Raw genomic sequence first — 72,089 nt, 5'->3', positions numbered from 1 at the left:
ACCTCAAAGACTCCACAGACACCACAGGCTCCACAGACCCCACAGAGTTTCACAGACCCCACAGACTCCACAGACTCCACAGACCCCACAGAGCTCCACTGACCCCAGAGACCCCACAGAGTCCACAGACCCCACAGAGTTCCACAGATCCCACAGAGTTCCACAGACCCCACAGAGTTCCACAGACCCCACAGAGTTCCACAGACCCCACAGAGTTCCACAGACCCCCCAGAGTTCCACAGACCCCACAGACCCCACAGACCCCACAGACCCCACAGAGTCCACAGATCCCAGAGATCCCAGAGATCCCACAGATCCCACAGATCCCACAGAGCCAACAGAGTCCACAGAGCTCCACTGACCCTACATACCCCACAGAGCTCCAAAGAGCTCCACAGACCCCACAGACTCCAGAGACCCCACAGAGCTCCACGGACTCCACGGACTCCACGGACTCCACGGACTCCACGGACTCCACGGACTCCACGGACTCCACGGACTCCACGGACTCCACAGACCCCACAGAGCTCCACTGACCCCAGAGACCCCACAGAGTTCCACAGACCCCACAGAGTTCCACAGACCCCACAGAGTTCCACAGACCCCACAGAGTTCCACAGACCCCACAGAGTTCCACAGACCCCACAGAGTTCCACAGACCCCACAGAGTTCCACAGACCCCACAGAGTTCCACAGACCCCACAGAGTTCCACAGACCCCACAGAGTTCCACAGATCCCACAGATCCCACAGAGCCAACAGAGTCCACAGAGCTCCACTGACCCTACATACCCCACAGAGCTCCAAAGAGCTCCACAGACCCCACAGACTCCAGAGACCCCACAGAGCTCCACGGACTCCACGGACTCCATGGACTCCACGGACTCCACGGACTCCACAGACCCCACAGAGCTCCACTGACCCCAGAGACCCCACAGAGTCCACAGACCCCACAGAGTTCCACAGACCCCACAGAGTTCCACAGACCCCACAGAGTTCCACAGACCCCACAGAGTTCCACAGACCCCACAGAGTTCCACAGACCCCACAGAGTTCCACAGACCCCACAGAGTTCCACAGACCCCACAGAGTTCCACAGACCCCACAGAGTTCCACAGACCCCACAGAGTTCCACAGACCCCACAGAGTTCCACAGACCCCACAGAGTTCCACAGACCCCACAGAGTTCCACAGACCCCACAGAGTTCCACAGACCCCACAGAGTTCCACAGACCCCACAGAGTTCCACAGACCCCACAGAGTTCCACAGACCCCACAGAGTTCCACAGACCCCACAGAGTTCCACAGACCCCACAGAGTTCCACAGACCCCACAGAGTTCCACAGACCCCACAGAGTTCCACAGACCCCACAGACTCCACAGACCCCACAGAGCTACACAGACCCCACAGAGCTCCACAGACCCCACAGAGTCCACAGATCCCACAGATCCCACAGAGCCCACAGAGTCCACAGAGCCCACAGAGTTCCACAGACCCTACATACCCCACAGACTCCAGAGACCCCACAGAGCTCCACAGACTCCACAGACCACACAGACTCCACAGACTCCACAGAGGCCACAGAGTCCTTGGAGTCCACAGACCCCACAGACCCCACGGACCCCACAGTGCGCCACAGACCCCACAGAGTTCCACAGACCCCACCGACTCCACAGACCTCACAGAGCTCCACAGACCCTACGGACTCCACAGACCCCATGGACTCCACAGAGCGCAACAGACTCCACAAAACCCACAGAGCTCCAGAGACCCCACAGACCCTACAGAGTTCCACGGACCCCACATACTCCACAGACCCCAACGAGCTCCACAGAGCCCTCAGACCCCACCGACTCCACAGACACCACAGTGCTCCACAGACCCCAATGACTCCACAGACACCAATGGCTCCACAGACCCCACAGAGTTTCACAGACCCCACAGAGCTCCACTGACCCCACAGAGTTCCACAGACCCCACAGACTCCACAGACCCCACAGAGCTACACAGACCCCACAGAGCTCCACAGACCTCAAAGACTCCACAGACACCACAAGCTCCACAGACCCCACAGAGTTTCACAGACCCCACAGACCCCACAGAGCTACACAGACCCCACAGAGCTCCACAGACCCCACAGAGTTCCACAGACCCCACAGAGTTCCACAGACCCCACAGAGTTCCACAGACCCCACAGAGTTCCACAGACCCCACAGAGTTCCACAGACCCCACAGAGTTCCACAGACCCCACAGAGTTCCACAGACCCCACAGAGTTCCACAGACCCCACAGAGTTCCACAGACCCCACAGAGTTCCACAGACCCCACAGAGTTCCACAGACCCCACAGACTCCACAGACCCCACAGAGCTACACAGATCCCACAGATCCCAGAGATCCCAGAGATCCCACAGATCCCAAAGATCCCACAGAGCCAACAGAGTCCACAGAGCCCACAGAGCTCCACAGACCCTACATACCCCACAGACTCCAGAGACCCCACAGAGCTCCACAGACTCCACAGACCACACAGACTCCACAGAGGCCACAGAGGCCACAGAGTCCTTGGAGTCCACAGACCCCACAGACCCCACGGACCCCACAGTGCACCACAGACTCCACAGACCCCACAGAGCTCCACTGACCCCAGAGACCCCACAGAGTCCACAGACCCCACAGAGTCCACAGACCCCACAGAGTCCACAGACCCCACTGAGTCCACAGACCCCACAGAGTCCACAGACCCCACAGAGTCCACAGACCCCACAGAGTCCACAGACCCCACAGAGTCCACAGACCCCACAGAGTCCACAGACCCCACAGAGTCCACAGACCCCACAGAGTCCACAGACCCCACAGAGTCCACAGACCCCACAGAGTCCACAGACCCCACAGAGTCCACAGACCCCACAGAGTCCACAGACCCCACAGAGTCCACAGACCCCACAGAGTCCACAGACCCCACAGAGTCCACAGACCCCACAGAGTCCACAGACCCCACCGACTCCACAGACCCCACCGACTCCACAGACCCCACCGACTCCACAGACCCCACCGACTCCACAGACCCCACCGACTCCACAGACCCCACCGACTCCACAGACCCCACAGAGCTCCACAGACCCTACAGACTCCACAGACCCCACAGACCCCACGGACTCCACAGAGCGCAACAGACTCCACAAAACCCACAGAGCTCCAGAGACCCCACAGACCCCACAGAGTTCCACGGACCCCACAGACTCCACAGACCCCAAAGAGCCCCACAGAGCCCTCAGACCCCACCGACTCCACAGACACCACAGTGCTCCACAGACCCCACAGAGCTACACAGACCCCACAGAGCTCCACAGACCTCAAAGACTCCACAGACACCACAGGCTCCACAGACCCCACAGAGTTTCACAGACACCACAGACTCCACAGACTCCACAGACCCCACAGAGCTCCACTGACCCCAGAGACCCCACAGAGTCCACAGACCCCACAGAGTTCCACAGACCCCACAGAGTTCCACAGACCCCACAGAGTTCCACAGACCCCCCAGAGTTCCACAGACCCCACAGACCCCACAGACCCCACAGACCCCACAGACCCCACAGAGTCCACAGATCCCAGAGATCCCAGAGATCCCACAGATCCCACAGATCCCACAGAGCCAACAGAGTCCACAGAGCTCCACTGACCCTACATACCCCACAGAGCTCCAAAGAGCTCCACAGACCCCACAGACTCCACGGACTCCACGGACTCCACGGACTCCACGGACTCCACGGACTCCACAGACCCCACAGAGCTCCACTGACCCCAGAGACCCCACAGAGTCCACAGACCCCACAGAGTTCCACAGACCCCACAGAGTTCCACAGACCCCACAGAGTTCCACAGACCCCACAGAGTTCCACAGACCCCACAGAGTTCCACAGACCCCACAGAGTTCCACAGACCCCACAGAGTTCCACAGATCCCACAGATCCCACAGAGCCAACAGAGTCCACAGAGCTCCACTGACCCTACATACCCCACAGAGCTCCAAAGAGCTCCACAGACCCCACAGACTCCAGAGACCCCACAGAGCTCCACGGACTCCACGGACTCCACGGACTCCACGGACTCCACGGACTCCACAGACCCCACAGAGCTCCACTGACCCCAGAGACCCCACAGAGTCCACAGACCCCACAGAGTTCCACAGACCCCACAGAGTTCCACAGACCCCACAGAGTTCCACAGACCCCACAGAGTTCCACAGACCCCACAGAGTTCCACAGACCCCACAGAGTTCCACAGACCCCACAGAGTTCCACAGACCCCACAGAGTTCCACAGACCCCACAGAGTTCCACAGACCCCACAGAGTTCCACAGACCCCACAGAGTTCCACAGACCCCACAGAGTTCCACAGACCCCACAGAGTTCCACAGACCCCACAGAGTTCCACAGACCCCACAGACCCCACAGATCCCACAGATCCCACAGATCCCAAAGACCCCACATACCCCAAAGACCCCACATACCCCACAGAGCTCCACAGATCCCACAGACTCCTCAGACCCCACAGAGTTCCACAGACCCCAAAGAGCTCCACAGAGCCCTCAGACCCCACAGACTCCACAGACACCACAGTGCTCCACAGACCCCAATGACTCCACAGACACCACAGGCTCCACAGACCCCACAGACTCCACAAACCCCACAGAGCTCCACAGACCCCACAGAGTTCCACAGACCCCACAGAGTTCCACAGACCCCACAGAGTTCCACAGACCCCACAGAGTTCCACAGACCCCACAGAGTTCCACAGACCCCACAGAGTTCCACAGACCCCACAGAGTTCCACAGACCCCACAGAGTTCCACAGACCCCACAGAGTTCCACAGACACCACAGAGTTCCACAGACACCACAGAGCACCACAAACCCTACAGACACCACAGAGCACCACAAACCCTACAGACACCACAGAGCACCACAAACCCTACAGACCCCTCAGAGCACCTCAAACCCCACAGACCCCAAAGAGCTCCACGGACCCCACAGAACGCCACAGACCCCATAGACCCCACAGAGCTCCAAAGACCGCATAGACACCACAGATTCCACAGACTCCACAAACCCCACAGCGATCAACAGACCCCAGAGACCCCATAAGCTCCACAGACTCCACAGACTCCACAGACCCCAAAGACTCCAGAGACCCTACAGAGCTCCACAGACATCAAAGACTCCACAGACTCCACAGACCCCACAGACTCCACAAACCCCACAGAGCTCCAGAGATCCCGCAGACTCCACAGACCCCACAGAGCTCCACAGACCCTACAGACCCCACAGACCCCACGGACCCCACAGACTCCACAGAACCCACAGACTCCTGACACCCCCCCACTCCACAGACCCCACAGAGTCCACAGACCCCACAGAGTTCCGCAGACCCCACAGAGTTCCACAGACCCCACAGAGTTCCACAGACCCCACAGAGTTCCACAGACCCCACAGAGTTCCACAGACCCCACAGAGTTCCACAGACCCCACAGAGTTCCACAGACCCCACAGAGTTCCACAGACCCCACAGAGTTCCACAGACCCCACAGACTCCACAGACCCCACAGAGCTACACAGACACCACAGACCCCACAGAGTCCACAGATCCCAGAGATCCCACAGATCCCACAGAGCCCAAAGACCCCACATACCCCAAAGACCCCACATACCCCACAGAGCTCCACAGATCCCACAGACTCCTCAGACCCCACAGAGTTCCTCAGACCCCACAGACTCCACAGACCCCAAAGAGCTCCACAGAGCCCTCAGACCCCACGGACTCCACAGACACCACAGTGCTCCACAGACCCCAATGACTCCACAAACCCCACAGAGCTCCACAGAGCACCACAAACCCTACAGACACCACAGAGCACCACAAACCCTACAGACCCCACAGAGCACCTCAAACCCCACAGACCCCAAAGAGCTCCACGGACCCCACAGAACGCCACAGACCCCATAGACACCACAGAGCTCCAAAGACTGCATAGACCCCACAGAGTCCACAGAGCTTCACAGACACCACAGATTCCACAGACTCCACAAACCCCACAGCGATCAACAGACCCCAGAGACCCCATAAGCTCCACAGACCCCACAGACCCCAAAGACTCCAGAGACCCCACAGAGCTCCACAGACATCAAAGACTCCACAGACTCCACAGACTCCACAGACCCCACAGACTCCACAAACCCCACAGAGCTCCAGAGATCCCGCAGACTCCACAGACCCCACAGAGCTCCACAGACCCTACAAACCCCACAGACCCCACGGACCCCACAGACTCCACAGAACCCACAGACTCCTTACACCCCCCCACTCCACAGACCCCACAGAGCCCACAGAGTCCACAGAGCCCACAGAGCTCCACAGACCCCACAGACCCCACAAACACACTCCACAGACCCCACATATTCCACAGACCCCACAGACCCCACGGACCGCAAAGTGCGCCACACACCCCACAGAGTTCCACAGACCCCACAGAGTTCCACAGACCCCACAGAGTTCCACAGACCCCACAGAGTTCCACAGACCCCACAGAGTTCCACAGACCCCACAGAGTTCCACAGACCCCACAGACCCCACAGAGCTACACAGACCCCACAGACCCCACAGAGCTCCAAAGACCGCATAGACCCCACAGAGTCCACAGAGCTTCACAGACACCACAGATTCCACAGACTCCACAAACCCCACAGCGATCAACAGACCCCAGAGACCCCATAAGCTCCACAGACCCCACAGACTCCACAGACCCCAAAGACTCCAGAGACCCCACAGAGCTCCACAGACATCAAAGACTCCACAGACCCCACAGACTCCACAAACCCCACAGAGCTCCAGAGATCCCGCAGACTCCACAGACCCCACAGAGCTCCACAGACCCTACAGACCCCACAGACCCCACGGACCCCACAGACTCCACAGAACCCACAGACTCCTGACACCCCCCCACTCCACAGACCCCACAGAGCCCACAGACCCCACAGAGCCCACAGAGTCCACAGACCCCACAGAGTTCCACAGACCCCACAGAGTTCCACAGACCCCACAGAGTTCCACAGACCCCACAGAGTTCCACAGACCCCACAGAGTTCCACAGACCCCACAGAGTTCCACAGACCCCACAGAGTTCCACAGACCCCACAGACTCCACAGACCCCACAGAGCTCCACAGACCCCACAGAGTCCACAGATCCCACAGAGCCCACAGAGTCCACAGAGCCCACAGAGTTCCACAGACCCTACATACCCCACAGACTCCAGAGACCCCACAGAGCTCCACAGACTCCACAGACCACACAGACTCCACAGACTCCACAGAGGCCACAGAGTCCTTGGAGTCCACAGACCCCACAGACCCCACGGACCCGACAGTGCGCCACAGACTCCACAGACCCCACAGAGCTCCACTGACTCCAGAGACCCCACAGAGTCCACAGACCCCACAGAGTTCCACAGACCCCACCGACTCCACAGACCTCACAGAGCTCCACAGACCCTACGGACTCCACAGACCCCATGGACTCCACAGAGCGCAACAGACTCCACAAAACCCACAGAGCTCCAGAGACCCCACAGACCCTACAGAGTTCCACGGACCCCACAGACTCCACAGACCCCAACGAGCTCCACAGAGCCCTCAGACCCCACCGACTCCACAGACACCACAGTGCTCCACAGACCCCAATGACTCCACAGACACCACAGGCTCCACAGACCCCACAGAGTTTCACAGACCCCACAGAGCTCCACTGACCCCACAGAGTTCCACAGACCCCACAGACTCCACAGACCCCACAGACTCCACAGACCCCACAGAGCTACACAGACCCCACAGAGCTCCACAGACCTCAAAGACTCCACAGACACCACAAGCTCCACAGACCCCACAGAGTTTCACAGACCCCACAGACCCCACAGAGCTACACAGACCCCACAGAGCTCCACAGACCCCACAGAGTTCCACAGACCCCACAGAGTTCCACAGACCCCACAGAGTTCCACAGACCCCACAGAGTTCCACAGACCCCACAGAGTTCCACAGACCCCACAGAGTTCCACAGACCCCACAGAGTTCCACAGACCCCACAGAGTTCCACAGACCCCACAGAGTTCCACAGACCCCACAGAGTTCCACAGACCCCACAGAGTTCCACAGACCCCACAGAGTTCCACAGACCCCACAGAGTTCCACAGACCCCACAGAGTTCCACAGACCCCACAGACTCCACAGACCCCACAGAGCTACACAGATCCCACAGATCCCAGAGATCCCAGAGATCCCACAGATCCCAAAGATCCCACAGAGCCAACAGAGTCCACAGAGCCCACAGAGCTCCACAGACCCTACATACCCCACAGACTCCAGAGACCCCACAGAGCTCCACAGAGCTCCACAGACTCCACAGACTCCACAGTGCACCACAGACTCCACAGACCCCACGGACCCCACAGTGCACCACAGACTCCACAGACCCCACAGAGCTCCACTGACCCCAGAGACCCCACAGAGTCCACAGACCCCACAGAGTCCACAGACCCCACAGAGTCCACAGACCCCACAGAGTCCACACACCCCACAGAGTCCACACACCCCACAGAGTCCACAGACCCCACAGAGTCCACAGACCCCACAGAGTCCACAGACCCCACAGAGTCCACAGACCCCACAGAGTCCACAGACCCCACAGAGTCCACAGACCCCACAGAGTCCACAGACCCCACAGAGTCCACAGACCCCACAGAGTCCACAGACCCCACAGAGTTCCACAGACCCCACCGACTCCACAGACCCCACCGACTCCACAGACCCCACCGACTCCACAGACCCCACCGACTCCACAGACCCCACAGAGCTCCACAGACCCTACAGACTCCACAGACCCCACAGACCCCACAGACCCCACAGAGTTCCACGGACCCCACAGACTCCACAGACCCCAAAGAGCCCCACAGAGCCCTCAGACCCCACCGACTCCACAGACACCACAGTGCTCCACAGACCCCACAGAGCTACACAGACCCCACAGAGCTCCACAGACCTCAAAGACTCCACAGACACCACAGGCTCCACAGACCCCACAGAGTTTCACAGACCCCACAGACTCCACAGACTCCACAGACCCCACAGAGCTCCACTGACCCCAGAGACCCCACAGAGTCCACAGACCCCACAGAGTTCCACAGACCCCACAGAGTTCCACAGACCCCACAGAGTTCCACAGACCCCACAGAGTTCCACAGACCCCACAGAGTTCCACAGACCCCACAGAGTTCCACAGACCCCACAGAGTTCCACAGACCCCACAGAGTTCCACAGACCCCACAGAGTTCCACAGACCCCACAGAGTTCCACAGACCCCCCAGAGTTCCACAGACCCCACAGACCCCACAGACTCCACAGACCCCACAGACCCCACAGAGTTCCACGGACCCCACAGAGTTCCACGGACCCCACAGAGTTCCACGGACCCCACAGAGTTCCACGGACCCCACAGAGTTCCACGGACCCCACAGAGCTACACAGACCCCACAGAGCTACACAGACCCCACAGAGCTCCACAGACCCCAATGACTCCACAGAGCTACACAGACCCCACAGACCCCACAGAGTTCCACAGACCCCAGAGATCCCACAGACCCCAGAGATCCCACAGAGTCCACAGAGCCCAAAGACCCCACATATCCCAAAGACCCCACATACCCCACAGAGCTCCACAGATCCCACAGACTCCTCAGACCCCACAGAGTTCCACAGACCCCACAGACTCCACAGACCCCAAAGAGCTCCACAGAGCCCACAGACCCCAATGACTCCACAGACACCACAGGCTCCACAGACACCACAGACTCCACAAACCCCACAGAGCTCCACAGAGCACCACAAACCCTACAGACCCCACAGAGCACCACAAACCCTACAGACCCCACAGAGCACCTCAAACCCCACAGACCCCAAAGAGCTCCACGGACCCCACAGAACGCCACAGACCCCATAGACCCCACAGAGCTCCAAAGACCGCATAGACCCCACAGAGTCCACAGAGCTTCACAGACACCACAGATTCCACAGACTCCACAAACCCCACAGCGATCAACAGACCCCAGAGACCCCATAAGCTCCACAGACCCCACAGACTCCACAGACCCCAAAGACTCCAGAGACCCCACAGAGCTCCACAGACATCAAAGACTCCACAGACTCCACAGACCCCACAGACTCCACAAACCCCACAGAGCTCCAGAGATCCCGCAGACTCCACAGACCCCACAGAGCTCCACAGACCCTACAGACCCCACAGACCCCACGGACCCCACAGACTCCACAGAACCCACAGACTCCTGACACCCCCCCACTCCACAGACCCCACAGAGCCCAGAGTCCACAGAGCCCACAGAGCTCCACAGACCCCACAGACCCCACAGATCCCACAGAGTTCCACAGACCCCACAGACTCCACAGACCCCACAGAGCTACACAGACCCCACAGAGCTACACAGACCCCACAGAGCTCCACAGACCCCACAGATCCCACAGATCCCATAGATCACACAGAGCCCACAGAGCTCCACAGACCCTACATACCCCACAGACTCCAGAGACCCCACAGAGCTCCACAGACTCCACAGAGCTCCACAGACTCCACAGACCACACAGACTCCACAGAGGCCACAGACCCCACGGACCCCACAGTGCGCCACAGACTCCACAGACCCCACAGAGCTCCACTGACCCCAGAGACCCCACAGAGTCCACAGACCCCACAGAGTTCCACAGACCCCACCGACTCCACAGACCTCACAGAGCTCCACAGACCCTACAGACTCCACAGACCCCAGCGACTCCACAGAGCGCAACAGACTCCACAAAACCCACAGAGCTCCAGAGACCCCACAGACCCTACAGAGTTCCACGGACCCCACAGACTCCACAGACCCCAACGAGCTCCACAGAGCCCTCAGACCCCACCGACTCCACAGACACCACAGTGCTCCACAGACCCCAATGACTCCACAGACACCACAGGCTCCACAGACCCCACAGAGTTTCACAGACCCCACTGACTCCACAAACCCCACAGAGCTCCACAGACCCCAAAGACTCCAGAGACCTTGCAGACCCCACAGAGCTCCACTGACCCCACAGAGTTCCACAGACCCCACAGAGTTCCACAGACCCCACAGAGTTCCACAGACCCCACAGAGTTCCACAGACCCCACAGAGTTCCACAGACCCCACAGAGTTCCACAGACCCCACAGAGTTCCACAGACCCCACAGAGTTCCACAGACCCCACAGAGTTCCACAGACCCCACAGAGTTCCACAGACCCCACAGAGTTCCACAGACCCCACAGAGTTCCACAGACCCCACAGAGTTCCACAGACCCCACAGAGTTCCACAGACCCCACAGAGTTCCACAGACCCCACAGAGTTCCACAGACCCCACAGAGTTCCACAGACCCCACAGAGTTCCACAGACCCCACAGAGTTCCACAGACCCCACAGAGTTCCACAGACCCCACAGAGTTCCACAGACCCCACAGAGTTCCACAGACCCCACAGAGTTCCACAGACCCCACAGAGTTCCACAGACCCCACAGAGTTCCACAGACCCCACAGAGTTCCACAGACCCCACAGAGTTCCACAGACCCCACAGAGTTCCACAGACCCCACAGAGTTCCACAGACCCCACAGACCCCACAGATCCCAGAGATCCCACAGATCCCACAGATCCCACAGAGCCCAAAGACCCCACATACCCCAAAGACCCCACATACCCCACAGAGCTCCACAGATCCCACAGACTCCTCAGACCCCACAGAGTTCCACAGACCCCAAAGAGCTCCACAGAGCCCTCAGACCCCACAGACTCCACAGACACCACAGTGCTCCACAGACCCCAATGACTCCACAGACACCACAGGCTCCACAGACCCCACAGACTCCACAAACCCCACAGAGCTCCACAGACCCCACAGAGTTCCACAGACCCCACAGAGTTCCACAGACCCCACAGAGTTCCACAGACCCCACAGAGTTCCACAGACCCCACAGAGTTCCACAGACCCCACAGAGTTCCACAGACCCCACAGAGTTCCACAGACACCACAGAGTTCCACAGACACCACAGAGCACCACAAACCCTACAGACACCACAGAGCACCACAAACCCTACAGACCCCTCAGAGCACCTCAAACCCCACAGACCCCAAAGATCTCCACGGACCCCACGGACCCCACAGAACGCCACAGACCCCATAGACCCCACAGAGCTCCAAAGACCGCATAGACACCACAGATTCCACAGACTCCACAAACCCCACAGCGATCAACAGACCCCAGAGACCCCATAAGCTCCACAGACTCCACAGACTCCACAGACCCCAAAGACTCCAGAGACCCTACAGAGCTCCACAGACATCAAAGACTCCACAGACTCCACAGACCCCACAGACTCCACAAACCCCACAGAGCTCCAGAGATCCCGCAGACTCCACAGACCCCACAGAGCTCCACAGACCCTACAGACCCCACAGACCCCACGGACCCCACAGACTCCACAGAACCCACAGACTCCTGACACCCCCCCACTCCACAGACCCCACAGAGTCCACAGACCCCACAGAGTTCCACAGACCCCACAGAGTTCCACAGACCCCACAGAGTTCCACAGACCCCACAGAGTTCCACAGACCCCACAGAGTTCCACAGACCCCACAGAGTTCCACAGACCCCACAGAGTTCCACAGACCCCACAGACTCCACAGACCCCACAGAGCTACACAGACACCACAGACCCCACAGAGTCCACAGATCCCAGAGATCCCACAGATCCCACAGAGCCCAAAGACCCCACATACCCCAAAGACCCCACATACCCCACAGAGCTCCACAGATCCCACAGACTCCTCAGACCCCACAGAGTTCCTCAGACCCCACAGACTCCACAGACCCCAAAGAGCTCCACAGAGCCCTCAGACCCCACGGACTCCACAGACACCACAGTGCTCCACAGACCCCAATGACTCCACAAACCCCACAGAGCTCCACAGAGCACCACAAACCCTACAGACACCACAGAGCACCACAAACCCTACAGACCCCACAGAGCACCTCAAACCCCACAGACCCCAAAGAGCTCCACGGACCCCACAGAACGCCACAGACCCCATAGACACCACAGAGCTCCAAAGACTGCATAGACCCCACAGAGTCCACAGAGCTTCACAGACACCACAGATTCCACAGACTCCACAAACCCCACAGCGATCAACAGACCCCAGAGACCCCATAAGCTCCACAGACCCCACAGACCCCAAAGACTCCAGAGACCCCACAGAGCTCCACAGACATCAAAGACTCCACAGACTCCACAGACTCCACAGACCCCACAGACTCCACAAACCCCACAGAGCTCCAGAGATCCCGCAGACTCCACAGACCCCACAGAGCTCCACAGACCCTACAAACCCCACAGACCCCACGGACCCCACAGACTCCACAGAACCCACAGACTCCTGACACCCCCCCACTCCACAGACCCCACAGAGCCCACAGAGCCCACAGAGTCCACAGAGCCCACAGAGCTCCACAGACCCCACAGACCCCACAAACACACTCCACAGACCCCACATATTCCACAGACCCCACAGACCCCACGGACCCCAAAGTGCGCCACACACCCCACAGAGTTCCACAGACCCCACAGAGTTCCACAGACCCCACAGAGTTCCACAGACCCCACAGAGTTCCACAGACCCCACAGAGTTCCACAGACCCCACAGAGTTCCACAGACCCCACAGAGTTCCACAGACCCCACAGACCCCACAGACCCCACAGAGCTCCAAAGACCGCATAGACCCCACAGAGTCCACAGAACTTCACAGACACCACAGATTCCACAGACTCCACAAACCCCACAGACCCCAAAGACTCCAGAGACCACACAGAGCTCCACAGACCCCACAGACTCCACAGACCCCAAAGACTCCAGAGACCCCACAGAGCTCCACAGACATCAAAGACTCCACAGACCCCACAGACTCCACAAACCCCACAGAGCTCCAGAGATCCCGCAGACTCCACAGACCCCACAGAGCTCCACAGACCCTACAGACCCCACAGACCCCACAGACCCCACGGACCCCACAGACTCCACAGAACCCACAGACTCCTGACACCCCCCCACTCCACAGACCCCACAGAGCCCACAGACCCCACAGAGCCCACAGAGTCCACAGACCCCACAGAGTTCCACAGACCCCACAGAGTTCCACAGACCCCACAGAGTTCCACAGACCCCACAGAGTTCCACAGACCCCACAGAGTTCCACAGACCCCACAGAGTTCCACAGACCCCACAGAGTTCCACAGACCCCACAGACTCCACAGACCCCACAGAGCTACACAGACCCCACAGAGCTCCACAGACCCCACAGAGTCCACAGATCCCACAGATCCCACAGAGCCCACAGAGTCCACAGAGCCCACAGAGTTCCACAGACCCTACATACCCCACAGACTCCAGAGACCCCACAGAGCTCCACAGACTCCACAGACCACACAGACTCCACAGACTCCACAGAGGCCACAGAGTCCTTGGAGTCCACAGACCCCACAGACCCCACGGACCCCACAGTGCGCCACAGACTCCACAGACCCCACAGTGCTCCACTGACTCCAGAGACCCCACAGAGTCCACAGACCCCACAGAGTTCCACAGACCCCACCGACTCCACAGACACCACAGTGCTCCACAGACCCCAATGACTCCACAGACACCACAGGCTCCACAGACCCCACAGACTCCACAAACCCCACAGAGCTCCACAGACCCCACAGAGTTCCACAGACCCCACAGAGTTCCACAGACCCCACAGAGTTCCACAGACCCCACAGAGTTCCACAGACCCCACAGAGTTCCACAGACCCCACAGAGTTCCACAGACCCCACAGAGTTCCACAGACCCCACAGAGTTCCACAGACACCACAGAGCACCACAAACCCTACAGACACCACAGAGCACCACAAACCCTACAGACCCCTCAGAGCACCTCAAACCCCACAGACCCCAAAGATCTCCACGGACCCCACGGACCCCACAGAACGCCACAGACCCCATAGACCCCACAGAGCTCCAAAGACCGCATAGACACCACAGATTCCACAGACTCCACAAACCCCACAGCGATCAACAGACCCCAGAGACCCCATAAGCTCCACAGACTCCACAGACTCCACAGACCCCAAAGACTCCAGAGACCCTACAGAGCTCCACAGACATCAAAGACTCCACAGACTCCACAGACCCCACAGACTCCACAAACCCCACAGAGCTCCAGAGATCCCGCAGACTCCACAGACCCCACAGAGCTCCACAGACCCTACAGACCCCACAGACCCCACGGACCCCACAGACTCCACAGAACCCACAGACTCCTGACACCCCCCCACTCCACAGACCCCACAGAGTCCACAGACCCCACAGAGTTCCACAGACCCCACAGAGTTCCACAGACCCCACAGAGTTCCACAGACCCCACAGAGTTCCACAGACCCCACAGAGTTCCACAGACCCCACAGAGTTCCACAGACCCCACAGAGTTCCACAGACCCCACAGACTCCACAGACCCCACAGAGCTACACAGACACCACAGACCCCACAGAGTCCACAGATCCCAGAGATCCCACAGATCCCACAGAGCCCAAAGACCCCACATACCCCAAAGACCCCACATACCCCACAGAGCTCCACAGATCCCACAGACTCCTCAGACCCCACAGAGTTCCTCAGACCCCACAGACTCCACAGACCCCAAAGAGCTCCACAGAGCCCTCAGACCCCACGGACTCCACAGACACCACAGTGCTCCACAGACCCCAATGACTCCACAAACCCCACAGAGCTCCACAGAGCACCACAAACCCTACAGACACCACAGAGCACCACAAACCCTACAGACCCCACAGAGCACCTCAAACCCCACAGACCCCAAAGAGCTCCACGGACCCCACAGAACGCCACAGACCCCATAGACACCACAGAGCTCCAAAGACTGCATAGACCCCACAGAGTCCACAGAGCTTCACAGACACCACAGATTCCACAGACTCCACAAACCCCACAGCGATCAACAGACCCCAGAGACCCCATAAGCTCCACAGACCCCACAGACCCCAAAGACTCCAGAGACCCCACAGAGCTCCACAGACATCAAAGACTCCACAGACTCCACAGACTCCACAGACCCCACAGACTCCACAAACCCCACAGAGCTCCAGAGATCCCGCAGACTCCACAGACCCCACAGAGCTCCACAGACCCTACAAACCCCACAGACCCCACGGACCCCACAGACTCCACAGAACCCACAGACTCCTGACACCCCCCCACTCCACAGACCCCACAGAGCCCACAGAGCCCACAGAGTCCACAGAGCCCACAGAGCTCCACAGACCCCACAGACCCCACAAACACACTCCACAGACCCCACATATTCCACAGACCCCACAGACCCCACGGACCCCAAAGTGCGCCACACACCCCACAGAGTTCCACAGACCCCACAGAGTTCCACAGACCCCACAGAGTTCCACAGACCCCACAGAGTTCCACAGACCCCACAGAGTTCCACAGACCCCACAGAGTTCCACAGACCCCACAGAGTTCCACAGACCCCACAGAGTTCCACAGACCCCACAGACCCCACAGACCCCACAGAGCTCCAAAGACCGCATAGACCCCACAGAGTCCACAGAACTTCACAGACACCACAGATTCCACAGACTCCACAAACCCCACAGACCCCAAAGACTCCAGAGACCACACAGAGCTCCACAGACCCCACAGACTCCACAGACCCCAAAGACTCCAGAGACCCCACAGAGCTCCACAGACATCAAAGACTCCACAGACCCCACAGACTCCACAAACCCCACAGAGCTCCAGAGATCCCGCAGACTCCACAGACACCACAGAGCACCACAAACCCTACAGACCCCACAGAGCACCTCAAACCCCACAGACCCCAAAGAGCTCCACGGACCCCACAGAACGCCACAGACCCCATAGACACCACAGAGCTCCAAAGACTGCATAGACCCCACAGAGTCCACAGAGCTTCACAGACACCACAGATTCCACAGACTCCACAAACCCCACAGCGATCAACAGACCCCAGAGACCCCATAAGCTCCACAGACCCCACAGACCCCAAAGACTCCAGAGACCCCACAGAGCTCCACAGACATCAAAGACTCCACAGACTCCACAGACTCCACAGACCCCACAGACTCCACAAACCCCACAGAGCTCCAGAGATCCCGCAGACTCCACAGACCCCACAGAGCTCCACAGACCCTACAAACCCCACAGACCCCACGGACCCCACAGACTCCACAGAACCCACAGACTCCTGACACCCCCCCACTCCACAGACCCCACAGAGCCCACAGAGCCCACAGAGTCCACAGAGCCCACAGAGCTCCACAGACCCCACAGACCCCACAAACACACTCCACAGACCCCACATATTCCACAGACCCCACAGACCCCACGGACCCCAAAGTGCGCCACACACCCCACAGAGTTCCACAGACCCCACAGAGTTCCACAGACCCCACAGAGTTCCACAGACCCCACAGAGTTCCACAGACCCCACAGAGTTCCACAGACCCCACAGAGTTCCACAGACCCCACAGAGTTCCACAGACCCCACAGAGTTCCACAGACCCCACAGACCCCACAGACCCCACAGAGCTCCAAAGACCGCATAGACCCCACAGAGTCCACAGAACTTCACAGACACCACAGATTCCACAGACTCCACAAACCCCACAGACCCCAAAGACTCCAGAGACCACACAGAGCTCCACAGACCCCACAGACTCCACAGACCCCAAAGACTCCAGAGACCCCACAGAGCTCCACAGACATCAAAGACTCCACAGACCCCACAGACTCCACAAACCCCACAGAGCTCCAGAGATCCCGCAGACTCCACAGACCCCACAGAGCTCCACAGACCCTACAGACCCCACAGACCCCACAGACCCCACGGACCCCACAGACTCCACAGAACCCACAGACTCCTGACACCCCCCCACTCCACAGACCCCACAGAGCCCACAGACCCCACAGAGCCCACAGAGTCCACAGACCCCACAGAGTTCCACAGACCCCACAGAGTTCCACAGACCCCACAGAGTTCCACAGACCCCACAGAGTTCCACAGACCCCACAGAGTTCCACAGACCCCACAGAGTTCCACAGACCCCACAGACTCCACAGACCCCACAGAGCTCCACAGACCCCACAGAGCTCCACAGACCCCACAGAGTCCACAGATCCCACAGATCCCACAGAGCCCACAGAGTCCACAGAGCCCACAGAGTTCCACAGACCCTACATACCCCACAGACTCCAGAGACCCCACAGAGCTCCACAGACTCCACAGACCACACAGACTCCACAGACTCCACAGAGGCCACAGAGTCCTTGGAGTCCACAGACCCCACAGACCCCACGGACCCCACAGTGCGCCACAGACTCCACAGACCCCACAGTGCTCCACTGACTCCAGAGACCCCACAGAGTCCACAGACCCCACAGAGTTCCACAGACCCCACCGACTCCACAGACCTCACAGAGCTCCACAGACCCTACGGACTCCACAGACCCCATGGACTCCACAGAGCGCAACAGACTCCACAAAACCCACAGAGCTCCAGAGACCCCACAGACCCTACAGAGTTCCACGGACCCCACATACTCCACAGACCCCAACGAGCTCCACAGAGCCCTCAGACCCCACCGACTCCACAGACACCACAGTGCTCCACAGACCCCAATGACTCCACAGACACCACAGGCTCCACAGACCCCACAGAGTTTCACAGACCCCACAGAGCTCCACTGACCCCACAGAGTTCCACAGACCCCACAGACTCCACAGACCCCACAGAGCTACACAGACCCCACAGAGCTCCACAGACCTCAAAGACTCCACAGACACCACAAGCTCCACAGACCCCACAGAGTTTCACAGACCCCACAGACCCCACAGAGCTACACAGACCCCACAGAGCTCCACAGACCCCACAGAGTTCCACAGACCCCACAGAGTTCCACAGACCCCACAGAGTTCCACAGACCCCACAGAGTTCCACAGACCCCACAGAGTTCCACAGACCCCACAGAGTTCCACAGACCCCACAGAGTTCCACAGACCCCACAGAGTTCCACAGACCCCACAGAGTTCCACAGACCCCACAGAGTTCCACAGACCCCACAGAGTTCCACAGACCCCACAGACTCCACAGACCCCACAGAGCTACACAGATCCCACAGATCCCAGAGATCCCAGAGATCCCACAGATCCCAAAGATCCCACAGAGCCAACAGAGTCCACAGAGCCCACAGAGCTCCACAGACCCTACATACCCCACAGACTCCAGAGACCCCACAGAGCTCCACAGACTCCACAGACCACACAGACTCCACAGAGGCCACAGAGGCCACAGAGTCCTTGGAGTCCACAGACCCCACAGACCCCACGGACCCCACAGTGCACCACAGACTCCACAGACCCCACAGAGCTCCACTGACCCCAGAGACCCCACAGAGTCCACAGACCCCACAGAGTCCACAGACCCCACTGAGTCCACAGACCCCACAGAGTCCACAGACCCCACTGAGTCCACAGACCCCACTGAGTCCACAGACCCCACAGAGTCCACAGACCCCACAGAGTCCACAGACCCCACAGAGTCCACAGACCCCACAGAGTCCACAGACCCCACAGAGTCCACAGACCCCACAGAGTCCACAGACCCCACAGAGTCCACAGACCCCACCGACTCCACAGACCCCACCGACTCCACAGACCCCACCGACTCCACAGACCCCACCGACTCCACAGACCCCACCGACTCCACAGACCCCACCGACTCCACAGACCCCACCGACTCCACAGACCCCACAGAGCTCCACAGACCCTACAGACTCCACAGACCCCACAGACCCCACGGACTCCACAGAGCGCAACAGACTCCACAAAACCCACAGAGCTCCAGAGACCCCACAGACCCCACAGAGTTCCACGGACCCCACAGACTCCACAGACCCCAAAGAGCCCCACAGAGCCCTCAGACCCCACCGACTCCACAGACACCACAGTGCTCCACAGACCCCACAGAGCTACACAGACCCCACAGAGCTCCACAGACCTCAAAGACTCCACAGACACCACAGGCTCCACAGACCCCACAGAGTTTCACAGACCCCACAGACTCCACAGACTCCACAGACCCCACAGAGCTCCACTGACCCCAGAGACCCCACAGAGTCCACAGACCCCACAGAGTTCCACAGACCCCACAGAGTTCCACAGACCCCACAGAGTTCCACAGACCCCACAGAGTTCCACAGACCCCACAGAGTTCCACAGACCCCCCAGAGTTCCACAGACCCCACAGACCCCACAGACCCCACAGACCCCACAGAGTCCACAGATCCCAGAGATCCCAGAGATCCCACAGATCCCACAGATCCCACAGAGCCAACAGAGTCCACAGAGCTCCACTGACCCTACATACCCCACAGAGCTCCAAAGAGCTCCACAGACCCCACAGACTCCAGAGACCCCACAGAGCTCCACGGACTCCACGGACTCCACGGACTCCACGGACTCCACGGACTCCACGGACTCCACGGACTCCACGGACTCCACAGACCCCACAGAGCTCCACTGACCCCAGAGACCCCACAGAGTTCCACAGACCCCACAGAGTTCCACAGACCCCACAGAGTTCCACAGACCCCACAGAGTTCCACAGACCCCACAGAGTTCCACAGACCCCACAGAGTTCCACAGACCCCACAGAGTTCCACAGACCCCACAGAGTTCCACAGACCCCACAGAGTTCCACAGACCCCACAGAGTTCCACAGATCCCACAGATCCCACAGAGCCAACAGAGTCCACAGAGCTCCACTGACCCTACATACCCCACAGAGCTCCAAAGAGCTCCACAGACCCCACAGACTCCAGAGACCCCACAGAGCTCCACGGACTCCACGGACTCCACGGACTCCACGGACTCCACGGACTCCACAGACCCCACAGAGCTCCACTGACCCCAGAGACCCCACAGAGTCCACAGACCCCACAGAGTTCCACAGACCCCACAGAGTTCCACAGACCCCACAGAGTTCCACAGACCCCACAGAGTTCCACAGACCCCACAGAGTTCCACAGACCCCACAGAGTTCCACAGACCCCACAGAGTTCCACAGACCCCACAGAGTTCCACAGACCCCACAGAGTTCCACAGACCCCACAGAGTTCCACAGACCCCACAGAGTTCCACAGACCCCACAGAGTTCCACAGACCCCACAGAGTTCCACAGACCCCACAGAGTTCCACAGACCCCACAGAGTTCCACAGACCCCACAGAGTTCCACAGACCCCACAGAGTTCCACAGACCCCACAGAGTTCCACAGACCCCACAGAGTTCCACAGACCCCACAGAGTTCCACAGACCCCACAGAGTTCCACAGACCCCACAGAGTTCCACAGACCCCACAGAGTTCCACAGACCCCACAGAGTTCCACAGACCCCACAGACTCCACAGACCCCACAGACTCCACAGACCCCACAGAGCTACACAGACCCCACAGAGCTCCACAGACCCCACAGAGTCCACAGATCCCACAGATCCCACAGAGCCCACAGAGTCCACAGAGCCCACAGAGTTCCACAGACCCTACATACCCCACAGACTCCAGAGACCCCACAGAGCTCCACAGACTCCACAGACCACACAGACTCCACAGACTCCACAGAGGCCACAGAGTCCTTGGAGTCCACAGACCCCACAGACCCCACGGACCCCACAGTGCGCCACAGACCCCACAGAGCTCCACTGACTCCAGAGACCCCACAGAGTCCACAGACCCCACAGAGTTCCACAGACCCCACCGACTCCACAGACCTCACAGAGCTCCACAGACCCTACGGACTCCACAGACCCCATGGACTCCACAGAGCGCAACAGACTCCACAAAACCCACAGAGCTCCAGAGACCCCACAGACCCTACAGAGTTCCACGGACCCCACATACTCCACAGACCCCAACGAGCTCCACAGAGCCCTCAGACCCCACCGACTCCACAGACACCACAGTGCTCCACAGACCCCAATGACTCCACAGACACCACAGGCTCCACAGACCCCACAGAGTTTCACAGACCCCACAGAGCTCCACTGACCCCACAGAGTTCCACAGACCCCACAGACTCCACAGACCCCACAGAGCTACACAGACCCCACAGAGCTCCACAGACCTCAAAGACTCCACAGACACCACAAGCTCCACAGACCCCACAGAGTTTCACAGACCCCACAGACCCCACAGAGCTACACAGACCCCACAGAGCTCCACAGACCCCACAGAGTTCCACAGACCCCACAGAGTTCCACAGACCCCACAGAGTTCCACAGACCCCACAGAGTTCCACAGACCCCACAGAGTTCCACAGACCCCACAGAGTTCCACAGACCCCACAGAGTTCCACAGACCCCACAGAGTTCCACAGACCCCACAGAGTTCCACAGACCCCACAGACTCCACAGACCCCACAGAGCTACACAGATCCCACAGATCCCAGAGATCCCAGAGATCCCACAGATCCCAAAGATCCCACAGAGCCAACAGAGTCCACAGAGCCCACAGAGCTCCACAGACCCTACATACCCCACAGACTCCAGAGACCCCACAGAGCTCCACAGACTCCACAGACCACACAGACTCCACAGAGGCCACAGAGGCCACAGAGTCCTTGGAGTCCACAGACCCCACAGACCCCACGGACCCCACAGTGCACCACAGACTCCACAGACCCCACAGAGCTCCACTGACCCCAGAGACCCCACAGAGTCCACAGACCCCACAGAGTCCACAGACCCCACAGAGTCCACAGACCCCACTGAGTCCACAGACCCCACTGAGTCCACAGACCCCACAGAGTCCACAGACCCCACAGAGTCCACAGACCCCACAGAGTCCACAGACCCCACAGAGTCCACAGACCCCACAGAGTCCACAGACCCCACAGAGTCCACAGACCCCACAGAGTCCACAGACCCCACAGAGTCCACAGACCCCACAGAGTCCACAGACCCCACAGAGTCCACAGACCCCACAGAGTCCACAGACCCCACAGAGTCCACAGACCCCACAGAGTCCACAGACCCCACAGAGTCCACAGACCCCACAGAGTCCACAGACCCCACAGAGTCCACAGACCCCACAGAGTCCACAGACCCCACAGAGTCCACAGACCCCACCGACTCCACAGACCCCACCGACTCCACAGACCCCACCGACTCCACAGACCCCACCGACTCCACAGACCCCACCGACTCCACAGACCCCACCGACTCCACAGACCCCACAGAGCTCCACAGACCCTACAGACTCCACAGACCCCACAGACCCCACGGACTCCACAGAGCGCAACAGACTCCACAAAACCCACAGAGCTCCAGAGACCCCACAGACCCCACAGAGTTCCACGGACCCCACAGACTCCACAGACCCCAAAGAGCCCCACAGAGCCCTCAGACCCCACCGACTCCACAGACACCACAGTGCTCCACAGACCCCACAGAGCTACACAGACCCCACAGAGCTCCACAGACCTCAAAGACTCCACAGACACCACAGGCTCCACAGACCCCACAGAGTTTCACAGACACCACAGACTCCACAGACTCCACAGACCCCACAGAGCTCCACTGACCCCAGAGACCCCACAGAGTCCACAGACCCCACAGAGTTCCACAGACCCCACAGAGTTCCACAGACCCCACAGAGTTCCACAGACCCCACAGAGTTCCACAGACCCCACAGAGTTCCACAGACCCCCCAGAGTTCCACAGACCCCACAGACCCCACAGACCCCACAGACCCCACAGACCCCACAGAGTCCACAGATCCCAGAGATCCCAGAGATCCCACAGATCCCACAGATCCCACAGAGCCAACAGAGTCCACAGAGCTCCACTGACCCTACATACCCCACAGAGCTCCAAAGAGCTCCACAGACCCCACAGACTCCACGGACTCCACGGACTCCACGGACTCCACGGACTCCACAGACCCCACAGAGCTCCACTGACCCCAGAGACCCCACAGAGTCCACAGACCCCACAGAGTTCCACAGACCCCACAGAGTTCCACAGACCCCACAGAGTTCCACAGACCCCACAGAGTTCCACAGACCCCACAGAGTTCCACAGACCCCACAGAGTTCCACAGACCCCACAGAGTTCCACAGATCCCACAGATCCCACAGAGCCAACAGAGTCCACAGAGCTCCACTGACCCTACATACCCCACAGAGCTCCAAAGAGCTCCACAGACCCCACAGACTCCAGAGACCCCACAGAGCTCCACGGACTCCACGGACTCCACGGACTCCACGGACTCCACGGACTCCACAGACCCCACAGAGCTCCACTGACCCCAGAGACCCCACAGAGTCCACAGACCCCACAGAGTTCCACAGACCCCACAGAGTTCCACAGACCCCACAGAGTTCCACAGACCCCACAGAGTTCCACAGACCCCACAGAGTTCCACAGACCCCACAGAGTTCCACAGACCCCACAGAGTTCCACAGACCCCACAGAGTTCCACAGACCCCACAGAGTTCCACAGACCCCACAGAGTTCCACAGACCCCACAGAGTTCCACAGACCCCACAGAGTTCCACAGACCCCACAGAGTTCCACAGACCCCACAGAGTTCCACAGACCCCACAGACCCCACAGATCCCACAGATCCCACAGATCCCAAAGACCCCACATACCCCAAAGACCCCACATACCCCACAGAGCTCCACAGATCCCACAGACTCCTCAGACCCCACAGAGTTCCACAGACCCCAAAGAGCTCCACAGAGCCCTCAGACCCCACAGACTCCACAGACACCACAGTGCTCCACAGACCCCAATGACTCCACAGACACCACAGGCTCCACAGACCCCACAGACTCCACAAACCCCACAGAGCTCCACAGACCCCACAGAGTTCCACAGACCCCACAGAGTTCCACAGACCCCACAGAGTTCCACAGACCCCACAGAGTTCCACAGACCCCACAGAGTTCCACAGACCCCACAGAGTTCCACAGACCCCACAGAGTTCCACAGACACCACAGAGTTCCACAGACACCACAGAGTTCCACAGACACCACAGAGTTCCACAGACACCACAGAGCACCACAAACCCTACAGACACCACAGAGCACCACAAACCCTACAGACACCACAGAGCACCACAAACCCTACAGACCCCTCAGAGCACCTCAAACCCCACAGACCCCAAAGAGCTCCACGGACCCCACAGAACGCCACAGACCCCATAGACCCCACAGAGCTCCAAAGACCGCATAGACACCACAGATTCCACAGACTCCACAAACCCCACAGCGATCAACAGACCCCAGAGACCCCATAAGCTCCACAGACTCCACAGACTCCACAGACCCCAAAGACTCCAGAGACCCTACAGAGCTCCACAGACATCAAAGACTCCACAGACTCCACAGACCCCACAGACTCCACAAACCCCACAGAGCTCCAGAGATCCCGCAGACTCCACAGACCCCACAGAGCTCCACAGACCCTACAGACCCCACAGACCCCACGGACCCCACAGACTCCACAGAACCCACAGACTCCTGACACCCCCCCACTCCACAGACCCCACAGAGTCCACAGACCCCACAGAGTTCCGCAGACCCCACAGAGTTCCACAGACCCCACAGAGTTCCACAGACCCCACAGAGTTCCACAGACCCCACAGAGTTCCACAGACCCCACAGAGTTCCACAGACCCCACAGAGTTCCACAGACCCCACAGAGTTCCACAGACCCCACAGACTCCACAGACCCCACAGAGCTACACAGACACCACAGACCCCACAGAGTCCACAGATCCCAGAGATCCCACAGATCCCACAGAGCCCAAAGACCCCACATACCCCAAAGACCCCACATACCCCACAGAGCTCCACAGATCCCACAGACTCCTCAGACCCCACAGAGTTCCTCAGACCCCACAGACTCCACAGACCCCAAAGAGCTCCACAGAGCCCTCAGACCCCACGGACTCCACAGACACCACAGTGCTCCACAGACCCCAATGACTCCACAAACCCCACAGAGCTCCACAGAGCACCACAAACCCTACAGACACCACAGAGCACCACAAACCCTACAGACCCCACAGAGCACCTCAAACCCCACAGACCCCAAAGAGCTCCACGGACCCCACAGAACGCCACAGACCCCATAGACACCACAGAGCTCCAAAGACTGCATAGACCCCACAGAGTCCACAGAGCTTCACAGACACCACAGATTCCACAGACTCCACAAACCCCACAGCGATCAACAGACCCCAGAGACCCCATAAGCTCCACAGACCCCACAGACCCCAAAGACTCCAGAGACCCCACAGAGCTCCACAGACATCAAAGACTCCACAGACTCCACAGACTCCACAGACCCCACAGACTCCACAAACCCCACAGAGCTCCAGAGATCCCGCAGACTCCACAGACCCCACAGAGCTCCACAGACCCTACAAACCCCACAGACCCCACGGACCCCACAGACTCCACAGAACCCACAGACTCCTTACACCCCCCCACTCCACAGACCCCACAGAGCCCACAGAGTCCACAGAGCCCACAGAGCTCCACAGACCCCACAGACCCCACAAACACACTCCACAGACCCCACATATTCCACAGACCCCACAGACCCCACGGACCGCAAAGTGCGCCACACACCCCACAGAGTTCCACAGACCCCACAGAGTTCCACAGACCCCACAGAGTTCCACAGACCCCACAGAGTTCCACAGACCCCACAGAGTTCCACAGACCCCACAGAGTTCCACAGACCCCACAGACCCCACAGAGCTACACAGACCCCACAGACCCCACAGAGCTCCAAAGACCGCATAGACCCCACAGAGTCCACAGAGCTTCACAGACACCACAGATTCCACAGACTCCACAAACCCCACAGCGATCAACAGACCCCAGAGACCCCATAAGCTCCACAGACCCCACAGACTCCACAGACCCCAAAGACTCCAGAGACCCCACAGAGCTCCACAGACATCAAAGACTCCACAGACCCCACAGACTCCACAAACCCCACAGAGCTCCAGAGATCCCGCAGACTCCACAGACCCCACAGAGCTCCACAGACCCTACAGACCCCACAGACCCCACGGACCCCACAGACTCCACAGAACCCACAGACTCCTGACACCCCCCCACTCCACAGACCCCACAGAGCCCACAGACCCCACAGAGCCCACAGAGTCCACAGACCCCACAGAGTTCCACAGACCCCACAGAGTTCCACAGACCCCACAGAGTTCCACAGACCCCACAGAGTTCCACAGACCCCACAGAGTTCCACAGACCCCACAGAGTTCCACAGACCCCACAGAGTTCCACAGACCCCACAGACTCCACAGACCCCACAGAGCTACACAGACCCCACAGAGCTCCACAGACCCCACAGAGTCCACAGATCCCACAGATCCCACAGAGCCCACAGAGTCCACAGAGCCCACAGAGTTCCACAGACCCTACATACCCCACAGACTCCAGAGACCCCACAGAGCTCCACAGACTCCACAGACCACACAGACTCCACAGACTCCACAGAGGCCACAGAGTCCTTGGAGTCCACAGACCCCACAGACCCCACGGACCCGACAGTGCGCCACAGACTCCACAGACCCCACAGAGCTCCACTGACTCCAGAGACCCCACAGAGTCCACAGACCCCACAGAGTTCCACAGACCCCACCGACTCCACAGACCTCACAGAGCTCCACAGACCCTACGGACTCCACAGACCCCATGGACTCCACAGAGCGCAACAGACTCCACAAAACCCACAGAGCTCCAGAGACCCCACAGACCCTACAGAGTTCCACGGACCCCACAGACTCCACAGACCCCAACGAGCTCCACAGAGCCCTCAGACCCCACCGACTCCACAGACACCACAGTGCTCCACAGACCCCAATGACTCCACAGACACCACAGGCTCCACAGACCCCACAGAGTTTCACAGACCCCACAGAGCTCCACTGACCCCACAGAGTTCCACAGACCCCACAGACTCCACAGACCCCACAGACTCCACAGACCCCACAGAGCTACACAGACCCCACAGAGCTCCACAGACCTCAAAGACTCCACAGACACCACAAGCTCCACAGACCCCACAGAGTTTCACAGACCCCACAGACCCCACAGAGCTACACAGACCCCACAGAGCTCCACAGACCCCACAGAGTTCCACAGACCCCACAGAGTTCCACAGACCCCACAGAGTTCCACAGACCCCACAGAGTTCCACAGACCCCACAGAGTTCCACAGACCCCACAGAGTTCCACAGACCCCACAGAGTTCCACAGACCCCACAGAGTTCCACAGACCCCACAGAGTTCCACAGACCCCACAGAGTTCCACAGACCCCACAGAGTTCCACAGACCCCACAGAGTTCCACAGACCCCACAGAGTTCCACAGACCCCACAGAGTTCCACAGACCCCACAGAGTTCCACAGACCCCACAGAGTTCCACAGACCCCACAGACTCCACAGACCCCACAGAGCTACACAGATCCCACAGATCCCAGAGATCCCAGAGATCCCACAGATCCCAAAGATCCCACAGAGCCAACAGAGTCCACAGAGCCCACAGAGCTCCACAGACCCTACATACCCCACAGACTCCAGAGACCCCACAGAGCTCCACAGAGCTCCACAGACTCCACAGACTCCACAGTGCACCACAGACTCCACAGACCCCACGGACCCCACAGTGCACCACAGACTCCACAGACCCCACAGAGCTCCACTGACCCCAGAGACCCCACAGAGTCCACAGACCCCACAGAGTCCACAGACCCCACAGAGTCCACAGACCCCACAGAGTCCACACACCCCACAGAGTCCACACACCCCACAGAGTCCACAGACCCCACAGAGTCCACAGACCCCACAGAGTCCACAGACCCCACAGAGTCCACAGACCCCACAGAGTCCACAGACCCCACAGAGTCCACAGACCCCACAGAGTCCACAGATCCCACAGATCCCACAGAGCCCACAGAGTCCACAGAGCCCACAGAGTTCCACAGACCCTACATACCCCACAGACTCCAGAGACCCCACAGAGCTCCACAGACTCCACAGACCACACAGACTCCACAGACTCCACAGAGGCCACAGAGTCCTTGGAGTCCACAGACCCCACAGACCCCACGGACCCGACAGTGCGCCACAGACTCCACAGACCCCACAGAGCTCCACTGACTCCAGAGACCCCACAGAGTCCACAGACCCCACAGAGTTCCACAGACCCCACCGACTCCACAGACCTCACAGAGCTCCACAGACCCTACGGACTCCACAGACCCCATGGACTCCACAGAGCGCAACAGACTCCACAAAACCCACAGAGCTCCAGAGACCCCACAGACCCTACAGAGTTCCACGGACCCCACAGACTCCACAGACCCCAACGAGCTCCACAGAGCCCTCAGACCCCACCGACTCCACAGACACCACAGTGCTCCACAGACCCCAATGACTCCACAGACACCACAGGCTCCACAGACCCCACAGAGTTTCACAGACCCCACAGAGCTCCACTGACCCCACAGAGTTCCACAGACCCCACAGACTCCACAGACCCCACAGACTCCACAGACCCCACAGAGCTACACAGACCCCACAGAGCTCCACAGACCTCAAAGACTCCACAGACACCACAAGCTCCACAGACCCCACAGAGTTTCACAGACCCCACAGACCCCACAGAGCTACACAGACCCCACAGAGCTCCACAGACCCCACAGAGTTCCACAGACCCCACAGAGTTCCACAGACCCCACAGAGTTCCACAGACCCCACAGAGTTCCACAGACCCCACAGAGTTCCACAGACCCCACAGAGTTCCACAGACCCCACAGAGTTCCACAGACCCCACAGAGTTCCACAGACCCCACAGAGTTCCACAGACCCCACAGAGTTCCACAGACCCCACAGAGTTCCACAGACCCCACAGAGTTCCACAGACCCCACAGAGTTCCACAGACCCCACAGAGTTCCACAGACCCCACAGAGTTCCACAGACCCCACAGAGTTCCACAGACCCCACAGACTCCACAGACCCCACAGAGCTACACAGATCCCACAGATCCCAGAGATCCCAGAGATCCCACAGATCCCAAAGATCCCACAGAGCCAACAGAGTCCACAGAGCCCACAGAGCTCCACAGACCCTACATACCCCACAGACTCCAGAGACCCCACAGAGCTCCACAGAGCTCCACAGACTCCACAGACTCCACAGTGCACCACAGACTCCACAGACCCCACGGACCCCACAGTGCACCACAGACTCCACAGACCCCACAGAGCTCCACTGACCCCAGAGACCCCACAGAGTCCACAGACCCCACAGAGTCCACAGACCCCACAGAGTCCACAGACCCCACAGAGTCCACACACCCCACAGAGTCCACACACCCCACAGAGTCCACAGACCCCACAGAGTCCACAGACCCCACAGAGTCCACAGACCCCACAGAGTCCACAGACCCCACAGAGTCCACAGACCCCACAGAGTCCACAGACCCCACAGAGTCCACAGACCCCACAGAGTCCACAGACCCCACAGAGTCCACAGACCCCACAGAGTTCCACAGACCCCACCGACTCCACAGACCCCACCGACTCCACAGACCCCACCGACTCCACAGACCCCACCGACTCCACAGACCCCACAGAGCTCCACAGACCCTACAGACTCCACAGACCCCACAGACCCCACAGACCCCACAGAGTTCCACGGACCCCACAGACTCCACAGACCCCAAAGAGCCCCACAGAGCCCTCAGACCCCACCGACTCCACAGACACCACAGTGCTCCACAGACCCCACAGAGCTACACAGACCCCACAGAGCTCCACAGACCTCAAAGACTCCACAGACACCACAGGCTCCACAGACCCCACAGAGTTTCACAGACCCCACAGACTCCACAGACTCCACAGACCCCACAGAGCTCCACTGACCCCAGAGACCCCACAGAGTCCACAGACCCCACAGAGTTCCACAGACCCCACAGAGTTCCACAGACCCCACAGAGTTCCACAGACCCCACAGAGTTCCACAGACCCCACAGAGTTCCACAGACCCCACAGAGTTCCACAGACCCCACAGAGTTCCACAGACCCCACAGAGTTCCACAGACCCCACAGAGTTCCACAGACCCCCCAGAGTTCCACAGACCCCACAGACCCCACAGACTCCACAGACCCCACAGACCCCACAGAGTCCACAGATCCCAGAGATCCCAGAGATCCCACAGATCCCACAGATCCCACAGAGCCAACAGAGTCCACAGAGCTCCACTGACCCTACATACCCCACAGAGCTCCAAAGAGCTCCACAGACCCCACAGACTCCAGAGACCCCACAGAGCTCCACGGACTCCACGGACTCCACGGACTCCACGGACTCCACGGACTCCACGGACCCCACGGACCCCACGGACCCCACAGACTCCACAGAGGCCAAAGAGTCCTCTGAGTCCACAGACCCCACAGAGTTCCACGGACCCCACAGAGTTCCACGGACCCCACAGAGTTCCACGGACCCCACAGAGTTCCACGGACCCCACAGAGTTCCACGGACCCCACAGAGTTCCACGGACCCCACAGAGTTCCACGGACCCCACAGAGTTCCACGGACCCCACAGAGCTACACAGACCCCACAGAGCTACACAGACCCCACAGAGCTCCACAGACCCCAATGACTCCACAGAGCTACACAGACCCCACAGACCCCACAGAGTTCCACAGACCCCAGAGATCCCACAGACCCCAGAGATCCCACAGATCCCACAGAGCCCAAAGACCCCACATATCCCAAAGACCCCACATACCCCACAGAGCTCCACAGATCCCACAGACTCCTCAGACCCCACAGAGTTCCACAGACCCCACAGACTCCACAGACCCCAAAGAGCTCCACAGAGCCCACAGACCCCAATGACTCCACAGACACCACAGGCTCCACAGACACCACAGACTCCACAAACCCCACAGAGCTCCACAGAGCACCACAAACCCTACAGACCCCACAGAGCACCACAAACCCTACAGACCCCACAGAGCACCTCAAACCCCACAGACCCCAAAGAGCTCCACGGACCCCACAGAACGCCACAGACCCCATAGACCCCACAGAGCTCCAAAGACCGCATAGACCCCACAGAGTCCACAGAGCTTCACAGACACCACAGATTCCACAGACTCCACAAACCCCACAGCGATCAACAGACCCCAGAGACCCCATAAGCTCCACAGACCCCACAGACTCCACAGACCCCAAATACTCCAGAGACCCCACAGAGCTCCACAGACATCAAAGACTCCACAGACTCCACAGACCCCACAGACTCCACAAACCCCACAGAGCTCCAGAGATCCCGCAGACTCCACAGACCCCACAGAGCTCCACAGACCCTACAGACCCCACAGACCCCACGGACCCCACAGACTCCACAGAACCCACAGACTCCTGACACCCCCCCACTCCACAGACCCCACAGAGCCCAGAGTCCACAGAGCCCACAGAGCTCCACAGACCCCACAGACCCCACAGACCCCACAGAGTTCCACAGACCCCACAGACTCCACAGACCCCACAGAGCTACACAGACCCCACAGAGCTACACAGACCCCACAGAGCTCCACAGACCCCACAGATCCCACAGATCCCATAGATCACACAGAGCCCACAGAGCTCCACAGACCCTACATACCCCACAGACTCCAGAGACCCCACAGAGCTCCACAGACTCCACAGAGCTCCACAGACTCCACAGACCACACAGACTCCACAGAGGCCACAGACCCCACGGACCCCACAGTGCGCCACAGACTCCACAGACCCCACAGAGCTCCACTGACCCCAGAGACCCCACAGAGTCCACAGACCCCACAGAGTTCCACAGACCCCACCGACTCCACAGACCTCACAGAGCTCCACAGACCCTACAGACTCCACAGACCCCAGCGACTCCACAGAGCGCAACAGACTCCACAAAACCCACAGAGCTCCAGAGACCCCACAGACCCTACAGAGTTCCACGGACCCCACAGACTCCACAGACCCCAACGAGCTCCACAGAGCCCTCAGACCCCACCGACTCCACAGACACCACAGTGCTCCACAGACCCCAATGACTCCACAGACACCACAGGCTCCACAGACCCCACAGAGTTTCACAGACCCCACTGACTCCACAAACCCCACAGAGCTCCACAGACCCCAAAGACTCCAGAGACCTTGCAGACCCCACAGAGCTCCACAGACCCCACAGAGTTCCACAGACCCCACAGAGTTCCACAGACCCCACAGAGTTCCACAGACCCCACAGAGTTCCACAGACCCCACAGAGTTCCACAGACCCCACAGAGTTCCACAGACCCCACAGAGTTCCACAGACCCCACAGAGTTCCACAGACCCCACAGAGTTCCACAGACCCCACAGACTCCACAGACCCCACAGAGCTACACAGACCCCACAGACCCCACAGATCCCACAGATCCCACAGATCCCAAAGATTCCAAAGATTCCAAAGATCCCACAGAGCCAACAGAGTCCACAGAGCCCACAGAGCTCCACAGACCCTACATACCCCACAGACTCCAGAGACCCCACAGAGCTCCACAGACTCCACAGACCACACAGACTCCACAGAGGCCACAGAGTCCTTGGAGTCCACAGACCCCACAGAGTCCACAGACCCCACAGAGTCCACAGACCCCACAGAGTCCACAGACCCCACAGAGTCCACAGACCCCACAGAGTTCCACAGACCCCACCGACTCCCACAGACCCCACCGACTCCACAGACCCCACCGACTCCACAGACCCCACAGAGCTCCACAGACCCTACAGACTCCACAGACCCCACAGACCCCATGGACTCCACAGAGCGCAACAGACTCCACAAAACCCACAGAGCTCCTGAGACCCCACAGACCCCACAGAGTTCCACGGACCCCACAGACTCCACAGACCCCAAAGAGCCCCACAGTGCTCCACAGACCCCAATGACTCCACAGACACCACAGGCTCCACAGACCCCACAGAGTTTCACAGACCCCACAGACTCCACAGACTCCACAAACCTCACAGAGCTCCACAGACCCCAAAGACTCCAGAGACCTTGCAGACCCCACAGAGCTCCACTGACCCCAGAGACCCCACAGAGTCCACAGACCCCACAGACTCCACAGACCCCACAGAGCTACACAGACCCCACAGAGTTCCACAGACCCCACAGACTCCACAGACCCCACAGGCTCCACAGACCCCACAGAGTTTCACAGACCCCACAGACTCCACAGACTCCACAGACCCCACAGAGCTCCACTGACCCCAGAGACCCCACAGAGTCCACAGATCCCAGAGATCCCACAGATCCCACAGATCCCACAGATCCCACAGAGCCAACAGAGTCCACAGAGCCCACAGAGCTCCACAGACCCTACATACCCCACAGAGCTCCAAAGAGCTCCACAGACCCCACAGACTCCAGAGACCCCACAGAGCTCCACAGAGCTCCACAGACTCCACAGACTCCACAGACCCCACGGACCCCACGGACCCCACTGTGGCCTCTGTGGAGTCTGAGTCCTCTGAGTCCACAAACCCCACAGAGTTCCACGGACCCCACAGAGTTCCACGGACCCCACAGAGTTCCACGGACCCCACAGAGTTCCACGGACCCCACAGAGTTCCACGGACCGCACAGAGTTCCACGGACCCCACAGAGTTCCACGGACCCCACAGAGTTCCACGGACCCCACAGAGTTCCACGGACCCCACAGAGTTCCACGGACCCCACAGAGTTCCACGGACCCCACAGAGTTCCACGGACCCCACAGAGTTCCACGGACCCCACAGACTCCACAGACACCACAGGCTCCACAGACCCCACAGAGTTTCACAGACTCCACAGACTCCAGAGCTCCACTGACCCCAGAGACCCCACAGAGTTCCACAGACCCCACAGAGTTCCACAGACCCCACAGAGTTCCACAGACCCCACAGAGCTACACAGACCCCACAGAGCTACACAGACCCCACAGAGCTACACAGACCCCACAGACTCCTGACACCCCCCCTCTCCACAGACCTCACAGAGCTCCACAGAGCTCCACAGAGCTCCACAGAGCTCCACAGAGCTCCACAGAGCTCCACAGACCCCACAGACCCCACAGACCCCACAGATCCCACAGAGTCCACAGAGCCCACAGAGCTCCATGGACCCTACATACCCCACAGAGCTCCAAAGAGCTCCACAGACTCCAGAGACCCAACAGACTCCAGAGACCCAACAGACTCCAGAGACCCCACAGAGCTCCACAGACTCCACAGACTCCACAGACTCCACAGACTCCACAGACTCCACAGACTCCACAGACTCCACAGACTCCACAGACTCCACAGACTCCACAGACCCTACAGACCCCACAGACTCCACAGAGGCCACAGAGTCCTCGGAGTCCACAGACCCCACGGACCCCACAGTGCGCCACAGACTCCACAGACTGCATAGACCCCACAGACCCCAAAGACCCCACATACCCCACAGAGCTCCACAGATCCCACAGACTGCATAGACCCCACAGACCCCACAGACTCCTCAGACCCCACAGAGTTCCACAGACCCCACAGACTCCACAGACCCCAAAGAGCTCCACAGAGCCCTCAGACCCCACAGACTCCACAGACTCCACAGACACCACAGTGCTCCACAGACCCCAATGACTCCACAGACACCACAGGCTCCACAGACTCCACAAACCCCAAAGAGCTCCACAGACCCCACAGAGCACCACAAACCCTACAGACCCCACAGAGTTCCACAGACCCCACAGAGTCCACAGAGCCCACAGAGCTCCACAGACCCTACATACCCCACAGACTCCACAGAGGCCACAGAGGCCACAGAGTCCTTGGAGTCCACAGACCCCACAGACCCCACGGACCCCACAGTGCGCCACAGACTCCACAGACCCCACAGAGCTCCACTGACCCCAGAGACCCCACAGAGTCCACAGACCCCACAGAGTCCACAGACCCCACAGAGTCCACAGACCCCACAGAGTCCACAGACCCCACAGAGTCCACAGACCCCACAGAGTCCACAGACCCCACAGAGTCCACAGACCCCACAGACCCCACAGAGTCCACAGACCCCACAGTGTCCACAGACCCCACAGTGTCCACAGACCCCACAGAGTCCACAGACCCCACAGAGTCCACAGACCCCACAGAGTCCACAGACCCCACAGAGTCCACAGACCCCACAGAGTCCACAGACCCCACAGAGTCCACAGACCCCACAGACCCCACAGACCCCACAGAGTCCACAGACCCCACAGACCCCACAGACCCCACAGACCCCACAGAGTCCACAGACCCCACAGAGTCCACAGACCCCACAGAGTCCACAGATCCCACAGACTCCTCAGACCCCACAGAGTTCCACAGACCCCACAGACTCCACAGACCCCACAGAGTCCACAGACCCCACAGAGTCCCACAGACCCCACCGACTCAATAGACCCCACCGACTCCATAGACCCCACCGACTCCATAGACCCCACCGACTCCACAGACCCCACCGACTCCACAGACCCCACAGAACTCCACAGACCCCACAGACTCCACAGACCCCACAGACCCCACAGACCCCACGGACTCCACAGAGCGCAACAGACTCCACAAAACCCACAGAGCTCCAGAGACCCCACAGACCCCACAGAGTTCCACGGACCCCACAGACTCCACAGACCCCAAAGAGCCCCACAGAGCCCTCAGACCCCACCGACTCCACAGACACCACAGTGCTTCACAGACCCCACAGAGCTACACAGACCCCACAGAGCTACACAGACCCCACAGAGCTCCACAGACCTCAAAGACTCCACAGACACCACAGGCTCCACAGACCCCACAGAGTTTCACAGACCCCACAGACTCCACAGACTCCACAGACCCCACAGAGCTCCACTGACCCCAGAGACCCCACAGAGTCCACAGACCCCACAGAGTTCCACAGACCCCACAGAGTTCCACAGACCCCACAGAGTTCCACAGACCCCACAGAGTTCCACAGACCCCCCAGAGTTCCACAGACCCCACAGACCCCACAGACCCCACAGACCCCACAGAGTCCACATATCCCAGAGATCCCAGAGATCCCAGAGATCCCACAGATCCCACAGATCCCACAGAGCCAACAGAGTCCACAGAGCTCCACTGACCCTACATACCCCACAGAGCTCCAAAGAGCTCCACAGACCCCACAGACTCCAGAGACCCCACAGAGCTCCACAGACGGACTCCACGGACTCCACGGACTCCACGGACTCCACGGACTCCACGGACTCCACGGACCCCACGGACCCCACGGACCCCACGGACCCCACAGACTCCACAGAGGCCAAAGAGTCCTCTGAGTCCACAGACCCCACAGAGTTCCACGGACCCCACAGAGTTCCACGGACCCCACAGAGTTCCACGGACCCCACAGAGTTCCACGGACCCCACAGAGTTCCACGGACCCCACAGAGTTCCACGGACCCCACAGAGTTCCACGGACCCCACAGAGTTCCACGGACCCCACAGAGTTCCACGGTCCCCACAGAGCTACACAGACCCCACAGAGCTACACAGACCCCACAGAGCTCCACAGACCCCAATGACTCCACAGAGCTACACAGACCCCACAGACCCCACAGAGTTCCACAGACCCCAGAGATCCCACAGACCCCAGAGATCCCACAGATCCCACAGAGCCCAAAGACCCCACATATCCCAAAGACCCCACATACCCCACAGAGCTCCACAGATCCCACAGACTCCTCAGACCCCACAGAGTTCCACAGACCCCACAGACTCCACAGACCCCAAAGAGCTCCACAGAGCCCACAGACCCCAATGACTCCACAGACACCACAGGCTCCACAGACACCACAGACTCCACAAACCCCACAGAGCTCCACAGAGCACCACAAACCCTACAGACCCCACAGAGCACCACAAACCCTACAGACCCCACAGAGCACCTCAAACCCCACAGACCCCAAAGAGCTCCACGGACCCCACAGAACGCCACAGACCCCATAGACCCCACAGAGCTCCAAAGACCGCATAGACCCCACAGAGTCCACAGAGCTTCACAGACACCACAGATTCCACAGACTCCACAAACCCCACAGCGATCAACAGACCCCAGAGACCCCATAAGCTCCACAGACCCCACAGAGCTCCACAGACATCAAAGACTCCACAGACTCCACAAACCCCACAGAGCTCCAGAGATCCCGCAGACTCCACAGACCCCACAGAGCTCCACAGACCCTACAGACCCCACAGACCCCACGGACCCCACAGACTCCACAGAACCCACAGACTCCTGACACCCCCCCACTCCACAGACCCCACAGAGCCCAGAGTCCACAGAGCCCACAGAGCTCCACAGACCCCACAGACCCCACAGACCCCACACAGACACTCCACAGACCCCACATATTCCACAGACCCCACAGACCCCACGGACCCCAAAGTGCGCCACAGACCCCACAGAGTTCCACAGACCCCACAGAGTTCCACAGACCCCACAGAGTCCACAGATCCCACAGATCCCACAGAGCCCACAGAGCTCCACAGACCCTACATACCCCACAGACTCCAGAGACCCCACAGAGCTCCACAGACTCCACAGACCACACAGACTCCACAGAGGCCACAGACTCCACAAACCCCACAGAGCTCCAGAGATCCCGCAGACTCCACAGACTCCAAAGACCCCACAGACCCCACAGAACTCCACAGACACCACAGTGCTCCACAGACCCCACAGAGTTTCACAGACCCCACAGACTCCACAAACCACAAAGAGCTCCACAGACCCCACAGAGCACCACAAACCCTACAGACCCCACAGAGCTCCAAAGAGCTCCAAAGAGCTCCAAAGAACTCCAAAGAGCTCCACAGACCCCACAGACTCCAGAGACTCTAGAGACTCCAGAGACTCCACAGACTCTGTGGGGTCTGTGGAGCTCTGTGGGCCCTTTGGAGCTCTGTGGGTTCTGTGGGTTCTGTGGAACTTTTTTGGAGTCTGTGGGGTCTGTGGAGTCTCAAGTGAGACCTGAGAAAAGTGACAGTTTTTCCACAAAATCAGTTTCAATGTTCTGAATAACCATGTCATCAAACTTGACCAAACCTTGGTGTCTTGTACAGGGGTGGACCCCGTAAAACATACTAAAGAATCAGCCATCTAGCATTAATTATTTTGGAGAAACAGCAATATCTGTTTTTATGGCCACAAACGCGTTCTCTCGCTGAGAACACGCACTTTGAGGAACTCGCAGCTTTGAGCATTGTCAGAGCGGAAAACCATCTCATATGCAGAGTCGGAGTCAGGGATGAATATCCCAGTCAAAAAATGGTGGTTTTGGGTTGTTTCATAAGTGAGACCTGGGAAAACAGACGGTTATTCAGAAACTTGATACTGACATTGTATAAAAACTACGCGATCAAACTTGACCAAACCTTGGTTTCTTGTACAGGGGGTGGACCCCGTATAACATACTAAAGAATCAGCCATCTAGCGTCTGTGGGGTCTTTGAAGCTCTTTGGGGTCTGTGGTGTCTGTGGAGTCTGTGGGGTCTGTGGAGCCTGTGGTGTCTGTGGAGTCTCTGGCGTTTTGTGGGGTCTGTGGGGTCTGTGAAGCTCTGTGGAGCTCTGTGGGGTCTGTGGAGTCTTTGGGGTCTATGGAGTCTGTGGGGTCTGTGGAGCCCTGTGGGGTTTGTGGAGTCTGTTGAGTCTTTTGGAGCCTGTGGGGTCTGTGAAACTCTGTGGGGTCTGTGGAGCCTGTGGGGTCTGAGGGCTCTGTGGATTTTGTGGAGTCTGTTGAGTCTCTTGAGTCTGTGGGGTCTTTGAAGCTCTGTGGGGTCTGTGGGGTTTGTGGATTCTTAAGGTCTGTGGGGTCTGTGGAGCTCTCTGAGGTCTGTGGAGTCTGTGGAGTCTGTGGGGTCTGTGGGCCCTGTGGAGCTCTGTGGGTTCTGTGGAAATGTGTGGAGTGTGTGGGGTCCGTGGAGTCTCAAGTGAGACTTGAGAAAAGTGACAGTTTTTCCACAAAATCAGTTTCAATGTCCTGAATAACCATGTCATCAAACTTGACCAAACCTTGGTTTCTTGTACAGGGGTGGACCCCGTAAAACATACTAAAGAATCAGCATCTTTAGCATCAATTATTTTGGAGAAACAGCAATATCTGTTTTTATGGCCACAAACGCGTTCTCTCGCTGAGAACACGTACTTTGAGGAACTCGCAGCTTTGTGCATTGTCAGAGCGGAAAACCATCTCATATGCAGAGTCGGTGTCAGGGATGAATAACCCAGTCCAAAAAATGGTGGTTTTGGGTTGTTTCATAAGTGAGACCTGGGAGAACTGACGGTTATTCAGAAACTTGATACTGACATTGTATAAAAACTACGCAATCAAACTTGACCAAACCTTGGTTTCTTGTACAGGGGGTGGACCCCGTATAACATACTAAAGAATCAGCCATCTAGCGTCTGTGGGGTCTGTGAAGCTCTTTGGGGTCTGTGGAGTCTGTGGGGTCTGTGGAGCTCTGTGGGGTTTGTGGAGCCTGTGGTGTCTGTGGAGTCTGTGGGGTCTGTGGACTCTGTGGGCTCTGTGGACTCTGTGGGTTCTGTGGAGCTCTTTGGGCTCTGTGGAGTCTGTGGCGTTTTGTGGGGTCTGTAGGGTCTGTGGAGCTCTGTGGGGTTTGTGGGATCTGTTGAGTCTCTTGAGTCTGTGGGGTCTTTGAAGCTCTTCGGAGCTCTGTGGGGTCTGTGGAGTCTTTGGGGTCTATGGGGTCTGTGGAGCCCTGCGGGGTTTTTGGAGTCTGTTGAGTCTGTGGAGCCTGTGGGGTATGTGAAACTCTGTGGGGTCTGTGGGGTTTGTGGATTCTTAAGGTCTGTGGGGTCTGTGGAGCTCTCTGAGGTCTGTGGAGTCTGTGGAGTCTGTGGGGTCTGTGGGCCCTGTGGTGCTCTGTGGGTTCTGTGGGGTCTGTGGAACGTTTTTGGAGTCTGTGGGGTCTGTGGAGTCTCAAGTGAGACCTTAGAAAAGTGACAGTTTTTCCACAAAATCAGTTTCAATGTTCTGAATAACTATGTCATCAAACTTGACCAAACCTTGGTGTCTTGTACAGGGGTGGACCCCGTAAAACATACTAAAGAATCAGCCATCTAGCATTAATTATTTTGGAGAAACAGCAATATCTGTTTTTATGGCCACAAACGCGTTCTCTCGCTGGGAACACGCACTTTGAGGAACTCGCAGCTTTGAGCATTGTCAGAGCGGAAAACCATCTCATATGCAGAGTCGGAGTCAGGGATGAATATCCCAGTCAAAAAATGGTGGTTTTGGGTTGTTTCATAAGTGAGACCTGGGAAAACAGACGGTTATTAAGAAACTTGATACTGACATTGTATAAAAACTACGCGATCAAACTTGACCAAACCTTGGTTTCTTGTACAGGGGGTGGACCCCGTATAACATACTAAAGAATCAGCCATCTAGCGTCTTTGGGGTCTGTGAAGCTCTTTGGGGTCTGTGGAGTCTGTGGGGTCTGTGGAGCTCTGTGGGGTTTGTGGTGTCTGTTGAGTCTGTGGAGCCTGCGGGGTCTGTGAAGCTCTGTGGGGTCTGTGGAGCCTGTGGTGTCTGTGGAGTCTGTGGGGTCTGTGGACTCTGTGGGCTCTGTGGGCTCTTATTCGGAAACTTGAAACTGACTATGTGGAAAAACTACGCGATCAAACTTGACCAAACCTTGTTTTTTTTGTACTGGGGTTGGACCCCGTATAACATACTAAAGAATCAGCCATCTAGCGTCTGTGGGGTCTGTGAAGCTCTGTGGGGTCTGTGGAGCCTGTGGTGTCTGTGGAGTTTTTGGGGTCTGTGGGCTCTGTGGGCTCTGTGGACTCTGTGGGCTCTGTGGGTTCTGTGGAGCTCTTTGGGCTCTGTGGAGTCTGTGGCGTTTTGTGGGGTCTGTAGGGTCTGTGGAGCTCAGTGGGGTCTGTTGAGTCTCTTGAGTCTGTGGGGTCTGTGAAGCTCTGTTGAGCTCTGTGGGGTCTGTGGAGCTCTGTGGGGTCTCTGGTGTCTTTGGGGTCTGTGGGGTCTGTGGGCCCTGTGGAGCTCTGTGGGCTCTGTGGGTTCTGTGGAACCTTTTTGGAGTCTGTGGTGTCTGTGGAGTCTGTGGGGTCTGTGGAGCCTGTGGTGTCTGTGGAGTCTCTGGCGTTTTGTGGGGTCTGTGGGGTCTGTGAAGCTCTGTGGAGCTCTGTGGGGTCTGTGGAGTCTTTGGGGTCTATGGAGTCTGTGGGGTCTGTGGAGCCCTGTGGGGTTTGTGGAGTCTGTTGAGTCTTTTGGAGCCTGTGGGGTCTCTGAAACTCTCTGGGGTCTGTGGAGCCTGTGGGGTCTGAGGGCTCTGTGGATTTTGTGGAGTCTGTTGAGTCTCTTGAGTCTGTGGGGTCTTTGAAGCTCTGTGGGGTCTGTGGGGTTTGTGGATTCTTAAGGTCTGTGGGGTCTGTGGAGCTCTCTGAGGTCTGTGGAGTCTGTGGAGTCTGTGGGGTCTGTGGGCCCTGTGGAGCTCTGTGGGTTCTGTGGAAATGTGTGGAGTGTGTGGGGTCCGTGGACTCTGTGGGGTCTGTGCGGTCTCTGGAACTCTGTGGGCTCTGTGGACTCTGTGGGCTCTATGGGTTCTGTGGAGCTCTTTGGGGTCTGTGGAGTCTGTGGCGTTTTGTGGGGTCCGTGGAGTCTGTGGAGCTCTGTGGGGTCCGTGGTCTGTGGAGTCTGTGGAGCTCTGTGGGTTCTGTGGAGTCTGTGGGGTCTGTGGAACTTTGTGGAGTCTGTGGGGTCTGTGGAGTCTCAAGTGAGACCTGAGAAAAGTGACAGTTTTTCCAGTTTCAATATTCTGTATAACCATGTGATCAAAGTTGACCAAACCTTGGTTTCTTGTACAGGGGTGGACCCCGTAAAACATACAAAAGAATCAGCCATCTAGCATTTATAGTTTGGGAGATACAGCAATATCTGTTTTTATGGCCACAAACGCGTTCTCTCGCTGAGAACACGCACTTTGAGGAACTCGCAGCTTTGTCCATTGTCTGAGCGGAAAACAATCTCATATGCAGAGTCGGTGTCAGGGATGAATATCCCAGTCCAAAAAATGGTGGTTTTGGGTTGTTTCATAAGTGAGACCTGGGAAAACTGACGCTTATTCGGAAACTTGAAACTGACTTTGTGGAAAAACTACGCAATCAAACTTGACCAAACCTTGGTTTCTTGTACTGGGGGTGGACCCCGTATAACATACTAAAGAATCAGCCAACTAGCGTCTGTGGGGTCTGTGAAGCTCTTTGGGGTCTGTGGAGCCTGTGGGGTCTGAGGGCTCTGTGGATTTTGAAGAGTCTGTTGAGTCTCTTGAGTCTGTGGGGTCTTAGAAGCTCTGTGGGGTCTGTGGGCCCTGTGGAGCTCTGTGGGTTCTGTGGAAATTTGTGGAGTCTGTGGGGTCCGTGGAGTGTCAAGTGAGACCTGAGAAAAGTGACAATTTTTCCACAAAATCAGTTTCAATGTTCTGAATAACCATGTCATCAAACTTGACCAAACCTTGGTTTCTTGTACAGGGGTGGACCCCGTAAAACATACTAAAGAATCAGCCATCTAGCATCAATTATTTTGGAGAAACAGCAATATCTGTTTTTATGGCCACAAACGCGTTCTCTCGCTGAGAACACGCACTTTGAGGAACTCGCAGCTTTGTGCATTGTCAGAGCGGAAAACCATCTCATATGCAGAGTCGGTGTCAGGGATGAATAACCCAGTCCAAAAAATGGTGGTTTTGGGTTGTTTCATAAGTGAGACCTGGGAAAACTGACGGTTATTCAGAAACTTGATACTGACATTGTATAAAAACTACGCGATCAAACTTGACCAAACCTTGGTTTCTTGTACAGGGGGTGGACCCCGTATAACATACTAAAGAATCAGCCATCTAGCGTCTGTGGGGTCTGTGAAGCTCTTTGGGGTCTGTGGAGCCTGTGGGGTCTGAGGGCTCTGTGGATTTTGAAGAGTCTGTTGAGTCTCTTGAGTCTGTGGGGTCTTAGAAGCTCTGTGGGGTCTGTGGGCCCTGTGGAGCTCTGTGGGTTCTGTGGAAATTTGTGGAGTCTGTGGGGTCCGTGGAGTGTCAAGTGAGACCTGAGAAAAGTGACAATTTTTCCACAAAATCAGTTTCAATGTTCTGAATAACCATGTCATCAAACTTGACCAAACCTTGGTTTCTTGTACAGGGGTGGACCCCGTAAAACATACTAAAGAATCAGCCATCTAGCATTAATTATTTTGGAGAAACAGCAATATCTGTTTTTATGGCCACAAACGCGTTCTCTCGCTGAGAACACGCACTTTGAGGAACTCGCAGCTTTGTGCATTGTCAGAGCGGAAAACCATCTCATATGCAGAGTCGGTGTCAGGGATGAATAACCCAGTCCAAAAAATGGTGGTTTTGGGTTGTTTCATAAGTGAGACCTGGGAAAACTGACGGTTATTCAGAAACTTGATACTGACATTGTATAAAAACTACGCGATCAAACTTGACCAAACCTTGGTTTCTTGTACAGGGGGTGGACCCCGTATAACATACTAAAGAATCAGCCATCTAGCGTCTGTGGGGTCTGTGAAGCTCTTTGGGGTCTGTGGTGTCTGTGGAGTCTGTGGGGTCTGTGGAGCCTGTGGTGTCTGTGGAGTCTCTGGCGTTTTGTGGGGTCTGTGGGGTCTGTGGAGCCCTGTGGGGTTTGTGGAGCCTGTGGGGTCAGAGGGCTCTGTGGATTTTGTGGAGTCTGTTGAGTCTCTTGAGTCTGTGGGGTCTTTGAAGCTCTGTGGGGTCTGTGGGGTTTGTGGATTCTTAAGGTCTGTGGGGTCTGTGGAGCTCTCTGAGGTCTGTGGAGTCTGTGGAGTCTGTGGGGTCTGTGGGCCCTGTGGAGCTCTGTGGGTTCTGTGGAAATGTGTGGAGTGTGTGGGGTCCGTGGAGTCTCAACTGAGACTTGAGAAAAGTGACAGTTTTTCCACAAAATCAGTTTCAATGTCCTGAATAACCATGTCATCAAACTTGACCAAACCTTGGTTTCTTGTACAGGGGTGGACCCCGTAAAACATACTAAAGAATCAGCATCTTTAGCATCAATTATTTTGGAGAAACAGCAATATCTGTTTTTATGGCCACAAACGCGTTCTCTCGCTGAGAACACGTACTTTGAGGAACTCGCAGCTTTGTGCATTGTCAGAGCGGAAAACCATCTCTTATGCAGAGTCGGTGTCAGGGATGAATAACCCAGTCCAAAAAATGGTGGTTTTGGGTTGTTTCATAAGTGAGACCTGGGAAAACTGACGGTTATTCAGAAACTTGATACTGACATTGTATAAAAACTACGCAATCAAACTTGACCATACCTTGGTTTCTTGTACAGGGGGTGGACCCCGTATAACATACTAAAGAATCAGCCATCTAGCGTCTGTGGGGTCTGTGAAGCTCTGTGGGCTCTGTGGGCTCTGTGGACTCTGTGGGGTCTGTGCGGTCTCTGGAACTCTGTGGGCTCTGTGGGTTCTGTGGAGCTCTTTGGGGTCTGTGGAGTCTGTGGCGTTTTGTGGGGTCTGTAGGGTCTGTGGAGCTCTGTGGGGTTTGTGGGGTCCGTGGAGTCTGTGGAGCTCTGTGGGGTCCGTGGAGTCTGTGGAGTCTGTGGAGCTCTGTGGGTTCTGTGGAGTCTGTGGGGTCTGTGGGGTCTGTGGAACTTTGTGGAGTCTGTGGGGTCTGTGGAGTCTCAAGTGAGACCTGAGAAAAGTGACAGTTTTTCCACAAAGTCAGTTTCAATATTCTGTATAACCATGTGATCAAACTTGACCAAACCTTGGTTTCTTGTACAGGGGTGGACCCCGTAAAACATACAAAAGAATCAGCCATCTAGCATTTATAGTTTGGGAGATACAGCAATATCTGTTTTTATGGCCACAAACGCGTTCTCTCGCTGAGAACACGCACTTTGAGGAACTCGCAGCTTTGTCCATTGTCTGAGCGGAAAACAATCTCATATGCAGAGTCGGTGTCAGGGGTGAATATCCCAGTCCAAAAAATGGTGGTTTTGGGTTGTTTCATAAGTGAGACCTGGGAAAACTGACGCTTATTCGGAAACTTGAAACTGACTTTGTGGAAAAACTACGCAATCAAACTTGACCAAACCTTGGTTTCTTGTACTGGGGGTGGACCCCGTTTAACATACTAAAGAATCAGCCAACTAGCGTCTGTGGGGTCTGTGAAGCTCTGTGGGGTCTGTGGAGCCTGTGGTGTCTGTGGAGTCTGTGGGGTCTGAGGGCTCTGTGGATTTTGAAGAGTCTGTTGAGTCTCTTGAGTCTGTGGGGTCTTAGAAGCTCTGTGGGGTCTGTGGGCCCTGTGGAGCTCTGTGGGTTCTGTGGAAATTTGTGGAGTCTGTGGGGTCCGTGGAGTGTCAAGTGAGACCTGAGAAAAGTGACAATTTTTCCACAAAATCAGTTTCAATGTTCTGAATAACCATGTCATCAAACTTGACCAAACCTTGGTTTCTTGTACAGGGGTGGACCCCGTAAAACATACTAAAGAATCAGCCATCTAGCATTAATTATTTTGGAGAAACAGCAATATCTGTTTTTATGGCCACAAACGCGTTCTCTCGCTGAGAACACGCACTTTGAGGAACTCGCAGCTTTGTGCATTGTCAGAGCGGAAAACCATCTCATATGCAGAGTCGGTGTCAGGGATGAATAACCCAGTCCAAAAAATGGTGGTTTTGGGTTGTTTCATAAGTGAGACCTGGGAAAACTGACGGTTTTTCAGAAACTTGATACTGACATTGTATAAAAACTACGCGATCAAACTTGACCAAACATTGGTTTCTTGTACAGGGAATGGACCCCGTATAACATACTAAAGAATCAGCCATCTAGCGTCTGTGGGGTCTGTGAAGCTCTGTGGGCTCTGTGGACTCTGTGGGCTCTGTGGGTTCTGTGGAGCTCTTTGGGCTCTGTGGAGTCTGTGGCGTTTTGTGGGGTCTGTAGGGTCTGTGGAGCTCAGTGGGGTCTGTTGAGTCTCTTGAGTCTGTGGGGTCTTTGAAGCTCTGTGGAGCTCTGTGGGGTCTCTGGAGCTCTGTGGGCTCTGTGGAGTCTGTCGAAACTGTGGGGTCTGAGGGCTCTGTGGAGCTCTGTGGGGTCTGTGGAGTCTGTGGGGTCTCTGGGGTTTTTGGAGTCTGTTGAGTCTGTGGTGCCTGTGGGGTCTGAGGTCTCTGTGGAGTTTGTGGAGTCTGTTGAGTCTCTTGAGTCTGTGGGGTCTGTGAAGCTCTGTGGGGTCTGTGGGGTTTGTGGATTCTTAAGGTCTGTGGGGTCTGTGGAGTCTGTGGGGTCTGTGGGACGTTTTTGGAGTCTGTGGGGTCTGTGGAGTCTCAAGTGAGACCTTAGAAAAGTGAAGTTTTTCCACAAAATCAGTTTCAATGTTCTGAATAACCATGTCATCAAACTTGACCAAACCTTGGTGTCTTGTACAGGGGTGGACCCCGTAAAACATACTAAAGAATCAGCCATCTAGCGTCTGTGGGGTCTGTGAAGCTCTTTGGGGTCTGTGGTGTCTGTGGAGTCTGTGGTGTCCGTGGAGTCTGTGGCGTTTTGTGGGGTCTGTGGGGTCTGTGAAGCTCTGTGGAGCCTTTGGGGTCTATGGAGTCTGTGGGGTCTGTGGAGCCCTGTGGGGTTTGTGGAGTCTGTTGAGTCTTTTGGAGCCTGTGGGGTCTGTGAAACTCTGTGGGGTCTGTGGAGCCTGTGGGGTCTGGGGGCTCTGTGGATTTTGTGGAGTCTGTTGAGTCTCTTGAGTCTGTGGGGTCTTTGAAGCTCTGTGGGGTCTGTGGGGTTTGTGGATTCTTAAGGTCTGTGGGGTCTGTGGAGCTCTCTGAGGTCTGTGGAGTCTGTGGAGCTCTGTGGGTTCTGTGGAAATGTGTGGAGTGTGTGGGGTCCGTGGAGTCTCAAGTGAGACTTGAGAAAAGTGACAGTTTTTCCACAAAATCAGTTTCAATGTCCTGAATAACCATGTCATCAAACTTGACCAAACCTTGGTTTCTTGTACAGGGGTGGACCCCGTAAAACATACTAAAGAATCAGCATCTTTAGCATCAATTATTTTGGAGAAACAGCAATATCTGTTTTTATGGCCACAAACGCGTTCTCTCGCTGAGAACACGTACTTTGAGGAACTCGCAGCTTTGTGCATTGTCAGAGCGGAAAACCATCTCATATGCAGAGTCGGTGTCAGGGATGAATAACCCAGTCCAAAAAATGGTGGTTTTGGGTTGTTTCATAAGTGAGACCTGGGAAAACTGACGGTTATTCAGAAACTTGATACTGACATTGTATAAAAACTACGCAATCAAACTTGACCAAACCTTGGTTTCTTGTACAGGGGGTGGACCCCGTATAACATACTAAAGAATCAGCCAACTAGCGTCTGTGGGGTCTGTGAAGCTCTGTGGGGTCTGTGGAGCCTGTGGTGTCTGTGGAGTCTGTGGGGTCTGTGGACTCTGTGGGCTCTGTGGGCTCTGTGGACTCTGTGGGGTCTGTGCGGTCTCTGGAGCTCTCTGGGCTCTGTGGACTCTGTGGGCTCTGTGGGTTCTGTGGAGCTCTTTGGGCTCTGTGGAGTCTGTGGCGTTTTGTGGGGTCTGTAGGGTCTGTGGAGCTCAGTGGGGTTTGTTGAGTCTGTGGGGTCTGTGGACCTTTGTGGGGTCTGTGGAGCCTGTGGGGTCTGAGGGCTCTGTGGATTTTGTGGAGTCTGTTGAGTCTCTTGAGTCTGTGGGGTCTGCGAAGCTCTGTGGAGCTCTGTGGGTTCTGTGGAGCTCTGTGGGCTCTGTGGAGTCTGTCGAGTCTGTGGGGTCTGAGGGCTCTGTGGAGCTCTGTGGGGTCTGTGGAGTCTGTGGGGTCTGTGGACCTCTGTGGGGTCTGTGGAGCCTGTGGGGTCTGAGGGCTCTGTGGATTTTGTGGAGTCTGTTGAGTCTCTTGAGTCTGTGGGGTCTGTGAAGCTCTGTGGGCTCTGTGGGCTCTGTGGACTCTGTGGGTTCTGTGGAGCTCTTTGGGGTCTGTGGAGTCTGTGGCGTTTTGTGGGGTCTGTAGGGTTTGTGGAGCTCTGTGGGGTTTGTGGGGTCCGTGGAGTCTGTGGAGTCTGTGTAGCTCTGTGGGGTCTGTGGAGTCTGTGGGGTCGGTGGGGTCGGTGGGGTCGGTGGGGTCCGTGGAGCTCTTTGGGGTCTGTGGGGTCAGTGGGGTCTGTGGGCCCTGTGGAGCTCTGTGGTTTCTGTGGAGTCTGTGGGGTCTGTGGGGTCTGTGGAACTTTGTGGAGTCTGTGGGGTCTGTGGAGTCTCAAGTGAGACCTGAGAAAAGTGACAGTTTTTCCACAAAATCAGTTTCAATGTCCTGAATAACCATGTCATCAAACTTGACCAAACCTTGGTTTCTTGTACAGGGGTGGACCCCGTAAAACATACTAAAGAATCAGCATCTTTAGCATCAATTATTTTGGAGAAACAGCAATATCTGTTTTTATGGCCACAAACGCGTTCTCTCGCTGAGAACACGTACTTTGAGGAACTCGCAGCTTTGTGCATTGTCAGAGCGGAAAACCATCTCATATGCAGAGTCGGTGTCAGGGATGAATAACCCAGTCCAAAAAATGGTGGTTTTGGGTTGTTTCATAAGTGAGACCTGGGAAAACTGACGGTTATTCAGAAACTTGATACTGACATTGTATAAAAACTACGCAATCAAACTTGACCAAACCTTGGTTTCTTGTACAGGGGGTGGACCCCGTATAACATACTAAAGAATCAGCCAACTAGCGTCTGTGGGGTCTGTGAAGCTCTGTGGGGTCTGTGGAGCCTGTGGTGTCTGTGGAGTCTGTGGGGTCTGTGGACTCTGTGGGCTCTGTGGGCTCTGTGGACTCTGTGGGGTCTGTGCGGTCTCTGGAGCTCTCTGGGCTCTGTGGACTCTGTGGGCTCTGTGGGTTCTGTGGAGCTCTTTGGGCTCTGTGGAGTCTGTGGCGTTTTGTGGGGTCTGTAGGGTCTGTGGAGCTCAGTGGGGTTTGTTGAGTCTGTGGGGTCTGTGGACCTTTGTGGGGTCTGTGGAGCCTGTGGGGTCTGAGGGCTCTGTGGATTTTGTGGAGTCTGTTGAGTCTCTTGAGTCTGTGGGGTCTGCGAAGCTCTGTGGAGCTCTGTGGGTTCTGTGGAGCTCTGTGGGCTCTGTGGAGTCTGTCGAGTCTGTGGGGTCTGAGGGCTCTGTGGAGCTCTGTGGGGTCTGTGGAGTCTGTGGGGTCTGTGGACCTCTGTGGGGTCTGTGGAGCCTGTGGGGTCTGAGGGCTCTGTGGATTTTGTGGAGTCTGTTGAGTCTCTTGAGTCTGTGGGGTCTGTGAAGCTCTGTGGGCTCTGTGGGCTCTGTGGACTCTGTGGGGTCTGTGCGGTCTCTGGAGCTCTGTGGGCTCTGTGGACTCTGTGGGTTCTGTGGAGCTCTTTGGGGTCTGTGGAGTCTGTGGCGTTTTGTGGGGTCTGTAGGGTTTGTGGAGCTCTGTGGGGTTTGTGGGGTCCGTGGAGTCTGTGGAGTCTGTGTAGCTCTGTGGGGTCTGTGGAGTCTGTGGGGTCGGTGGGGTCGGTGGGGTCCGTGGAGCTCTTTGGGGTCTGTGGGGTCAGTGGGGTCTGTGGGCCCTGTGGAGCTCTGTGGTTTCTGTGGAGTCTGTGGGGTCTGTGGGGTCTGTGGAACTTTGTGGAGTCTGTGGGGTCTGTGGAGTCTCAAGTGAGACCTGAGAAAAGTGACAGTTTTTCCACAAAATCAGTTTCAATGTCCTGAATAACCATGTCATCAAACTTGACCAAACCTTGGTTTCTTGTACAGGGGTGGACCCCGTAAAACATACTAAAGAATCAGCATCTTTAGCATCAATTATTTTGGAGAAACAGCAATATCTGTTTTTATGGCCACAAACGCGTTCTCTCGCTGAGAACACGTACTTTGAGGAACTCGCAGCTTTGTGCATTGTCAGAGCGGAAAACCATCTCATATGCAGAGTCGGTGTCAGGGATGAATAACCCAGTCCAAAAAATGGTGGTTTTGGGTTGTTTCATAAGTGAGACCTGGGAAAACTGACGGTTATTCAGAAACTTGATACTGACATTGTATAAAAACTACGCAATCAAACTTGACCAAACCTTGGTTTCTTGTACAGGGGGTGGACCCCGTATAACATACTAAAGAATCAGCCAACTAGCGTCTGTGGGGTCTGTGAAGCTCTGTGGGCTCTGTGGAGCCTGTGGTGTCTGTGGAGTCTGTGGGGTCTGTGGACTCTGTGGGCTCTGTGGGCTCTGTGGACTCTGTGGGGTCTGTGCGGTCTCTGGAGCTCTGTGGGCTCTGTGGACTCTGTGGGCTCTGTGGGTTCTGTGGAGCTCTTTGGGCTCTGTGGAGTCTGTGGCGTTTTGTGGGGTCTGTAGGGTCTGTGGAGCTCAGTGGGGTCTGTTGAGTCTCTTGAGTCTGTGGGGTCTGTGAAGCTCTGTGGAGCTCTGTGGGGTCTCTGGAGCTCTGTGGGCTTTGTGGAGTCTGTCGAAACTGTGGGGTCTGAGGGCTCTGTGGAGCTCTGTGGGGTCTGTGGAGTCTGTGGGGTCTGTGGACCTCTGTGGGGTCTCTGGTGTCTTTGGGGTCTGTGGAGTCTGTGGGGTCTGTGGAGCTCTCTGGGGTTTGTGGAGTCTGTTGAGTCTGTGGTGCCTGTGGGGTGTGAGGGCTCTGTGGAGTTTGTGGAGTCTGTTGAGTCTCTTGAGTCTGTGGGGTCTGTGAAGCTCTGTGGGGTCTGTGGGGTTTGTGGATTCTTAAGGTCTGTGGGGTCTGTGGAGCTCTCTGGGGTCTGTGGAGTCTGTGGAGTCTGTGGGGTCTGTGGGCCCTGTGGAGCTTTGTGGGTTCTGTGGGTTCTGTGGAACGTTTTTGGAGTCTGTGGGGTCCGTGGAGTCTCAAGTGACACTTGAGAAAAGTGACAGTTTTTCCACAAAATCAGTTTCAATGTTCTGAATAACCATGTCATCAAACTTGACCAAACCTTGGTTTCTTGTACAGGGGTGGACCCCGTAAAACATACTAAAGAATCAGCCATCTAGCATTAATTATTTTGGAGAAACAGCAATATCTGTTTTTATGGCCACAAACGCGTTCTCTCGCTGAGAACACGCACTTTGAGGAACTCGCAGCTTTGTGCATTGTCAGAGCGGAAAACCATCTCATATGCAGAGTCGGTGTCAGGGATGAATAACCCAGTCCAAAAAATGGTGGTTTTGGGTTGTTTCATAAGTGAGACCTGGGAAAACTGACGGTTATTCAGAAACTTGATACTGACATTGTATAAAAACTACGCGATCAAACTTGACCAAACCTTGGTTTCTTGTACAGGGGGTGGACCCCGTATAACATACTAAAGAATCAGCCATCTAGCGTCTGTGGGGTCTGTGAAGCTCTTTGGGGTCTGTGGTGTCTGTGGAGTCTGTGGGGTCTGTGGAGCCTGTGGTGTCTGTGGAGTCTCTGGCGTTTTGTGGGGTCTGTGGGGTCTGTGGAGCCCTGTGGGGTTTGTGGAGCCTGTGGGGTCAGAGGGCTCTGTGGATTTTGTGGAGTCTGTTGAGTCTCTTGAGTCTGTGGGGTCTTTGAAGCTCTGTGGGGTCTGTGGGGTTTGTGGATTCTTAAGGTCTGTGGGGTCTGTGGAGCTCTCTGAGGTCTGTGGAGTCTGTGGAGTCTGTGGGGTCTGTGGGCCCTGTGGAGCTCTGTGGGTTCTGTGGAAATGTGTGGAGTGTGTGGGGTCCGTGGAGTCTCAACTGAGACTTGAGAAAAGTGACAGTTTTTCCACAAAATCAGTTTCAATGTCCTGAATAACCATGTCATCAAACTTGACCAAACCTTGGTTTCTTGTACAGGGGTGGACCCCGTAAAACATACTAAAGAATCAGCATCTTTAGCATCAATTATTTTGGAGAAACAGCAATATCTGTTTTTATGGCCACAAACGCGTTCTCTCGCTGAGAACACGTACTTTGAGGAACTCGCAGCTTTGTGCATTGTCAGAGCGGAAAACCATCTCTTATGCAGAGTCGGTGTCAGGGATGAATAACCCAGTCCAAAAAATGGTGGTTTTGGGTTGTTTCATAAGTGAGACCTGGGAAAACTGACGGTTATTCAGAAACTTGATACTGACATTGTATAAAAACTACGCAATCAAACTTGACCATACCTTGGTTTCTTGTACAGGGGGTGGACCCCGTATAACATACTAAAGAATCAGCCATCTAGCGTCTGTGGGGTCTGTGAAGCTCTGTGGGCTCTGTGGGCTCTGTGGACTCTGTGGGGTCTGTGCGGTCTCTGGAACTCTGTGGGCTCTGTGGGTTCTGTGGAGCTCTTTGGGGTCTGTGGAGTCTGTGGCGTTTTGTGGGGTCTGTAGGGTCTGTGGAGCTCTGTGGGGTTTGTGGGGTCCGTGGAGTCTGTGGAGCTCTGTGGGGTCCGTGGAGTCTGTGGAGTCTGTGGAGCTCTGTGGGTTCTGTGGAGTCTGTGGGGTCTGTGGGGTCTGTGGAACTTTGTGGAGTCTGTGGGGTCTGTGGAGTCTCAAGTGAGACCTGAGAAAAGTGACAGTTTTTCCACAAAGTCAGTTTCAATATTCTGTATAACCATGTGATCAAACTTGACCAAACCTTGGTTTCTTGTACAGGGGTGGACCCCGTAAAACATACAAAAGAATCAGCCATCTAGCATTTATAGTTTGGGAGATACAGCAATATCTGTTTTTATGGCCACAAACGCGTTCTCTCGCTGAGAACACGCACTTTGAGGAACTCGCAGCTTTGTCCATTGTCTGAGCGGAAAACAATCTCATATGCAGAGTCGGTGTCAGGGGTGAATATCCCAGTCCAAAAAATGGTGGTTTTGGGTTGTTTCATAAGTGAGACCTGGGAAAACTGACGCTTATTCGGAAACTTGAAACTGACTTTGTGGAAAAACTACGCAATCAAACTTGACCAAACCTTGGTTTCTTGTACTGGGGGTGGACCCCGTTTAACATACTAAAGAATCAGCCAATTAGCGTCTGTGGGGTCTGTGAAGCTCTGTGGGGTCTGTGGAGCCTGTGGTGTCTGTGGAGTCTGTGGGGTCTGAGGGCTCTGTGGATTTTGAAGAGTCTGTTGAGTCTCTTGAGTCTGTGGGGTCTTAGAAGCTCTGTGGGGTCTGTGGGCCCTGTGGAGCTCTGTGGGTTCTGTGGAAATTTGTGGAGTCTGTGGGGTCCGTGGAGTGTCAAGTGAGACCTGAGAAAAGTGACAATTTTTCCACAAAATCAGTTTCAATGTTCTGAATAACCATGTCATCAAACTTGACCAAACCTTGGTTTCTTGTACAGGGGTGGACCCCGTAAAACATACTAAAGAATCAGCCATCTAGCATTAATTATTTTGGAGAAACAGCAATATCTGTTTTTATGGCCACAAACGCGTTCTCTCGCTGAGAACACGCACTTTGAGGAACTCGCAGCTTTGTGCATTGTCAGAGCGGAAAACCATCTCATATGCAGAGTCGGTGTCAGGGATGAATAACCCAGTCCAAAAAATGGTGGTTTTGGGTTGTTTCATAAGTGAGACCTGGGAAAACTGACGGTTTTTCAGAAACTTGATACTGACATTGTATAAAAACTACGCGATCAAACTTGACCAAACATTGGTTTCTTGTACAGGGAATGGACCCCGTATAACATACTAAAGAATCAGCCATCTAGCGTCTGTGGGGTCTGTGAAGCTCTGTGGGCTCTGTGGACTCTGTGGGCTCTGTGGGTTCTGTGGAGCTCTTTGGGCTCTGTGGAGTCTGTGGCGTTTTGTGGGGTCTGTAGGGTCTGTGGAGCTCAGTGGGGTCTGTTGAGTCTCTTGAGTCTGTGGGGTCTTTGAAGCTCTGTGGAGCTCTGTGGGGTCTCTGGAGCTCTGTGGGCTCTGTGGAGTCTGTCGAAACTGTGGGGTCTGAGGGCTCTGTGGAGCTCTGTGGGGTCTGTGGAGTCTGTGGGGTCTCTGGGGTTTTTGGAGTCTGTTGAGTCTGTGGTGCCTGTGGGGTCTGAGGTCTCTGTGGAGTTTGTGGAGTCTGTTGAGTCTCTTGAGTCTGTGGGGTCTGTGAAGCTCTGTGGGGTCTGTGGGGTTTGTGGATTCTTAAGGTCTGTGGGGTCTGTGGAGTCTGTGGGGTCTGTGGGACGTTTTTGGAGTCTGTGGGGTCTGTGGAGTCTCAAGTGAGACCTTAGAAAAGTGAAGTTTTTCCACAAAATCAGTTTCAATGTTCTGAATAACCATGTCATCAAACTTGACCAAACCTTGGTGTCTTGTACAGGGGTGGACCCCGTAAAACATACTAAAGAATCAGCCATCTAGCGTCTGTGGGGTCTGTGAAGCTCTTTGGGGTCTGTGGTGTCTGTGGAGTCTGTGGTGTCCGTGGAGTCTGTGGCGTTTTGTGGGGTCTGTGGGGTCTGTGAAGCTCTGTGGAGCCTTTGGGGTCTATGGAGTCTGTGGGGTCTGTGGAGCCCTGTGGGGTTTGTGGAGTCTGTTGAGTCTTTTGGAGCCTGTGGGGTCTGTGAAACTCTGTGGGGTCTGTGGAGCCTGTGGGGTCTGGGGGCTCTGTGGATTTTGTGGAGTCTGTTGAGTCTCTTGAGTCTGTGGGGTCTTTGAAGCTCTGTGGGGTCTGTGGGGTTTGTGGATTCTTAAGGTCTGTGGGGTCTGTGGAGCTCTCTGAGGTCTGTGGAGTCTGTGGAGCTCTGTGGGTTCTGTGGAAATGTGTGGAGTGTGTGGGGTCCGTGGAGTCTCAAGTGAGACTTGAGAAAAGTGACAGTTTTTCCACAAAATCAGTTTCAATGTCCTGAATAACCATGTCATCAAACTTGACCAAACCTTGGTTTCTTGTACAGGGGTGGACCCCGTAAAACATACTAAAGAATCAGCATCTTTAGCATCAATTATTTTGGAGAAACAGCAATATCTGTTTTTATGGCCACAAACGCGTTCTCTCGCTGAGAACACGTACTTTGAGGAACTCGCAGCTTTGTGCATTGTCAGAGCGGAAAACCATCTCATATGCAGAGTCGGTGTCAGGGATGAATAACCCAGTCCAAAAAATGGTGGTTTTGGGTTGTTTCATAAGTGAGACCTGGGAAAACTGACGGTTATTCAGAAACTTGATACTGACATTGTATAAAAACTACGCAATCAAACTTGACCAAACCTTGGTTTCTTGTACAGGGGGTGGACCCCGTATAACATACTAAAGAATCAGCCAACTAGCGTCTGTGGGGTCTGTGAAGCTCTGTGGGGTCTGTGGAGCCTGTGGTGTCTGTGGAGTCTGTGGGGTCTGTGGACTCTGTGGGCTCTGTGGGCTCTGTGGACTCTGTGGGGTCTGTGCGGTCTCTGGAGCTCTCTGGGCTCTGTGGACTCTGTGGGCTCTGTGGGTTCTGTGGAGCTCTTTGGGCTCTGTGGAGTCTGTGGCGTTTTGTGGGGTCTGTAGGGTCTGTGGAGCTCAGTGGGGTTTGTTGAGTCTGTGGGGTCTGTGGACCTTTGTGGGGTCTGTGGAGCCTGTGGGGTCTGAGGGCTCTGTGGATTTTGTGGAGTCTGTTGAGTCTCTTGAGTCTGTGGGGTCTGCGAAGCTCTGTGGAGCTCTGTGGGTTCTGTGGAGCTCTGTGGGCTCTGTGGAGTCTGTCGAGTCTGTGGGGTCTGAGGGCTCTGTGGAGCTCTGTGGGGTCTGTGGAGTCTGTGGGGTCTGTGGACCTCTGTGGGGTCTGTGGAGCCTGTGGGGTCTGAGGGCTCTGTGGATTTTGTGGAGTCTGTTGAGTCTCTTGAGTCTGTGGGGTCTGTGAAGCTCTGTGGGCTCTGTGGGCTCTGTGGACTCTGTGGGGTCTGTGCGGTCTCTGGAGCTCTGTGGGCTCTGTGGACTCTGTGGGTTCTGTGGAGCTCTTTGGGGTCTGTGGAGTCTGTGGCGTTTTGTGGGGTCTGTAGGGTTTGTGGAGCTCTGTGGGGTTTGTGGGGTCCGTGGAGTCTGTGGAGTCTGTGTAGCTCTGTGGGGTCTGTGGAGTCTGTGGGGTCGGTGGGGTCGGTGGGGTCGGTGGGGTCCGTGGAGCTCTTTGGGGTCTGTGGGGTCAGTGGGGTCTGTGGGCCCTGTGGAGCTCTGTGGTTTCTGTGGAGTCTGTGGGGTCTGTGGGGTCTGTGGAACTTTGTGGAGTCTGTGGGGTCTGTGGAGTCTCAAGTGAGACCTGAGAAAAGTGACAGTTTTTCCACAAAATCAGTTTCAATGTCCTGAATAACCATGTCATCAAACTTGACCAAACCTTGGTTTCTTGTACAGGGGTGGACCCCGTAAAACATACTAAAGAATCAGCATCTTTAGCATCAATTATTTTGGAGAAACAGCAATATCTGTTTTTATGGCCACAAACGCGTTCTCTCGCTGAGAACACGTACTTTGAGGAACTCGCAGCTTTGTGCATTGTCAGAGCGGAAAACCATCTCATATGCAGAGTCGGTGTCAGGGATGAATAACCCAGTCCAAAAAATGGTGGTTTTGGGTTGTTTCATAAGTGAGACCTGGGAAAACTGACGGTTATTCAGAAACTTGATACTGACATTGTATAAAAACTACGCAATCAAACTTGACCAAACCTTGGTTTCTTGTACAGGGGGTGGACCCCGTATAACATACTAAAGAATCAGCCAACTAGCGTCTGTGGGGTCTGTGAAGCTCTGTGGGGTCTGTGGAGCCTGTGGTGTCTGTGGAGTCTGTGGGGTCTGTGGACTCTGTGGGCTCTGTGGGCTCTGTGGACTCTGTGGGGTCTGTGCGGTCTCTGGAGCTCTCTGGGCTCTGTGGACTCTGTGGGCTCTGTGGGTTCTGTGGAGCTCTTTGGGCTCTGTGGAGTCTGTGGCGTTTTGTGGGGTCTGTAGGGTCTGTGGAGCTCAGTGGGGTTTGTTGAGTCTGTGGGGTCTGTGGACCTTTGTGGGGTCTGTGGAGCCTGTGGGGTCTGAGGGCTCTGTGGATTTTGTGGAGTCTGTTGAGTCTCTTGAGTCTGTGGGGTCTGCGAAGCTCTGTGGAGCTCTGTGGGTTCTGTGGAGCTCTGTGGGCTCTGTGGAGTCTGTCGAGTCTGTGGGGTCTGAGGGCTCTGTGGAGCTCTGTGGGGTCTGTGGAGTCTGTGGGGTCTGTGGACCTCTGTGGGGTCTGTGGAGCCTGTGGGGTCTGAGGGCTCTGTGGATTTTGTGGAGTCTGTTGAGTCTCTTGAGTCTGTGGGGTCTGTGAAGCTCTGTGGGCTCTGTGGGCTCTGTGGACTCTGTGGGGTCTGTGCGGTCTCTGGAGCTCTGTGGGCTCTGTGGACTCTGTGGGTTCTGTGGAGCTCTTTGGGGTCTGTGGAGTCTGTGGCGTTTTGTGGGGTCTGTAGGGTTTGTGGAGCTCTGTGGGGTTTGTGGGGTCCGTGGAGTCTGTGGAGTCTGTGTAGCTCTGTGGGGTCTGTGGAGTCTGTGGGGTCGGTGGGGTCGGTGGGGTCCGTGGAGCTCTTTGGGGTCTGTGGGGTCAGTGGGGTCTGTGGGCCCTGTGGAGCTCTGTGGTTTCTGTGGAGTCTGTGGGGTCTGTGGGGTCTGTGGAACTTTGTGGAGTCTGTGGGGTCTGTGGAGTCTCAAGTGAGACCTGAGAAAAGTGACAGTTTTTCCACAAAATCAGTTTCAATGTCCTGAATAACCATGTCATCAAACTTGACCAAACCTTGGTTTCTTGTACAGGGGTGGACCCCGTAAAACATACTAAAGAATCAGCATCTTTAGCATCAATTATTTTGGAGAAACAGCAATATCTGTTTTTATGGCCACAAACGCGTTCTCTCGCTGAGAACACGTACTTTGAGGAACTCGCAGCTTTGTGCATTGTCAGAGCGGAAAACCATCTCATATGCAGAGTCGGTGTCAGGGATGAATAACCCAGTCCAAAAAATGGTGGTTTTGGGTTGTTTCATAAGTGAGACCTGGGAAAACTGACGGTTATTCAGAAACTTGATACTGACATTGTATAAAAACTACGCAATCAAACTTGACCAAACCTTGGTTTCTTGTACAGGGGGTGGACCCCGTATAACATACTAAAGAATCAGCCAACTAGCGTCTGTGGGGTCTGTGAAGCTCTGTGGGCTCTGTGGAGCCTGTGGTGTCTGTGGAGTCTGTGGGGTCTGTGGACTCTGTGGGCTCTGTGGGCTCTGTGGACTCTGTGGGGTCTGTGCGGTCTCTGGAGCTCTGTGGGCTCTGTGGACTCTGTGGGCTCTGTGGGTTCTGTGGAGCTCTTTGGGCTCTGTGGAGTCTGTGGCGTTTTGTGGGGTCTGTAGGGTCTGTGGAGCTCAGTGGGGTCTGTTGAGTCTCTTGAGTCTGTGGGGTCTGTGAAGCTCTGTGGAGCTCTGTGGGGTCTCTGGAGCTCTGTGGGCTTTGTGGAGTCTGTCGAAACTGTGGGGTCTGAGGGCTCTGTGGAGCTCTGTGGGGTCTGTGGAGTCTGTGGGGTCTGTGGACCTCTGTGGGGTCTCTGGTGTCTTTGGGGTCTGTGGAGTCTGTGGGGTCTGTGGAGCTCTCTGGGGTTTGTGGAGTCTGTTGAGTCTGTGGTGCCTGTGGGGTGTGAGGGCTCTGTGGAGTTTGTGGAGTCTGTTGAGTCTCTTGAGTCTGTGGGGTCTGTGAAGCTCTGTGGGGTCTGTGGGGTTTGTGGATTCTTAAGGTCTGTGGGGTCTGTGGAGCTCTCTGGGGTCTGTGGAGTCTGTGGAGTCTGTGGGGTCTGTGGGCCCTGTGGAGCTTTGTGGGTTCTGTGGGTTCTGTGGAACGTTTTTGGAGTCTGTGGGGTCCGTGGAGTCTCAAGTGACACTTGAGAAAAGTGACAGTTTTTCCACAAAATCAGTTTCAATGTTCTGAATAACCATGTCATCAAACTTGACCAAACCTTGGTTTCTTGTACAGGGGTGGACCCCGTAAAACATACTAAAGAATCAGCCATCTAGCATTAATTATTTTGGAGAAACAGCAATATCTGTTTTTATGGCCACAAACGCGTTCTCTCGCTGAGAACACGCACTTTGAGGAACTCGCAGCTTTGTCCATTGTCAGAGCGGAAAACAATCTCATATGCAGATTCGGTGTCAGGGATGAATATCCCAGTCCAAAAAATGGTGGTTTTGGGATGTTTCATAAGTGAGACCTGGGAAAACTGACGGTTATTCAGAAACTTGATACTGACATTGTATAAAAACTACGCGATCAAACTTGACCAAACCTTGGTTTCTTGTACAGGGGGTGGACCCCGTAAAACATACTAAAGAATCAGCCATCTAGCGTCTGTGGGGTCTGTGAAGCTCTTTGGGGTCTGTGGTGTCTGTGGAGTCTGTGGTGTCCGTGGAGTCTGTGGCGTTTTGTGGGGTCTGTGGGGTCTGTGAAGCTCTGTGGAGCCTTTGGGGTCTATGGAGTCTGTGGGGTCTGTGGAGCCCTGTGGGGTTTGTGGAGTCTGTTGAGTCTTTTGGAGCCTGTGGGGTCTGTGAAACTTTGTGGGGTCTGTGGAGCCTGTGGGGTCTGAGGGCTCTGTGGATTTTGTGGAGTCTGTTGAGTCTCTTGAGTCTGTGGGGTCTTTGAAGCTCTGTGGGGTCTGTGGGGTTTGTGGATTCTTAAGGTCTGTGGGGTCTGTGGAGCTCTCTGAGGTCTGTGGAGTCTGTGGAGTCTGTGGGGTCTGTGGGCCCTGTGGAGCTCTGTGGGTTCTGTGGAAATGTGTGGAGTGTGTGGGGTCCGTGGAGTCTCAAGTGAGACTTGAGAAAAGTGACAGTTTTTCCACAAAATCAGTTTCAATGTCCTGAATAACCATGTCATCAAACTTGACCAAACCTTGGTTTCTTGTACAGGGGTGGACCCCGTAAAACATACTAAAGAATCAGCATCTTTAGCATCAATTATTTTGGAGAAACAGCAATATCTGTTTTTATGGCCACAAACGCGTTCTCTCGCTGAGAACACGTACTTTGAGGAACTCGCAGCTTTGTGCATTGTCAGAGCGGAAAACCATCTCATATGCAGAGTCGGTGTCAGGGATGAATAACCCAGTCCAAAAAATGGTGGTTTTGGGTTGTTTCATAAGTGAGACCTGGGAAAACTGACGGTTATTCAGAAACTTGATACTGACATTGTATAAAAACTACGCAATCAAACTTGACCAAACCTTGGTTTCTTGTACAGGGGGTGGACCCCGTATAACATACTAAAGAATCAGCCAACTAGCGTCTGTGGGGTCTGTGAAGCTCTGTGGGGTCTGTGGAGCCTGTGGTGTCTGTGGAGTCTGTGGGGTCTGTGGACTCTGTGGGCTCTGTGGGCTCTGTGGACTCTGTGGGGTCTGTGCGGTCTCTGGAGCTCTCTGGGCTCTGTGGACTCTGTTGGCTCTGTGGGTTCTGTGGAGCTCTTTGGGCTCTGTGGAGTCTGTGGCGTTTTGTGGGGTCTGTAGGGTCTGTGGAGCTCAGTGGGGTTTGTTGAGTCTGTGGGGTCTGTGGACCTTTGTGGGGTCTGTGGAGCCTGTGGGGTCTGAGGGCTCTGTGGATTTTGTGGAGTCTGTTGAGTCTCTTGAGTCTGTGGGGTCTGCGAAGCTCTGTGGAGCTCTGTGGGTTCTGTGGAGCTCTGTGGGCTCTGTGGAGTCTGTCGAGTCTGTGGGGTCTGAGGGCTCTGTGGAGCTCTGTGGGGTCTGTGGAGTCTGTGGGGTCTGTGGACCTCTGTGGGGTCTGTGGAGCCTGTGGGGTCTGAGGGCTCTGTGGATTTTGTGGAGTCTGTTGAGTCTCTTGAGTCTGTGGGGTCTGTGAAGCTCTGTGGGCTCTGTGGGCTCTGTGGACTCTGTGGGGTCTGTGCGGTCTCTGGAGCTCTGTGGGCTCTGTGGACTCTGTGGGTTCTGTGGAGCTCTTTGGGGTCTGTGGAGTCTGTGGCGTTTTGTGGGGTCTGTAGGGTTTGTGGAGCTCTGTGGGGTTTGTGGGGTCCGTGGAGTCTGTGGAGTCTGTGTAGCTCTGTGGGGTCTGTGGAGTCTGTGGGGTCGGTGGGGTCGGTGGGGTCCGTGGAGCTCTTTGGGGTCTGTGGGGTCAGTGGGGTCTGTGGGCCCTGTGGAGCTCTGTGGTTTCTGTGGAGTCTGTGGGGTCTGTGGGGTCTGTGGAACTTTGTGGAGTCTGTGGGGTCTGTGGAGTCTCAAGTGAGACCTGAGAAAAGTGACAGTTTTTCCACAAAGTCAGTTTCAATGTTCTGTATAACCATGTGATCAAACTTGACCAAACCTTGGTTTCTTGTACAGGGGTGGACCCCGTAAAACATACTAAAGAATCAGCCATCTAGAATTTATAGTTTGGGAGATACATTAATATCTGTTTTTATGGCCACAAACGCGTTCTCTCGCTGAGAACACGCACTTTGAGGAACTCGCAGCTTTGTCCATTGTCATAGAGGAAAACCATATCATATGCAGAGTCGGTGTCAGGGGTGAATATCCCAGTCCAAAAAATGGTGGTTTTGGGATGTTTCATAAGTGAGACCTGGGAAAACTGACGGTTATTCAGAAACTTGATACTGACATTGTATAAAAACTACGCGATCAAACTTGACCAAACCTTGGTTTCTTGTACAGGGAATGGACCCCGTATAACATACTAAAGAATCAGCCATCTAGCGTCTGTGGGGTCTGTGAAGCTCTGTGGGCTCTGTGGAGCCTGTGGTGTCTGTGGAGTCTGTGGGGTCTGTGGACTCTGTGGGCTCAGTGGGCTCTGTGGACTCTGTGGGGTCTGTGCGGTCTCTGGAGCTCTGTGGGCTCTCTGGAGTATGTGGCGTTTTGTGGGGTCTGTAGGGTCTGTGGAGCTCAGTGGGGTCTGTTGAGTCTCTTGAGTCTCTGGGGTCTGTGAAGCTCTGTGGAGCTCTGTGGGGTCTGTGGAGCTCTGTGGGCTCTGTGGAGTCTGTCGAGTCTGTGGGGTTTGAGGGCTCTGTGGAGCTCTGTGGGGTCTGTGGAGTCTGTGGGGTCTGTGGACCTCTTTGGGGTCTGTGGAGCCTGTGGGGTCTGAGGGCTCTGTGGATTTTGAAGAGTCTGTTGAGTCTCTTGAGTCTGTGGGGTCTTAGAAGCTCTGTGGGGTCTGTGGGCCCTGTGGAGCTCTGTGGGTTCTGTGGAAATTTGTGGAGTCTGTGGGGTCCGTGGAGTGTCAATTGAGACCTGAGAAAAGTGACAATTTTTCCACAAAATCAGTTTCAATGTTCTGAATAACCATGTCATCAAACTTGACCAAACCTTGGTTTCTTGTACAGGGGTGGACCCCGTAAAACATACTAAAGAATCAGCCATCTAGCATTAATTATTTTGGAGAAACAGCAATATATGTTTTTATGGCCACAAACGCGTTCTCTCGCTGAGAACACGCACTTTGAGGAACTCGCAGCTTTGTGCATTGTCAGAGCGGAAAACCATCTCATATGCAGAGTCGGTGTCAGGGATGAATAATCCAGTCCAAAAAATGGTGGTTTTGGGTTGTTTCATAAGTGAGACCTGGGAAAACTGACGGTTATTCAGAAACTTGATACTGACATTGTATAAAAACTACGCGATCAAACTTGACCAAACCTTGGTTTCTTGTACAGGGGGTGGACCCCGTAAAACATACTAAAGAATCAGCCATCTAGCGTCTGTGGGGTCTGTGAAGCTCTTTGGGGTCTGTGGTGTCTGTGGAGTCTGTGGTGTCCGTGGAGTCTGTGGCGTTTTGTGGGGTCTGTGGGGTCTGTGAAGCTCTGTGGAGCCTTTGGGGTCTATGGAGTCTGTGGGGTCTGTGGAGCCCTGTGGGGTTTGTGGAGTCTGTTGAGTCTTTTGGAGCCTGTGGGGTCTGTGAAACTTTGTGGGGTCTGTGGAGCCTGTGGGGTCTGAGGGCTCTGTGGATTTTGTGGAGTCTGTTGAGTCTCTTGAGTCTGTGGGGTCTTTGAAGCTCTGTGGGGTCTGTGGGGTTTGTGGATTCTTAAGGTCTGTGGGGTCTGTGGAGCTCTCTGAGGTCTGTGGAGTCTGTGGAGTCTGTGGGGTCTGTGGGCCCTGTGGAGCTCTGTGGGTTCTGTGGAAATGTGTGGAGTGTGTGGGGTCCGTGGAGTCTCAAGTGAGACTTGAGAAAAGTGACAGTTTTTCCACAAAATCAGTTTCAATGTCCTGAATAACCATGTCATCAAACTTGACCAAACCTTGGTTTCTTGTACAGGGGTGGACCCCGTAAAACATACTAAAGAATCAGCATCTTTAGCATCAATTATTTTGGAGAAACAGCAATATCTGTTTTTATGGCCACAAACGCGTTCTCTCGCTGAGAACACGTACTTTGAGGAACTCGCAGCTTTGTGCATTGTCAGAGCGGAAAACCATCTCATATGCAGAGTCGGTGTCAGGGATGAATAACCCAGTCCAAAAAATGGTGGTTTTGGGTTGTTTCATAAGTGAGACCTGGGAAAACTGACGGTTATTCAGAAACTTGATACTGACATTGTATAAAAACTACGCAATCAAACTTGACCAAACCTTGGTTTCTTGTACAGGGGGTGGACCCCGTATAACATACTAAAGAATCAGCCAACTAGCGTCTGTGGGGTCTGTGAAGCTCTGTGGGGTCTGTGGAGCCTGTGGTGTCTGTGGAGTCTGTGGGGTCTGTGGACTCTGTGGGCTCTGTGGGCTCTGTGGACTCTGTGGGGTCTGTGCGGTCTCTGGAGCTCTCTGGGCTCTGTGGACTCTTTTGGCTCTGTGGGTTCTGTGGAGCTCTTTGGGCTCTGTGGAGTCTGTGGCGTTTTGTGGGGTCTGTAGGGTCTGTGGAGCTCAGTGGGGTTTGTTGAGTCTGTGGGGTCTGTGGACCTTTGTGGGGTCTGTGGAGCCTGTGGGGTCTGAGGGCTCTGTGGATTTTGTGGAGTCTGTTGAGTCTCTTGAGTCTGTGGGGTCTGCGAAGCTCTGTGGAGCTCTGTGGGTTCTGTGGAGCTCTGTGGGCTCTGTGGAGTCTGTCGAGTCTGTGGGGTCTGAGGGCTCTGTGGAGCTCTGTGGGGTCTGTGGAGTCTGTGGGGTCTGTGGACCTCTGTGGGGTCTGTGGAGCCTGTGGGGTCTGAGGGCTCTGTGGATTTTGTGGAGTCTGTTGAGTCTCTTGAGTCTGTGGGGTCTGTGAAGCTCTGTGGGCTCTGTGGGCTCTGTGGACTCTGTGGGGTCTGTGCGGTCTCTGGAGCTCTGTGGGCTCTGTGGACTCTGTGGGTTCTGTGGAGCTCTTTGGGGTCTGTGGAGTCTGTGGCGTTTTGTGGGGTCTGTAGGGTTTGTGGAGCTCTGTGGGGTTTGTGGGGTCCGTGGAGTCTGTGGAGTCTGTGTAGCTCTGTGGGGTCTGTGGAGTCTGTGGGGTCGGTGGGGTCGGTGGGGTCCGTGGAGCTCTTTGGGGTCTGTGGGGTCAGTGGGGTCTGTGGGCCCTGTGGAGCTCTGTGGTTTCTGTGGAGTCTGTGGGGTCTGTGGGGTCTGTGGAACTTTGTGGAGTCTGTGGGGTCTGTGGAGTCTCAAGTGAGACCTGAGAAAAGTGACAGTTTTTCCACAAAGTCAGTTTCAATGTTCTGTATAACCATGTGATCAAACTTGACCAAACCTTGGTTTCTTGTACAGGGGTGGACCCCGTAAAACATACTAAAGAATCAGCCATCTAGAATTTATAGTTTGGGAGATACATTAATATCTGTTTTTATGGCCACAAACGCGTTCTCTCGCTGAGAACACGCACTTTGAGGAACTCGCAGCTTTGTCCATTGTCATAGAGGAAAACCATATCATATGCAGAGTCGGTGTCAGGGGTGAATATCCCAGTCCAAAAAATGGTGGTTTTGGGATGTTTCATAAGTGAGACCTGGGAAAACTGACGGTTATTCAGAAACTTGATACTGACATTGTATAAAAACTACGCGATCAAACTTGACCAAACCTTGGTTTCTTGTACAGGGAATGGACCCCGTATAACATACTAAAGAATCAGCCATCTAGCGTCTGTGGGGTCTGTGAAGCTCTGTGGGCTCTGTGGAGCCTGTGGTGTCTGTGGAGTCTGTGGGGTCTGTGGACTCTGTGGGCTCAGTGGGCTCTGTGGACTCTGTGGGGTCTGTGCGGTCTCTGGAGCTCTGTGGGCTCTCTGGAGTATGTGGCGTTTTGTGGGGTCTGTAGGGTCTGTGGAGCTCAGTGGGGTCTGTTGAGTCTCTTGAGTCTCTGGGGTCTGTGAAGCTCTGTGGAGCTCTGTGGGGTCTGTGGAGCTCTGTGGGCTCTGTGGAGTCTGTCGAGTCTGTGGGGTTTGAGGGCTCTGTGGAGCTCTGTGGGGTCTGTGGAGTCTGTGGGGTCTGTGGACCTCTTTGGGGTCTGTGGAGCCTGTGGGGTCTGAGGGCTCTGTGGATTTTGAAGAGTCTGTTGAGTCTCTTGAGTCTGTGGGGTCTTAGAAGCTCTGTGGGGTCTGTGGGCCCTGTGGAGCTCTGTGGGTTCTGTGGAAATTTGTGGAGTCTGTGGGGTCCGTGGAGTGTCAATTGAGACCTGAGAAAAGTGACAATTTTTCCACAAAATCAGTTTCAATGTTCTGAATAACCATGTCATCAAACTTGACCAAACCTTGGTTTCTTGTACAGGGGTGGACCCCGTAAAACATACTAAAGAATCAGCCATCTAGCATTAATTATTTTGGAGAAACAGCAATATATGTTTTTATGGCCACAAACGCGTTCTCTCGCTGAGAACACGCACTTTGAGGAACTCGCAGCTTTGTGCATTGTCAGAGCGGAAAACCATCTCATATGCAGAGTCGGTGTCAGGGATGAATAATCCAGTCCAAAAAATGGTGGTTTTGGGTTGTTTCATAAGTGAGACCTGGGAAAACTGACGGTTATTCAGAAACTTGATACTGACATTGTATAAAAACTACGCGATCAAACTTGACCAAACCTTGATTTCTTGTACAGGGAATGGACCCCGTATAACATACTAAAGAATCAGCCATCTAGCGTCTGTGGGGTCTGTGAAGCTCTGTGGGCTCTGTGGAGCCTGTGGTGTCTGTGGAGTCTGTGGGGTCTGTGGACTCTGTGGGCTCTGTGGGCTCTGTGGACTCTGTGGGGTCTGTGCGGTCTCTGGAGCTCTGTGGGCTCTGTGGACTCTGTGGGCTCTGTGGGTTCTTTGGAGCTCTTTGGGCTCTGTGGAGTCTGTGGCGTTTTGTGGGGTCTGTAGGGTCTGTGGAGCTCAGTGGGGTCTGTTGAGTCTCTTGAGTCTGTGGGGTCTGTGAAGCTCTGTGGAGCTCTGTGGGGTCTCTGGAGCTCTGTGGGCTCTGTGGAGTCTGTCGAAACTGTGGGGTCTGAGGGCTCTGTGGAGCTCTGTGGGGTCTGTGGAGTCTGTGGGGTCTGTGGACCTCTGTGGGGTCTCTGGTGTCTTTGGGGTCTGTGGAGTCTGTGGGGTCTGTGGAGCTCTCTGGGGTTTGTGGAGTCTGTTGAGTCTGTGGTGCCTGTGGGGTGTGAGGGCTCTGTGGAGTTTGTGGAGTCTGTTGAGTCTCTTGAGTCTGTGGGGTCTGTGAAGCTCTGTGGGGTCTGTGGGGTTTGTGGATTCTTAAGGTCTGTGGGGTCTGTGGAGCTCTCTGGGGTCTGTGGAGTCTGTGGAGTCTGTGGGGTCTGTGGGCCCTGTGGAGCTTTGTGGGTTCTGTGGGTTCTGTGGAACGTTTTTGGAGTCTGTGGGGTCCGTGGAGTCTCAAGTGACACTTGAGAAAAGTGACAGTTTTTCCACAAAATCAGTTTCAATGTTCTGAATAACCATGTCATCAAACTTGACCAAACCTTGGTTTCTTGTACAGGGGTGGACCCCGTAAAACATACTAAAGAATCAGCCATCTAGCATTAATTATTTTGGAGAAACAGCAATATCTGTTTTTATGGCCACAAACGCGTTCTCTCGCTGAGAACACGCACTTTGAGGAACTCGCAGCTTTGTCCATTGTCAGAGCGGAAAACAATCTCATATGCAGATTCGGTGTCAGGGATGAATATCCCAGTCCAAAAAATGGTGGTTTTGGGTTGTTTCATAAGTGAGACCTGGGAAAACTGACGGTTATTCAGAAACTTGATACTGACATTGTATAAAAACTACGCGATCAAACTTGACCAAACCTTGGTTTCTTGTACAGGGAATGGACCCCGTATAACATACTAAAGAATCAGCCATCTAGCGTCTGTGGGGTCTGTGAAGCTCTGTGGGCTCTGTGGAGCCTGTGGTGTCTGTGGAGTCTGTGGGGTCTGTGGACTCTGTGGGCTCTGTGGGCTCTGTGGACTCTGTGGGGTCTGTGCGGTCTCTGGAGCTCTGTGGGCTCTGTGGACTCTGTGGGCTCTGTGGGTTCTGTGGAGCTCTTTGGGCTCTGTGGAGTCTGTGGCGTTTTGTGGGGTCTGTAGGGTCTGTGGAGCTCAGTGGGGTCTGTTGAGTCTCTTGAGTCTGTGGGGTCTGTGAAGCTCTGTGGAGCTCTGTGGGGTCTCTGGAGCTCTGTGGGCTCTGTGGAGTCTGTCGAAACTGTGGGGTCTGAGGGCTCTGTGGAGCTCTGTGGGGTCTGTGGAGTCTGTGGGGTCTGTGGACCTCTGTGGGGTCTCTGGTGTCTTTGGGGTCTGTGGAGTCTGTGGGGTCTGTGGAGCTCTCTGGGGTTTGTGGAGTCTGTTGAGTCTGTGGTGCCTGTGGGGTGTGAGGGCTCTGTGGAGTTTGTGGAGTCTGTTGAGTCTCTTGAGTCTGTGGGGTCTGTGAAGCTCTGTGGGGTCTGTGGGGTTTGTGGATTCTTAAGGTCTGTGGGGTCTGTGGAGCTCTCTGGGGTCTGTGGAGTCTGTGGAGTCTGTGGGGTCTGTGGGCCCTGTGGAGCTTTGTGGGTTCTGTGGGTTCTGTGGAACGTTTTTGGAGTCTGTGGGGTCCGTGGAGTCTCAAGTGACACTTGAGAAAAGTGACAGTTTTTCCACAAAATCAGTTTCAATGTTCTGAATAACCATGTCATCAAACTTGACCAAACCTTGGTTTCTTGTACAGGGGTGGACCCCGTAAAACATACTAAAGAATCAGCCATCTAGCATTAATTATTTTGGAGAAACAGCAATATCTGTTTTTATGGCCACAAACGCGTTCTCTCGCTGAGAACACGCACTTTGAGGAACTCGCAGCTTTGTCCATTGTCAGAGCGGAAAACAATCTCATATGCAGATTCGGTGTCAGGGATGAATATCCCAGTCCAAAAAATGGTGGTTTTGGGTTGTTTCATAAGTGAGACCTGGGAAAACTGACGGTTATTCAGAAACTTGATACTGACATTGTATAAAAACTACGCGATCAAACTTGACCAAACCTTGGTTTCTTGTACAGGGAATGGACCCCGTATAACATACTAAAGAATCAGCCATCTAGCGTCTGTGGGGTCTGTGAAGCTCTGTGGGCTCTGTGGAGCCTGTGGTGTCTGTGGAGTCTGTGGGGTCTGTGGACTCTGTGGGCTCTGTGGGCTCTGTGGACTCTGTGGGGTCTGTGCGGTCTCTGGAGCTCTGTGGGCTCTGTGGACTCTGTGGGCTCTGTGGGTTCTGTGGAGCTCTTTGGGCTCTGTGGAGTCTGTGGCGTTTTGTGGGGTCTGTAGGGTCTGTGGAGCTCAGTGGGGTCTGTTGAGTCTCTTGAGTCTGTGGGGTCTGTGAAGCTCTGTGGAGCTCTGTGGGGTCTCTGGAGCTCTGTGGGCTCTGTGGAGTCTGTCGAAACTGTGGGGTCTGAGGGCTCTGTGGAGCTCTGTGGGGTCTGTGGAGTCTGTGGGGTCTGCGGACCTCTGTGGGGTCTCTGGTGTCTTTGGGGTCTGTGGAGTCTGTGGGGTCTGTGGAGCTCTCTGGGGTTTGTGGAGTCTGTTGAGTCTGTGGTGCCTGTGGGGTGTGAGGGCTCTGTGGAGTTTGTGGAGTCTGTTGAGTCTCTTGAGTCTGTGGGGTCTGTGAAGCTCTGTGGGGTCTGTGGGGTTTGTGGATTCTTAAGGTCTGTGGGGTCTGTGGAGCTCTCTGGGGTCTGTGGAGTCTGTGGAGTCTGTGGGGTCTGTGGGCCCTGTGGAGCTTTGTGGGTTCTGTGGGTTCTGTGGAACGTTTTTGGAGTCTGTGGGGTCCGTGGAGTCTCAAGTGACACTTGAGAAAAGTGACAGTTTTTCCACAAAATCAGTTTCAATGTTCTGAATAACCATGTCATCAAACTTGACCAAACCTTGGTTTCTTGTACAGGGGTGGACCCCGTAAAACATACTAAAGAATCAGCCATCTAGCATTAATTATTTTGGAGAAACAGCAATATCTGTTTTTATGGCCACAAACGCGTTCTCTCGCTGAGAACACGCACTTTGAGGAACTCGCAGCTTTGTCCATTGTCAGAGCGGAAAACAATCTCATATGCAGATTCGGTGTCAGGGATGAATATCCCAGTCCAAAAAATGGTGGTTTTGGGTTGTTTCATAAGTGAGACCTGGGAAAACTGACGGTTATTCAGAAACTTGATACTGACATTGTATAAAAACTACGCGATCAAACTTGACCAAACCTTGGTTTCTTGTACAGGGAATGGACCCCGTATAACATACTAAAGAATCAGCCATCTAGCGTCTGTGGGGTCTGTGAAGCTCTGTGGGCTCTGTGGAGCCTGTGGTGTCTGTGGAGTCTGTGGGGTCTGTGGACTCTGTGGGCTCTGTGGGCTCTGTGGACTCTGTGGGGTCTGTGCGGTCTCTGGAGCTCTGTGGGCTCTGTGGACTCTGTGGGCTCTGTGGGTTCTGTGGAGCTCTTTGGGCTCTGTGGAGTCTGTGGCGTTTTGTGGGGTCTGTAGGGTCTGTGGAGCTCAGTGGGGTCTGTTGAGTCTCTTGAGTCTGTGGGGTCTGTGAAGCTCTGTGGAGCTCTGTGGGGTCTCTGGAGCTCTGTGGGCTCTGTGGAGTCTGTCGAAACTGTGGGGTCTGAGGGCTCTGTGGAGCTCTGTGGGGTCTGTGGAGTCTGTGGGGTCTGTGGACCTCTGTGGGGTCTCTGGTGTCTTTGGGGTCTGTGGAGTCTGTGGGGTCTGTGGAGCTCTCTGGGGTTTGTGGAGTCTGTTGAGTCTGTGGTGCCTGTGGGGTGTGAGGGCTCTGTGGAGTTTGTGGAGTCTGTTGAGTCTCTTGAGTCTGTGGGGTCTGTGAAGCTCTGTGGGGTCTGTGGGGTTTGTGGATTCTTAAGGTCTGTGGGGTCTGTGGAGCTCTCTGGGGTCTGTGGAGTCTGTGGAGTCTGTGGGGTCTGTGGGCCCTGTGGAGCTTTGTGGGTTCTGTGGGTTCTGTGGAACGTTTTTGGAGTCTGTGGGGTCCGTGGAGTCTCAAGTGACACTTGAGAAAAGTGACAGTTTTTCCACAAAATCAGTTTCAATGTTCTGAATAACCATGTCATCAAACTTGACCAAACCTTGGTTTCTTGTACAGGGGTGGACCCCGTAAAACATACTAAAGAATCAGCCATCTAGCATTAATTATTTTGGAGAAACAGCAATATCTGTTTTTATGGCCACAAACGCGTTCTCTCGCTGAGAACACGCACTTTGAGGAACTCGCAGCTTTGTCCATTGTCAGAGCGGAAAACAATCTCATATGCAGATTCGGTGTCAGGGATGAATATCCCAGTCCAAAAAATGGTGG

The sequence above is a fragment of the Gobius niger genome, assembly GCF_951799975.1.
Source record: "Gobius niger genome assembly, chromosome: 24".
In the NCBI taxonomy this organism is placed as follows: domain Eukaryota; kingdom Metazoa; phylum Chordata; class Actinopteri; order Gobiiformes; family Gobiidae; genus Gobius; species Gobius niger.
This window is presented reverse-complemented; position numbering follows the sequence as displayed.